The 71571-nt window shown below is 47.5% G+C and overlaps 1 protein-coding gene across 12 annotated transcripts; it reads left to right on the top strand.

The window, feature by feature from the left end:
* ZNF470 (zinc finger protein 470) lies at nt 13961–60821 on the top strand. 12 transcript variants are annotated; one of them, XM_013998858.2, is made up of 7 exons: nt 13961–14266; nt 16014–16146; nt 16541–16563; nt 17000–17091; nt 22303–22429; nt 22605–22700; nt 25332–30604. In XM_013998858.2, exons 4-7 carry the CDS (start codon nt 17032–17034, stop codon nt 27194–27196), a joined length of 2148 nt encoding a protein of 715 aa, XP_013854312.1. In that variant the 5' UTR covers nt 13961–14266; nt 16014–16146; nt 16541–16563; nt 17000–17031; the 3' UTR covers nt 27197–30604. The 12 variants fall into 12 exon arrangements, with proteins under 12 accessions (XP_013854312.1, XP_013854308.1, XP_013854311.1 ...); XM_013998854.2 differs by having other exon boundaries at nt 16489–16563; XM_013998857.2 differs by lacking the exon at nt 16541–16563.

Below are 71571 nucleotides of genomic sequence, written 5' to 3'. Positions count from 1 at the left end.
GTCCTCCTCCACAAAATTAGACTCCACGTGGCAGAAACAGTTTCCCCTGTTTTTCTTTCTTTTCCCCCCAAATATACATGACATAAGTGGCTCAGTCATTGTGTGACCTGGATCCCTCTTGGCACAGGGCATCCGTCACAGCGCGTGGACACAGCTCCCTCCCCCAGAGCCTCTGCGGGTTCGCGAGCAGGGTTGGATGAAAAGCATGTTTGTGCCATTTCAGGGTGTGGTGACCGTCACAAGCGTGGACCTGGACCTCCCCCCGCATCCAGGCCCTGCTCGGAAGAGCTTCCGTAAGGACGCCGTGTGGGAGCACCACGGTCTTCGGCCAGCGGGTAAGGACGTCTCGCTCCCAAATCTGAGTCGACAGGATCCCGCCCCCTTTCCTTCCTCCGTTTTGAGTTGTGCATGTGTTGGGTGGTGTCTCCTAAAGCTCTGGGTTGAATTTTTACTCCTGTTTTTTTTTTTTTTTACTTGTTTGGCCACCCCTGCCGCACATGGGGGTTCCCAGTCCAGGGATCGAATCTGAGCCGCAGCTGTGACCTACACCACAGCCGCAGCCATGCCAGATCCTTAACCCACTGCACCAGGCCAGGGATTGAACCTGTGCCACCACGGAGACAACACCAGATCCTTAGCCTACTGCGCCACAGCAGGAATTCCTTACTCGCGATTCCTAAGAGCATGACATTTGTGGAGTTGAGAGTTAGTGTCTTCTTCGTGCTTGAAGCATCATCCTCAGTCTTTCAGACCCTTATCCACGTGTCTCCCTGGCTCTCCTGTCATAGAAAGAACACTTTCCCATCAGAGCCAAGGAGCCGGTTGTCCAGTTAGGAATGGCAAGGAGCTGACCGGGGCCCGTGTCTCTTCCCACGTGCAGGACACCGTGTGTCTGAGCCGGATCTGGTCTCGCTGCTGGAGCACGCAAAGGCACCCTGGAGGCTGCCGCGAGAGCTGGCGAGAGGCCTGTCCTCAGGTGAGTGGGCGGCCTGGGCTGGAAAGGCCATGGCAGCTTAGAGTGTAACCTTCCCGGCAGAGGCTGCGCCCCGTCCTCAGGTCTGGAAGGAGGCTGAGCTCAGGGCTCTCAGCCTTCCCCCCACCCCCTGTAGCGCTGCTCCTGTACTCGGTCTCTGGTATGGATTGGCCACGCTTCCGTCAGCGACCTCTTCCTGCCCCAGGGTACTTTTGAGCTGGCTTCCAAAGGTCTGATCTTGGTGATGAGATGCATCCATTCTTGTAAGAACCGGGAATGGAAGTTGTTCAAGGGAGCCCCTCTGCTGGGCGCTAGCAGGCGGCGGGAGAAAGAGGGTTTCCACTGCGCCGCAGACCCTCAGGTGGTCATCGTAGTGGAGGAGGTGAGACATGCACACGGGCGACTCGCAGGAAGTAGAGCCTGCGAAATGCCCCTTGCGGCATCACAGAGGCAAAGGAGAAGACCCCACACGGCCTTGTTTCCGTCCAAGACGAGAGCAGACGGATCTTCCTCATCCGATATACAAGGAAGGAAAGAAACTTCTGAAAATAATGGTTTTTAGGAAGTGTAATGCTGGAGTCCCCTGATGGCTCAGGGGGTTAAGGATCTGGCGTCACTGCAGTGGCTCAAGTTGCTGCTATGGCATGGGTTCAGTCCCTGGCCTGGGAACGTCCACATGCCATGGGTGTGGCCAAAAAAAAAAAAAGTATAATACTGTCACCTGTCTAGGAAAAGAATAGAAAATCATGACCTCTAAAATCAATTTGTAGGAGTTCCCGTTGTGGCACACTGGATATGAATCCAACTAGGAACCCTGAGATTGCAGGATTGATCCCTGGCCTCGTGCAGTGGCTTATGGATCCAGCATTGCCATGAGCTGTGGTGTAGGTCACACACTCGGCTTGGGTTTGATGTCGCCGTGGCTGTGTTGCAGGCCAGCAGCTGTAGCTCTTGTTGGATCCCTGGCCTGGGAACCTCCACATGCTGTGGGTGCAGCCCTAAAAAGCAAAATAGAATAGAATGGAATAAAAATAATGATTTGTAAACAAAGCAACTTCAGGCCCTTGATTCGAGCCCTGATGAACACGTGCCACTGCTCAGTTAGCTTACATCACATTTCTTGGAATTAAAAGTAGGCTTAGAGTAGGCACCTTTGTGTGAGTGAAGACTGTGCCTTGGGGGGATGGCTGTACCCCTGGAAATGGACATCTGCTAGGCTCTGAGAGCTCCCCCACCCACCACCTCCCCGTGTTGTTTTGGTCGTGCCCTTGGCATGCAGAAGCTCCCCAGCCAGGGATCAAACCACAACCACCGCAGTGACAATAACGAGTACTCAAAAGAAACTCCGAGCTGTCTTTGTTTTTAGTGGACTCACGAGGAGCAGATAGCTACACGTGTAGGTTTAATTGCAGCATCATAGCAGTGAGTATTTCTGTGGAAATGTTTTGCCTCTTACTGGGTGAAAGATGATGGCCTAAAGTTATTTTTTTGTTACGGAAATGTGGTCAAATCCTTTCTCTTAATGTATGATCTCAAACTTTTTCACATATGGTAATAAGAGTTTCTGTCTTGATTGGAGTTTTTAACATTGTGAAACTGTATTACTACTTTTCTGATAACTTCTCTTCATATCTAAGGAACTAGACAGAAACTGCATCTTCAGGAGTTCCCGTCGTGGCGCAGTGGTTAACGAACCGGACTAGGAACCATGAGGTTGCGGGTTTAGTCCCTGCCCTTGCTCAGTGGGTTGACGATCCGGCGTTGCCGTGAGCTGTGGTGTAGGTTGCAGACGTGGCTCGGATCCTGTGTTGCTGTGGCTCTGGCCTAGGCCAGCAGCAACAGCGCCAATTCGACCCCCAGCCTGGGACACTCCATATGCCGCAGGAGTGGCCCAACAAATGGCAAAAAGACAAAAAAAAGAAAGAAACAAACTGCATCTTCAAAGTGGCAGTCTGGGATTACAGTCTGTTTAAATACTGTAATTTGCTTAAGTAATTTACTGTTGAAGACATTTGAACGTTCCTGTCTTTTCCAGTTTTTGCCTGTAACAAACAGTCATCCCGTTTGTCTATGTTTCTTTGCGTGATGAAATTGTATATGTTTTTGAAGTTTCTTGGCAGGCTCCAATACTATCAGCAAACAATATATGAGAGTACTTGTTTTCAGACAGCTTCACCAGTAATGACTATTTTGGGTTTTGTTTAGTATTTTCCAAGCTGTTGGTTGAATATTGAGTTTTGTTTAGGTTTTATCTCACAGACCACTTATGATGTTCGGAATGTATCCGTTTAGATTTGTTTTAGAGATTATTTTCTTCATGCCCACGGCCCATATTTCTGTTGGGACTGTTTTCCTTGCCTTTATAAAGCATGAATGTAAATCCTCTTTTATAAAGGTGATGTATTTTTTCCCAGTTTCCTGTGGCTTGAAAGATTTGCATGTGATGTTTCTCACTATCTAATATTTCAGATTGGACGGTATCATTTACAGAAGCTTTAACTTTGATTTTTTTCTTTTTCTTTTCTTTTGTTTTTCTTTTGGCTTTTTGTCCTTTCAGGGCTGCACTCGTGGCAGATGGGGAGGTTCCCAGGCCAGGGGTCTAATGGGAGCTGTAGCCGCCGGCCTACACCAGAGCCACACAACACGGGATCCGAGCCACATCTGCAACCTACACCACAGCTCATGGCAATGCTGGATCCTTTACTCACTGAGTGAGGCCAGGGATCGAACTTGCAACCTCATGGTTCCTAGTCGGATTCATTAACCACTGCGCCATGACGGGAACTCCGTTTTTTTCTTTTTATTAATAGATGTATTTCTCCTGTTTGTACCACACAGTGAATTTGTTTGGGTCTTTCTGTTACTTCACGCCACTGAGTCGTCCTGTCCGTGAACACAAGATGTTTTTCCATTTACTTCGGTCTTAATGTTATTAAGCAAAGTCGTGCGGTTTTCTGTGTACGTTCTTGCACCTTTTTAGGTAACTTTATTCCTAAATAACTTACTCTTTCGGGGTTATTTTTCATGGGATTATTTTCCTAATTTCCTTTTCAGATTGTTCCTAGTGTATGGAAATACAGCTGATTTTTGTGTGTTGATCTCATATTCTGCAGTTTTGATAAATTGATGAATTAGCTCTAATACTTTTCTTGTAGATTCTTTAGGGTTTTCTAAAGAAACTTTAAAGACATGTGGGATCATGTCATCTACAGATAGTTTTACCCCTTTCTAATTTGTATGCCTTTTATGTCTGTTTCTAAATGCTTTGGCTAGGATTTCCAGTGCAGTGTTGAGTAGAAGTTGTGAGAGAAGACATCATTGGATAGTTGCTGATCTAAGGAGGAAAGCTTTTGGTGTTTAGGTGTCATTTTATGTTGGTGCTTCATTATTCTTTTATTTATTATTTTATTTTAAAATTTAATTTTATTGCTGTATAGTTGACTTAAAATATTGTATTAGTTTCAGGTGCACAACAAGGTGAATGAGCCATACATAAAACTATATTCATTCTTTTTTCTCATATAGGTGGTTACAAACTATTGAGTAGATTTTCCTTTGCTCTACAGTAGGTTCTCATTAATCATCTAGATGTCATTTTAAAAAATGCTTTCATCCCCCCCCCCCCCGTTTTTGGGGTTTTTTTAGGGTCACACCAGCAGCATATGGAGGTTCCTAGGCTAGGAGTCCAATCAGAGCTGCAGCTGCCAGCCTACGCCACAGACACAGCAATGCAGGATCCAAGCCGCATCTGCAACCTACACCACAGCTCACGGCAACACCTGATCCTTAACCCACTGAACAAGGCCAGGGATCGAACCTGATTCTCATGGATACTAGTCAGGTTCATTAACCCCTGAACCACAACGGGAACTCCTCTTTTCCCTTTTTTAAGATCATCTTTCCCGACACATCTCACTTTCTGCGTCATCTCCCAGGTTCACTTTGATCTCTGTGTATCTATATATAACTCTACTTGCACAAATTTTCGGAACATGCTGAGTGATTTAGCACAAGGATTTCAGGCATATTCACTCCTCCTCCCTGCAAGATGATAGTCTGAGATAAGACATACGCTTCTTCATTAGTGTGTATAATATAATTAAATGTAATATCCACACTCACTGTTTTGATCAAAGAAATCTCTTCAAAATGAGAAACTAGGAGTTTCCTGGTGGCCTAGGAGGTTCAGTCCCTGGCCTGGGAACTTTGCATGCTGTGGGCAGGGCCAAAAAAAATGAAAAATGAAATTGAAGGCCCTCTCCACTAGTGAGTAGCCGAAGAAGACAGGAGAATTTCGTCACGCTTGTGGGAGCAAGCAGGTAAATGTAGACGTGATCTCATGTGCCTTCTGGGCTTTAGCCGCCAGTGGGCAATGTAGGTTTTGTTGAAATGAGTCACATAAGATATGGTTGACAAGAACACTGTTTCTGGTTATGGAGGAGAGGTTGGGCTTTCAGGCCATCCTAAAGAATGTTTTGTTCTCCTTAAAGTATAGTTGATTGGTAATATTGTGCTGATTTCTGCTGTACTGCATAGTGACCCCGTCATACATGTATACGTACATCCTTTTTCTCATCCCATCTTCCATCATGGTCTGTATCTGGAGTCTGGATACAGTTCCCTGTGCTGTATAGGAGGACCTCACTGCTTATCCACTCTAAAGGGAGTAGTTTGTATCCACTAACCCCAAACTCCCCATCCATCTACTCCCTCACCACTCCGCCTTGGCAAGTCTGTTCTCCATGTCTGTGAGTCTGTTTATGTTTTGTAGATAGGTTCATTTGTGCCATATTCTAGATTCCACATATAAGCAATATTGTGCAGTGTTTGTCTTTCTCTTTCTGACTTAACTTCGCTTAGTATGAGGATCTCGAGTTGCACTAATGAATGCTGTAGAATACGTTGTCTTTTTGTGCTTGGCATGCTTCCTGGAACAGCTTTTGCGATGTGCTGACTGCCCTGGCCTTGAAGCTGCGTAGACGGGGGTGAGAGGGTAGTAAAGACAGCGTGTGTCATAGGCTGTAGTTTTAGGTGCTGGGATTGCCGAACATTTTAACAATTCCTCACTTTGCTGACATGTTACTGATTCCACATATACTTAACTTTTTTTCTACTCACCTCTCCTAGGTTCCTATATGCGATTAGTCTGAGGTCTCTTCAGGTGCGTTGTCGATTGCATGCTTATGAGGTTTGGAGGTGCACAGTGTTGCATTAGGGCTTAATTTAACAATGAGTCTTCACAGTTTTCCTTTTCGTAGCTTATCTTTTTTTCCTAATATATGATAAAGAAAATGTTTCTTATTTATTACTTTTATCTTTCAGGCCAACAGTCTATACATGAGACCCAGGAATTACTTCCAAAGCAGGATTCATTTGCTGAAGTGGTAACAGACAGAACTTCAAACACTAATAACCTAGAGTGTTCCACTTTCAGAGGAAGCTGGGATTCTGGGGGTCTGTTTGAAAGGAAGCTGGTAGGTCAAGAGACACAATTCAGGCGAGAGCCTGTCACCCATAACAAAACCCTCTCTAAGGAAAGAGAGCGTATATATAACAAATCTGGAAGATGGTTCCATTTGGATGTTTCACAAGAGAGAGTTCACAGTCGTGATTCAGTTAAAAAAGCTTTCCCCCAAAATTCAGTGGTAATAAAGCATGCAGGAATCTATTCAGGAAAAAAACTTTTCAAATGTAATGAATGTAAGAAAACTTTTACCCAGAGCTCATCCCTCACCGTCCATCAGAGAATTCACACTGGAGAGAAGCCCTATAAATGTAATGAATGTGGAAAGGCCTTTAGCGATGGCTCGTCCTTTGCCCGGCATCAGAGGTGTCACACTGGCAAGAAGCCCTACGAATGTATCGAGTGTGGGAAAGCCTTCATACAGAACACATCCCTCATCCGCCACTGGAGGTACTACCACACCGGGGAGAAACCCTTTGACTGCATCGACTGTGGGAAAGCCTTCAGTGACCACATCGGACTCAATCAGCACAGGAGAATTCATACTGGAGAGAAGCCCTACAAATGTGATGTGTGTGACAAATCCTTCAGGTATGGCTCATCCCTGACTGTCCATCAGAGGATTCATACTGGAGAGAAACCCTATGAGTGTGACGTGTGTCGAAAAGCCTTCAGCCACCATGCGTCACTCACTCAGCACCAGAGGGTACATTCTGGAGAGAAGCCTTTCAAGTGTAAGGAGTGCGGCAAAGCCTTTAGGCAGAACATACACCTTGCCAGCCACCTGAGGATTCACACTGGAGAGAAGCCCTTTGAATGTGGGGAGTGCGGTAAGTCCTTCAGCATCAGCTCCCAGCTGGCCACCCATCAGAGGATTCACACTGGAGAGAAGCCCTATGAATGTAAGGTGTGCAGCAAAGCTTTCACGCAGAAGGCTCACCTCGCACAGCATCAGAAAACGCACACAGGGGAGAAGCCCTATGAGTGTAAGGAGTGCGGGAAGGCCTTCAGCCAGACCACACATCTTATTCAGCACCAGAGAGTTCACACTGGAGAGAAACCCTATAAATGTATGGAGTGTGGGAAGGCCTTTGGGGATAACTCATCCTGCACTCAGCATCAGAGGCTTCACACTGGACAAAGGCCTTACGAGTGCCTCGAGTGCGGGAAGGCATTCAAGACGAAATCGTCCCTCATCTGTCACCGAAGGAGTCACACTGGGGAGAAGCCATACGAATGTAGCGCGTGTGGCAAAGCCTTCAGCCACCGCCAGTCCCTCAGCGTCCACCAGCGAATTCATTCTGGAAAGAAGCCGTACGAGTGCAAGGAGTGCAGGAAGACCTTCATCCAGATCGGACACCTCAATCAGCACAAACGAGTGCACACGGGGGAGAGACCCCACGGCCCCAAGAGAAGCAGGAAGGCCTTCAGGCAGGCCTCCCACTCCGCACACCAGAGAGCGCACCCTGGGGGGGCCTCCACACGCCCTTCTGTACCCTCCACGTTGAGCCCTGTGGATCTGGTACCCAAGTTTCTCTGGAATCCACCCTCCCTCCCACCACCATAGCATCACGAGCCCCTGCCGCAGCAGCGGAAAAGCTCGTCTCTCTGTTCTTCATATCGTTCTGCTTTTGTCCCGTAAAAGTTGGTTGTTTATGTTGCGGTCAGAATGATGGTTTTTTTGTGTGGACATGAAACTCATTCACTCCTCATGTGGGTGGGAACTTAGTTGAGATCCTTCAAATCGGTTCATGCGCAAGATGTGTGTAGCACAATGGCTGGTCCATACTAAGTGTTCAGTAATATTAGCTCTTTTAAAAACATTATTTTTGGACATCGGAAAGTTGCCATAGTTAACTCTTGACTGAAAATGATGCATAGAGTGAAGCTAGGAGAAACCAAATTTTAGATCAGGAGCAGGAGTTTCAAGATAGTCAATGAGGCTGTGCCTTTGTTGACTTAAAACTTGATTCTGTACTGTCAAATCAGTGTTGTGGCTTTTCACTTATATGCATAAGTGTGGGTGCTGTGACCTTGGTGAGAAAATTACTAGAAAGTGTGTAGAGAACTCAGATGAGTAGGCCACCCAGAACCAAAGAACCGAATCAATTAGCAAAAGGTAAGGTTTACATGCAAGAGTTAAGACTTCTGACATGTGGGAGTTCCCATTGTGGTACAGCGGAAGTGAATCCAACTGGTATCCATGAGGATGCGGGTTCGATCCCTGGCCTCGCTCAGTGGGTCAGGGGTCCGGTGTTGCCACGAGCTGTGGTGTTAAGTCATAGACACGGCTCGGATCTGATGTTGCCGTGGCTGTGGTGTTGTCCTGTGGCTGTAGCTCTGATTTGACCCCTAGCCTGGGACCTTCCACGTGCTGTGAGTGCAGTCCTAAAAAAAGCAAAACAAACAAAACCCTTCTGACATGTTACTCAAGAATTAGAAAATTTTGCCAGTGTTGATCACTGAAAGTGACCTGGGCTTGTGAGTGAGTTCCATTAAATTTTCGAGGAACCGCTAACATTGTGATAAACTGATCTGGACTGTGACGCACGGCCAGTCTCACTGACTGTTTATGTGGCCCATGATCTGATTTTTAAAAATTACTTCAATAGAGGAACAGGTGAAAAGAGTTTATGAAAATAATGAAATTTAAATTTCAGTGTCCATGAATAAATTTTATTGGCTCATAGCCATGCTGGTGTGTTTACGTACTGCCCGTGGCTGCTTTCAGTCCCTGGTGGCAGAGCTGAGTAGCTGCAGCAGAGATGGTCCTGTCTGCAAAACCTGATATTTACTTCCCCTTCTGGTGCAGAGAAGCCAACTCCTGCTCTCATGCAGAGAAAAATACGCAGAAGGTTGTACTTATTTCTATGAGGATAATACAAGTCTCCCATCAATAGCAAGGAAATCTATAAAGCAGTCTACGAATAGAGGTGGAAAGATATTATTAAACTGTCGAACAATAGAAAATACGTCAACAAAAGAAGAAATACATTATTTTTCTAGATGAGGTAATGCTGTTGAAATGTTTGTAAATTGTTGGGAGTTCCCTGGTGGTCTAGTGGTTAGGATTTGGCGCTTTTACCACTGTAGCCCAGTTGAGTGCCTGATCTGAGAACCAGGATCCCACATCAAGCCGCTGCACACTGCAGCCAAAAAAACCCCGAATTCTGTGCTTGTCATTTACAACAGAATCCCAATAGGATATGATTGCTTTGACAGTTTGATTTGAAACAAAACAAGGAAGGAGGATTTGGCAAACATAGCAGGACATTTGAACAAATATTCGGGTATGTAATAAGATTTGTTTTGCATTGTTGGGGAAATGATGTTTAACAATTGATTATCTGCTCTCCAAAAGAAGAGAAGCATACCTCGAGCTAACAGAAATATAATACGATTGTATTTAGCAGCTCTAATTATGAAGTAACGTGTCAGAGGCAGATACAGAAAGGAGAAAGGCTTTCCTGACTAGGACATGGAGCTCCGGAAAACACGAGGAAGAGAATAAGCCGGCCAGTACAAAGAGGTACACTTCAGTATGGCGAAACCTGCCAAAAAGATGTAAAACAATTGGCGGAAAATACACACAACCCGTATGAAAGACTCTGTCATTTAGGAACACAGAGCTGTTACACATGGAAAACGGGAAGGGGGGGAATAGGCCCGTCCTGGCTGAAGACTTCAAAGAACATTTGTTAGGTTCTTTGTTGATCTGAAAATTACGAATTTAAAACAGATCTGGGTTCCTGGATTGAAACCTAAAATGTGGGTAATAGCCCATACCGGTGTCAGTGTGGGCAAACAGGAAGCTGTTCATCCTTCCCAGTGTAGATCTGTCTCCTGTTTAGGGTGGCGGTACGGCATGACCTATCCATATGGTAAATGTGCGTTCCTTTTGAAACAAATTCTGGGTCTAAGAGTTTTTACCCCATTGGAATAAATAGACAGGTATAAATCATGTTTACTGCAAAACTGTTTTAGCAGTGGCGAATAAGGATTTCAGTGTCTCGCCAAGCTGATTGATTAAATTGTGATTTTTTTTTCAATGCAGTATTATCCAGTTAGTAGAAAAAAGATCTACATTTGCTCCTATGGAGTATTGTCCATTCACAATGTATTAAATGAAATACATGATTTGCAGAACCGTATGTGTAAAACCATCTTGTAGTCATAAAGTAAAAATTAATATTGAATATGTGTGTATACTGAAATCTGTTTTTGTCTTTAACACACACTTTTCCTAGCTTTTTGTTGGCAGTTTGCCTTTCTTCATTCTGTATTGTTCTAGTGAACTGCCAGTTACATGTGGCTCCATTTAAGCCAATCAGGTTTTTCATTCTTTGCGTTTTGATTGGCGACACAGGGCCAATATTAGGCTTTATGTGTGGCCACAATGGATGTTTTCTTTTAGTCAGGATTCATCTTGATCATTTGGGCCCCTTATTGTACCATCTGTTAAGGATGTGGAATATCACTGCTGGATTGGAAATAGGTGGGATTAAGTCAGCTTGTGGCAGCATCCTAAAGATTTCTGCATCTCTACCTATCTGACCCATTAAAATGATTCCTGCTTCCCAGCATCCTAGTTTTTTGTTCCTTTTTTTTTTTTTGTCTTTTTGCTATTCCTTTGGGCCGCTCCTGAGGCGTATGGAGGTTCCCAGGCTAGGGGTCTAATCAGCTGTAGCCCCCAGCCTATGCCAGAGCCACAGCAACACAGGATCCGAGCCGCATCTGCAACCTACACCACAGCTCACAGCAACACCGGATCGTTAACCCACTGAGCGAGGCCAGGGACTGAACCCGCAACCTCATGGTTCCTAGTCGGATTCGTTAACCACTGCACCACAACAGGAACTCCTGCTCAGTTCTTTAAATCTCTGAGGCACCTGGTATTCTTCCAGTATTTAACTTCTGATTCTATATTAGGGACATCTTGTATTCTCATAAAAATTGGTACTAGAGGATGATTATTGGATTTAGAGAAGCAAAGCATTAAAGATTGAAAGAGAAACTTGTAATCCTGTTTCGCATTAGGAAAAGATATCATGATACAGTTGTGAGAGACCATTTGAAATTCTGACATTAAGGAAGGCATCGAAATCAGACCCTTCCTGTGACTGTGTTGGGAGACATCCTAACACTTCTAACCCCAGGGCTGGCAGTTGCTGAAAGCCAAATGCAGCAGCAGATCCAGGTATTTGCAGAGCTGTGGTACTTAGTGAATTCCCAACCCTGCCACCTGGACGTGAAGTGTTGGGAAAGATCTGAACCCATTTGGATTGGGACCATCACAAAAGATTCAAGCATCTTAGAAAATTTGATTTTCTCTCTCACACCTTAAGAACTCCCCTCCCACACGAATTCTCTTTGCTATACATCTGGTGACAGAAAACTCCGGTCTGCTTTTCTAGTTCCACTATTACTGCGCTCTTGATAACCAAACTCTGAATTTAAAATGACCTACAGTTAGAAATCCAGACAGATAAATTAATCTCATCCAGAAATTTATCCTTTATTGTGCATCAGAAATCTAGGACACAGGTTTTTGTTTTTGTTTTTTTGTCTTTTAGGGCCGCACCCGTGGCATATGGAGGTTCCCAGGCTAGGGGTCTAATCGAAGTTGTAGCCACCAACCTACGCCACAGCCACAGCAACACCAGATCCAAGCCTCGTCTGTGACCTACACCACAGCTCATGGCAACGCCGGATCCTTAACCCACTGAACAAGGCCAGGGATCAAACCTGCTACATTGCGGTTCCTAGTCGGATTCGTTTCCACTGCACCACGACGGGAAGTCCTAGGACACGGTTTTTGAAACTTTGAGGATTTGAAATATACAAGGACTTGAAAGAATACAGGAGTTTTTATTAACCTGCTTGGATAATTTATGTCCATGCTCCTTTTGCAAGGTCCCCTGTCAGGGTCCAGTAGTCTTTCCATGTTCTTTTGACACAAAACCGCAACACACTAAACATTTCCTTCTGTCTCCTTTAGGGACCAGGACCCATGAGAGTGATTCCATGTGGGAAGTGTACTCAACTGGGGTATGTGTAATAGCTGAATTACAGGGCAGCACTCAATCACGAGAATAAAGTGAAATGGTCAAAATAAGCCTCGGTAGGTAACCTTACAAATGTCCTGATTTCTGATTTTTTTTTTTTTTTTTCCTACCACACCTGTGGCATAGGGATATTCTCAGACCAGGGATCAAACCCATGCCACAGCGACCTGGACCGCTGCAGCGACAATGCCAGATCTTAACCTGCTGCGTGACAAGGGAACTCCAATGATATCTGATATTGTCACTGCATTTAATCTTTGATCCCCAGGGATGAAACTACACTAGGGTTTTGTTTTAATTAAAAACACTTGGGCAGGAGTTCCTGTCGTGGTGCAGTGGTTCACGAATTTGACTAGGAACCATGAGGTTGCAGGTTTGATCCCTGGCCTTGCTCAGTGGGTTAACGATCCGGCGTTGCCGTGAGCTGTGGTGTAGGTTGCAGACGTGGCTCGGATCCCACCTTGCTGTGCCTCTGTCGAAGGCCAGTGGCTACAGCTCCGATTCGACCCCTAGCCTGGGAATCTCCATATGCCTCGGGAGCGGTCCTAGGAAAGGCAAAAAGACGAAAAAAAAAAAAAAAAAAAAAAAAAAAAAAAAAAAAAACCAGCAACACTTGGGCGGAGTTCTCATCGAGACTCAGCGGTCAACGAACCGACTAGGAACCATGAGATTGAGGGTTCTATCCCTGGCCTCGCTCAGCGGGTTAAGGATCTGGCGTTGCCCTGAGCTGTGGTGTAGGTCGCAGATGCGGCTGGGACCCAGCAACTGCTGTGGCTGTGGCTGCGGCTGTGGCTTAGGCCGGAGGTTACAGCTCGGATTCAACCCCTAGCCTGGGAACCTTCATATGCTGCTAGTGCAGCCCTAAAAAGACAAAAAAAAAAAAAAAAAAAAAATGCAAACATTGATTCCTGAGAGCTGGCGTCTTCACAGCCAGACCTTCACTTCGTGATGGAGTCCATGAAGTCTGCGGGAAACTGGATCCCGGAAAGCTAGAGTCTGGACGTGGGTGTGTGGACCAGTCTCCGCACAGCTGTGTCAGGATGAAACCGCCATGCTAAATGAAGTAATTTCTTTAAAAATGAGCATCTACTATGTGTTAAAAACTCTTACAGCCACTGGGAATACGACGCTAACCTTGACTCAAAGGTGTATGTTCAAAGGACCCTCATTCTAGCAGCGAGAGACAAAATGGGCTGGAGAGTAGATTTTATCAGAGAGAAACAACTGGTAGGCATGAAACAAGACAGGTTTCACACACACACACACACACACACACAGACACACACACACACACACACACACACACACACACACACACACACACAGCCCCAAGTGCACAAGGGAGGCAAAATCCAAACTCCCACGCGCCTAGATCCTGTAGGCTCCGCCCCCTAGGCACCCCTCGCCTAAGCTCCGCCCATTTCCAAAGCTTTCCACCAGCTCAATGCGCCTGCGCACTCCGAGCCGGCGGCGGCTCCCAGAAGCCCTTGTGACTCGGCTCTCAGCAGGGAAGTGTCTGGAATTTCTGGGACCCAAAGTTTGGGCTGAAAAGCTTCTAGGCGGCTCTAGTTCGGACCAGGAGGCAACAACAGGGAACAGAAGGCAGTGGTCACCAAGCCGGGGAGACGATCCCTGCCTGGCAGCCTCACCGCCTGATTTCCGAAAGCCGCCACCGCCCCTGTGGGGACTACCTTTCCCAGGGGCCCTTGCGCTGGGGGACACGCCCACTTCCGGCGAGGACTTGCAGCGTGGGCGTGAGCTGAGGTTCGGAGGAGAAAGCCCAAGTGGCGCGGTGGCAGTGGTACCCCCGGGGTCGGGGGAGGCGCCGAGTGGTCGGCGTTGCTGTCTGAGCACGTGGGGGAGGGGACGTCTTGAACACGCGCGTGTGGCTTGACTGTGGCGGTGCGTTGTGTGTGTGTGTGAGTGTGACTGGGACGAGAAGTCGGGTACATGTGTAATATGTGACTTGGGGGGCGAGGATGAGTCAAGTGTGAGTCTGGGGCCTGTGTTTCTGCGCTTGTCTTTTGTGCACCTGCACGTCCCAGCTGCATGTGAGGAGCGGCTTGTCCTGGAACGAATGAAGGAATTTGCCCGAGAGCTGGAAACACCGCCGGCCGAGACCACCCCCACTTCCTCCCTCTTCCTCCTCTCCGGCGGACACACACACACACACACACACACACACACACACACACACACACACACACACAAGACTCAAGCACCCAGAGCCCTCGAAGCCTGAGAAGGTGCCTGGTTGGGGCGCTGCGGCTTCTGGAGCATTCTTGCCAGTCCCACCTGGAAGGTGTGGAAGTAGGGCCACGTCCCCAAGTTCACAGGACTGAGTATAGAGGTAAGAGTGACAGAACCTCGGTGTGTCTGTAGGAGTGGAAATTAAGGTTCGGGGTGCTGCTCCTGGGCCCAAGTGCTACAGCAGGACGTCCCTGGCCTCAGAGTCCGGTGGACCAAAGATTTTGGACGTCACCCCTGGCCGGAGTATGGAGCTGAATTCAGGGAAGGGTCTTGACTTATCCAGGGTCTCCTTCTGGTCTGGGTGGGAAGCTCCAAACACCCAAAGGGGAGAGCATTCCGCATGAGAACCTTACCTCTGAGTGCTCTGCTGCTCTTCAAGAAAGAACTCAGTATTTAATTTTTTTTTTAACTTGTTAGAGGCCTGCCCCATATATCTTGGAGGATGGGACTTGGGAGGAAAGCCAGATTCACAACTCATCTGGAAGTGCTATGGGATCCCAGCCTCTCTGTGGCCTAGTCACCTTTTAACACATGAACAAAACTGCTACACTTCTCTGTCTTTCGCCACCCCGCACTCTCCCAACCAGAGTGAATAAAGAGCAAGGGGATAAGTAATGAAGTTCCCTGGACAGCACAGGGAACTATGTCCAATCTCTTGGGATAGAACACGATGGAAGGTAGTATAAAAAAGAATGTATATAATATAATATATACATGTGTGTGTGTGACTGGGTCACTATGCTGTAGAGCAAAAATTAACACAACACTGTAAATCAACTATTTTAATTTAAAAGTGGGGGGGGGGGAGAAGCAGTGCTCATAGCTTTATTGTGCTTAGCTTGTTTTATTGCATGCAGTAACTAAAGCTAACGTTTGCTAAGTGCACAATGTAGGCCAGACACAGTTCTCTCTCTCTCTCTCTCTCTTTTTTTTTTTTTTTTTTTTTTGTCTTTTTAGGGCCACACCCATGGCATTTGGAGGTTCCCAGGCTAGGGGTCAAATTAGGGCTATAGCTACTGGCCTACACCACAACGGGATCCGAGCCGCATCTGCGACCTACACCACAGCTCACGGCAACACTGGATCCTTAACCCACTGAGCAAGGCCAGGGACAAACCTGCGTCTTCATGGATACTAGTCAGGTTCGTTCATCCTTGAGCCATGACGGGAACTCTCAGACCCAGTCCTAAGACCTTTGGGGGATGTTAACTCCAAACCTCGCAACATTTTGAAGTGAGACCATTTCATCTCCTTTTTACAGATGAGACACTGAAGAATAGAGAAGACAAGTGATCACTAGTAGGTGGAGGAGCCAGGATTTCACATCCAGGACGGGCTGATCCAGAGTCCCCTGTGTCCCAGCTCTCATGCAATCCCCTCCACAACTGCTTGAGGTAGGTATCGTTAACCACTTTTGACAGTTGAAGAAACTGACCCTGAGGGGGTTAAATAAGTTCGCGAATTCAGATCCCAAACCTCCGCTTTGCAGTTTTGTTTTGTTTTTTTTTCTTGAACTTTCTGACCCAGTTTCTGTTAAGTAAAATGGTGACCTATACCTCACAGGGCTATTATAAGGTTGAGTGCGCTCATAGTAATGCACTCGCTATAGTCCCTGCCACATTATAGGTGTTGATTCTTAGCATCGTCATCATTATAATACTGCTTTTCCAAAGCAGTGGAATTCAGGAGAAAGCGGGGGACAGGGGACTTCTTCCGAACTATAGTTTGTCACACAGCAAAATGAGAACCTGGGTCTCCTGACGGTGTTTTGGTCCATCTCTCTGCAAGCCACCTGGACTGCTGTAACAAAGGTAATGCCCCTTTCTGGGGAAGATGGCTTTTTTCATGTCTCATAGACTTTTTACAAATCCTGAGTAGTTGTTTACAAGCTTGTGACTTGTGCACAAGTTCATTTTCCAGAACTTTCATGTGTGCGGTAGTGGCCATGGTCCCTATTTTCATTGACAGCTGTGAAGGTCAGATCAGGGTAGTGATATTTGCAGCATGCCTAGGACATGTCTGTTGTGAAAGGATGGGTGTCTTTGATCGAGAGAGAGATTGTGCTCAGCCTGAAAATCCAGAGCAGTGCAGAGCCCCAACTGTAAATGAAAGGTTTCCTAGTGAGTGGCTGGACTGTGAGGGCAGGGAACAGATATGGGAAGATCAGAGGGAAGGAAAGGGAAAAGTTTCCAGGCTGTGATTGCTAGAGTTACTCAGTCTCTCACCAATCCTTTCTCCTCCCCCCAGCTGTGCCCTCTCAGGGTAAAGCCCTTCTCCACATGAGGTGCCGAGAAGAAGAGGTGGTGATGGGAATTGAACTTCTTAAAACCATGTCCCTGGTTAGTAGTCCCTTTTTCCTCCTAAAATATAGTCTTGCTCTTCAGGATTTGTTAATGTTTGTTTCCTTCTGAAAATTGTTGCACTCTGGGGCCGAGTTCCTGGGTCCTCTCTTTCTGAGGAGTGATGGCACTGTGGGTAGACGCACACAGCCCAGTGCCCTCTCATAGAGTTTCCTCTTTTTCCCATTCGTTGTTTATTTTTCACTCAAGAAATAACCCGCTGTCAGGCCCTCCCTTGTGCTCAGTTTTTTTTTCCATAAGTCTCTGACAACACAGAAATACCATCTTTAGAGGAGTGTCGAGCTCCACGATCTGCCTAGTCCCTAAATCCCCTCTCAGAGAGCTTATGGTCTGTTGAACAAATGCAAAGGTAGAAAACATTTATTTATACGGTGGGATCACTGCTGCAGGTGGAGAGTGGACTTCCTATGGAGTTCCCATTGTGGCTCATTGGGTTAAGGATCCGACATCTCTGTAAGGAGGTGGGTTCAATCCCTGGCCTCACCCAGTGGGTTGAGGATCTGGCGTTGCCGTAACCTGCAGCATAGGTCACAGATGTGGCTTGCATCCCATGTTGCCATGGCTGTGGCATATGCCTCACCCCTGATGTTACCCCTGGCCCAGGAACTTCCATATGCTGCTGATGTAAAAAAGAATAAAAATAAAGAAATAAAAATAAGAATAATTTGCACTGAATTTGGGGAAGTCCTGTTTCTGGGTAAGATGGGCTGAGAACATTGCTCCTGTCATTCCCACTGAAAGCCACTATGAAATGAGGACGGAATGCATAGAGCAGTAATTTGAAGTCTCTAAAAAGTATATAGGCAGATGGGGAAATAAACCCCAAATATGAAATCCCACCATACCTGCAATGTGTATATATATATTTTTTTCTCTCCCAGTATCTAAGTATGGATTCAGCAAGCACAGGATTAGAAGTGGGAGTTGGTATGGATAGAAACAACAGGAGGAGAAACCTTCTAGTTTAGGCTCAAGAAGTGGGAAAGGGGGGCAGCTCCCCCATGGCTCAGTGGGTTAAGGATCCAGCATTGTCCCTGCTATGGCATGGGTTTGATCCCTGGCCTGGGAACGTGTGCATGCCATGGGTGTATCCCCCCCCCAAAAAAATCATTTTGCTTCGTTCATGGGGACTGAAAAGGGGAGCCCCCTGGGAAACAAAGTACTGGAGAGGGAGAAAGTCAACCTGAGGTGGTTTATGAGCTTTTAAGCAGCTTACTCTGAGCTGCTCATGCAGGTATCTGACTCTAAAGAGCATATTGTGTCTGTGAGACGTGAACTAAGGAATCCCACTGTCTACATCTCGGGCTGGCCACCGAGTGGGGTATAAGTAGGACACAGGTTCATATCGATGCAGAGGCATTGAAAATGGGATTGCTGTTAAAACCACAGCCGCAGAAGACTGGTTAGAACTTGCATCCTGAACAGAATATCAGCCAACAATCTCCATAGAATTTAAATAAGACATAGAGTCTCCTAATATCCAAAGTGTTGGTAGTACAATCCAAAATTCTCAGCTAATGAAAAACTAGGACAATTTCAATTCAGAGGAGAAAAGGTAGTCACCAGATGCTAACACTGATAGGACACCAATGTTGGAATTACCTGATAAAGACTTCAAAGCAGCTGTCATGAAAGTGCTCCAACCAGTAAAGGTGAACATCCTTGAAACAAATGAAAAGATCGTCTCAGCAAAGAAATAGAAAATATGAAAAAGCAATGAAAATGTTTAATAACCTGAGCTCACTGGATGGGCTTAATGGCACAATGGAGATGGCAGACGAGAGAGTTAGTGAACTTGAGGATAAATAGGAACCATCTAATGAATAACAGCGAGAAAAAGGATGAACAGAGCTTCAAGAGCCCTTAAGACAATACCAAATGTTTAAATTTCTATCATTGAAGTCCCCCAAAAGAGGAGAAAGTGAGGTAGAAAAAAAGTTGAAGAAATAATGACTGAGGAGTTCCCGTCACGGCTCAGTGGTTAATGAATCCGACTAGGAACCATGAGGTTGCGGGTTCGATCCCTGCCCTTGCTCAGTGGGTTAAGGATCTGGCGTTGCCGTGAGCTGTGGTGTAGGTTGCAGACGCGGCTCAGATCCTGCGTTGCTGTGGCTGTGGCGTAGGCTGGCAGCTACAGCTCCGATTCGACCCCTAGCCTGGGAACCTCCATATGCCGCGGGAGTGGCCCAAGAAATGGCAAGAAGACAAAAAAAAAAAAAAAAAAAGAAAAAGAAAGAAAGAAAGAAAGAAATAATGGCTGAAAAATTCTCAATTTTAGAGAGTTCCTGTCATGGCTCAGCGGTAACAAATCCAACTAGTATCCATGAGGACTCGGGTTTGATTCCTGTCTTTAGGTTAAGGATCCAGTGTTGCTGGGAGGTTGCAACATCTGCAAATGTGGTGTAGGTTGCAGATGCAGCTGTGATCCCGAGTGGTTGTGGCTGTGGCTGGCAGCTATAGCTCCTATTTGACCCCTAGCCTGGGAATTTCCATGTGCTGCAAGTGCGGCCCTAAAAAGCAAAAAAGGAAAAAAATTCTCAACCTCAGTGAAAGAGGTACATGTGTGGATCTATGAAGCTCAGCAAATTCCAGTGTGATAAACTCGGAGAATCCCTGCCCAGAAACACCATAATCAGACTGCTGAAAATTAAAGACGAGGGGAAAAAACCCTCAAAAGCAGCCAAAGAAAAACAAAGCCTACAGGACAACAGTAATTTGGATAACTCTGGATTTCTCGTCAGAAACCATGGAAGTCAGAAGGAAGTAGAACAACTTTTTTAAAATGCTCACAGAAGGAGTTCCCGTCGTGGCGCAGTGGTTAACGAATCCGACTAGGAACCATGAGGTTGCGGGTTCGGTCCCTGCCCTTGCTCAGTGGGTTAACGATCCGGCGTTGCCGTGAGCTGTGGTGTAGGTTGCAGACGTGGCTCGGATCCCGAGTTGCGGTGGCTCTGGCGTAGGCCGGTGGCTACAGCTCCGATTCGACCCCTAGCCTGGGAACCTCCATATGCCGCAGGAGCGGCCTAAGAAAGCAAAAAGACAAAAAAAAAAAAAAAAATGCTCACAGAAGAGAATTGTCAGCCAAGAATTCTATGTCCGGTAAAAATAGCCTTCAAGAATAAAGGTGAAATAGTTTCTCATGTAGATGAACACTAAGAAACTTCACTGACAGATTTCTAAAAGAATTGCTAAAGGAAGTTTTTCAGGGAGAAATTGTACCGGAGGGAATTTGGAACATTAGGAATGAAGGAAATGCAGTAGAAATGGTAACTATTTATATGTCAGTGCAGTAGGCTGTTCTTTTGAATTATTAAAAAATATCTTCAGTGGTTAAAAACAAAACTAATAGTTTAGGTTTGCTGAGCAGAACAGGAATAGGATGTGAACATAGCTGGTCTGACTTCACAGACTATGTCCTTAACCATTACAGCATCCTGAAATAAATCAAGTTTAAGTAAGACTTTCATTGCAATCTTAAACCAAAAGTTCCACCTCTTCCTGGCCTCCTCCTCTTTCGTTCCCATCTCTCTTTCACTGTTATCATAGGTAACAGTTTTGTTTTTGTTTTTTGTCTTTTTCCCTTTTCTAGGGCTGCTCCCACAGCATATGGAGATTCCCAGGCTAGGGGTCTCATCAGAGCCGTAACCACTGGCTTACACCAGAGCCACAGCAACGCAGGATCTGAGCCACGTCTGCAACCTACACCACAGCTCAGGGCAATGCCAGATCCTTAACCCACTGAGCAACGCCAGGGATCGAACCTGCAACCTCATGGTTCCTAGTCAGATTTGTTAACCACTGTGCCACGATGGGAACTCCAACAGTTCTTGAATATTTAGCGAGGTACTGTGCCTGTTACTTCATTTAATTTTCACAGTGCTGCTGTGAAGTAGGTACTAAAATTATTCCCACTTTTTAGGTGGGAAATCTTGAGGCACACAGGAGTTAGTTGACTTGGCAAAGATCGCCCAGCTAATCAGTGCCAGAATCTGAATTCTTTGAAATAATCTAAACTTTTTCTCCGGTTTTATTCTGGTATGTATTTAAAATTTGTTTGTAAATGTTGATGTAACTGAAATCACAAATAACGAAATGGAAAAAATGAGAACTACCTTCCTGGTTGGTAAAAATTCAGCCCCTATAATGAAACACACATTGCTTGTTATGTGCTTACCTCATATAATCTTTCCTGAAATTTCTCAGCAGATTATCAAAAAACAACTTGCCAAATGAGTTGTTTCCCAATCCAAATATATATTTGTGTTTCAAAAAGAAGAGTTATATGGGAGTTCCCTGGTGGTTCATTGTGTTAATCTGGCATTGTCACTGCTGTGGCTCAGGTCACTGCGGTGGTGAGGGTTTGATCCTTGCCTGGGAACTTCTGCATGATATGGGCATGGCCAAAAAAGTTAGTAATATGGAAGTTCCTGCTGTGGCACAATGGGATGCAGCATCTCTGCAGCACCAGGATGCAGGTTCAGTCTTTGGCCCACACAGTGGGTTAGGAGGATCCAGCATTGCTGCAGCTGTGACAGGCTGCAGCTGTCGTGTAGGTTGCAACTGTGGTTCGGATCTGATTCCTTGTCCAGGAACTCCGTATGCCATGGAGCAGCCAAAAGAGAAAATAATAATAATAATCTGGCTAGGCATTTTTCTTCTCTCATTTTTGTAGGCACTTCTCTGAATATCTAAGATCTCTTAGAATATATTGTGGAAATTGAAGTCATGTTCCTCAGGTCAGCATCATTCCTTGAAACTTTATCTATTGCAGTCCCAGAATTCTTCAGTTTCTCCATGTAGAAAAGGCACCAAGATCTCCATATGCCATAAGGCAGCCAAAAAAGAAAAGTGAGCTAGCGCCCAACATAGGTAAAATAATTTAGTGCTTGCTTATACTGTTTCGAATGCAGTCAACGTTTATTTTTTTCATGTGAGAATATCTTCTCACACCATAAAATGCTTCAAGAGCAGAGGCTATCATATTTTTTCCTTTTCTCCTAATATATACAATATACCCAGGCAGAAAAGTTGTTCCGTAACTACCTACCTGACCTGGGTCATTTAGGACCCCCCCGCCCCAGTGCAATGACACACAGCTCTGTTTTCCTAAATGATAATAATCCTTTACCCTAGAAGTAGCTAAGTCAGGGCATGTACACTGATTGAGCAAGATTATACGTGTCATTTCAGGATTCGGTGACATTCACGGATATAGCCATAGACTTCTCCCACGACGAGTGGGAATGGCTGAATCCTGCTCAAAGGACTTTGTACAAGAAGGTGACGTTAGAGAACTACGGGAACCTGGTTTCACTGGGTAAGAATGTGTTCGTCCTCCCACCTCCCCGTGGAAGTCTTTCCACCTCTGTAGTCCTTCACGTCTTTATCGGCGTTTTCCTACCGTGTTTCTCTTCTCTCCGTACCATTTTACTGTGTCATAGCCCTGGAATATCCACCGCAGAGATAATTTTCTTATTTTCTCTTCTATGCAGGTCTTTGCATTTCTAAACCAGATGTTATCTCCTTACTTGAGCAAGGTAAAGAGCCCTGGATGGTGACAGGTGAGACGACAGGAGGCCTGTGCCCAGGTAAGTACAGGAGAACTAGAACTGGGAAAACAATTTTAAAGGTATTTCTTCCCTCTGATACTTAACTGGAAAATACCTGTCAATGTCCTTCCCAAATTGAAACTGCTTGTTCTTTTTTTTTTGATCATTTTAGGGCCGCACCCAAGGCATATGGAGGTTCCCAGGCTAGGGGTTGAATCAGAGCTGTAGCCACCGGCCTGTGCCACAGCCACAGCCACGCCAGATCCGAGCCATGTCTGACACAGCTCACGGCAATGCCAGATCTTTAACCACTGAGCGAGGCCAGGGATCGAACCTATGTTCTCATGAATACTAGTCATACTCGTTTCTTCTGAGCTACAACGGGAACTCCAAAACTTCTTGTTCTAACACTGTTTTTTAAGTATATCTTCTCTTCCACACTAGTAGCCATACCACCATTACCTTTATTGATTTCCTGCAGATTTCCCAGTCTTATTTCTGAACTCTTTTATGTTCCATTGATGTTTATCTAGTTCTGCTCAAGTACTGTATTGTTGTAATCATCCCTGACTTTCATCTCTGAATTCTTAGACAGATTTGTGTTCAGTTTTTCAAACTCGTTTAAATAGTTTCCTTTCTTTAAAATGTCACTTGGAGTTCCCTTGTGGCCTCAAGGTTAAGGATTCAGCATTGTCACTGCTGTGGCTTAGGTTTGATCCCTGACCTGGGAACTTCCCTAAGCCTCAGGGACAGCCAGGAAAAAGAAAAGAAAAGAAAATGTGACTTATCAAGTTAACAAGTACTATAGCTTGTTATATAGCTTATTCTTCTCTTTAGTGTTTCTTTTGTTTGTTTGTTTGCTTGCTTTTTTAGGGCCACACCCGTGGCATATGGAGCTTCCCAATCTAGGAGTCTAATCGGAGCTACAGCTGCTGGTCTACGCCCCAGCCACAGCAACACCAGATCCAAGCTGCATCTGCAGCCTACACCACAGCTCACAGCAATGCTGGATCCTTAACCTACTAAGCAAGGCCAGGGATCAAACCCGCAACGTCATGGTTCCTAGTCAGATTCGTTTCTGTTGCTCCACGACAGGAATTCTATGGTGTTTCTTATCATTATTTCTTTTTGCTTTATTGTTAAGGTCTTTTTCCCCCTGTCATACCATCCCACCCCTTGAATTTGAGTTTTTAGTTCTGTGAGTAATTAACTTTATGACTTTATATATTTTTAAATTGTATCTTAATATTTATCCACTTGAGATTCAAAACATAATCTTCTGACACCTATATGAAAGATGAAGAAATTAGCTCACTCATGTTACCTCCTTCTTGTCCATCATCTCCCCACTTTTATTGTACTTGGGATTTTCAGCTCAGTTTGTTTTCTTTATTTTATTAATTTTTTTTGCTGTAATGCTTGAAAGCTGTTTTTTTTTTTTTGGTTTAGAAAGCTAGGTAAGAGCCTATAGACATATATTGTAAGGAAGTGAGCTTCCAGTGAGGTAAGTTTATTCTTTGGTCTGTAGTGTGCTTTTAGTTCTCAAAGTTTCAAGAAGTGGATATTGGTAGGTCACCTGTAGCCCTAATGATGTACATTAGCAAATAATAAATGAATTAAGGATCCAATTCAGGATGTTAGAAAAAGTACAAAGTGAATCTCAGTGAAACTGGAATAAGTTATATATGGTGATTTATACTGCTAGAGATAAAAGTAGGAATAAATGAATTAGAAAACAGTAGACCTAATGAAAACGAATCAAATCTATGGTTCCTTAGAAAGCCAACACTATATATAAACTGTCAGGACAAATGAGAGAAAACACAAGAAAAAAAATGGTAAATAACCACTGATGCCTAAGTACTTAAAAGAATCATGTGAATCTATTTTTGAAACTCAATTCTCTAAATAATATGAAAACCTGGATGAAACGTATGATACTTTAAGAAATTATAATTACCACAGCTGACACCAGAGATAGAAAATTTAAACAAGCCAGTTACTGTTGAAGAAATATAGAAGGGCATCTTAAGAACTGCCTCCCCAAGAAAAGAAGCAACAACCCCATATAGTTTCACAAATACATTCTATAAAGCCTATAAGGAAAATTATCAACATTGTTAAAGTGTTCCATGATGGAGAATGAAAAGGAGAACTATAAAAGAAACTGTATATGAAGACAGCATTACTTTTTAAAAAAATGTTATGACCACACCCACAACATATGCAAGTTCCTTGGACCTGGGATTGAATCTGAGCTGCAGTTACTTTAACCCACTGTGCCAGGTCAGGGATCAAACCTGAATCTTTGTAGCAACCTGAGCAACTGCAGTCAGATTCTTAACGCACTGTGGCACAGTGGGCACTCCCAGCATACCATTCGATACCAAGATATTATCAAAATAGCAATGAAGAAAGGGAATTAGAGACAAAATCAATTATGAATATTGGTGCAATATCTTAAATAAAGAGTCGTGCTGACATAATATACCATAACCAAGGAGGGTTTATTCCAGAAATGCGAGGATTGTCCCAATGCTTAACTTTAAGAACTGTCAAAAACATGTACCTTTGTTGGCTTCACCGTTTTGAATCACAAGGTTTCGTTTGATAGTTTCCATTCTTTCAGCATTAAATAAAGGAGACATCTGTTTCCTTAATATCTTTCAGACTTGGAGTATGTGTGGATGACAAATGAATTATCTCCAGACCAGGAAATCTTTGAGGAAAAATTATCCCAGGCAGTGGTAATGGAAAGACTTCCAAGCTATGACTTTGAATATTCCACATTAGGAGAAAACTGGAAATGTGAAGACCTGCTTAAGAGGGAGCTGATAAGTCAGAAGACACATTTTAGGCAAGAGACAGTCATTCATATGAATACCTTTATTGAGAAAGGAGATCAGTCTAACAAATCTGGGACAATTTTTCATCTGAGTACATTATCTTATATAAAACAGGCACTTCCTATTGAAGAGAGAATATATAATTTTGACACAGATAAAAGTTTAAAAACACATTCCTTTGTTAAAAAACACAAACAAGTCTATGGAGAAAAGAAACTTTTGAAATGTAATGACTGTGAGAAAACTTTCGGCAAAATCTCAACTCTTACTCTTCATCAAAGAATTCACACTGGAGAAAAACCCTATGAATGTATTGAATGTGGGAAAGCCTTTAGCCAAAGTGCCCACCTTGCTCAACATCAGAGAGTCCATACAGGAGAAAAACCCTTTGAATGTACTGAATGTGGGAAAGCCTTCAGCCAGAATGCTCATCTTATTCAGCATCAGAGAGTTCATACTGGAGAGAAACCGTATCAATGTAAGCAGTGTAATAAAGCCTTCAGCCAGCTCGCACATCTCGCTCAACACCAGAGAGTTCATACTGGAGAGAAACCCTATGAATGCATCGAATGTGGGAAGGCTTTTAGTGACTGTTCATCCCTAGCTCATCATCGAAGGATTCACACTGGAAAAAGACCCTATGAATGTATTGACTGTGGGAAAGCTTTCAGGCAGAATGCTTCTCTTATACGTCACCGGAGGTATTGTCACACTGGAGAGAAACCATTTGATTGTATTGATTGTGGGAAAGCTTTCACTGATCACATAGGACTTATTCAGCATAAGAGAATTCATACTGGAGAGAGACCTTACAAATGTAATGTGTGTGGCAAGGCCTTTAGCCATGGCTCATCCCTGACTGTACATCAGAGAATTCATACAGGAGAGAAACCCTATGAATGTACTATCTGTGAGAAAGCCTTTAGCCATAGTGGCTCACTTACTCTTCATCAAAGAGTTCATACTGGAGAGAAGCCCTACGAATGTAAGGAATGTGGGAAAGCTTTTCGCCAGAGCACACACCTCGCCCATCATCAGAGAATTCATACTGGGGAGAAACCTTACGAATGTAAGGAATGCAGCAAAACCTTCAGCCAGAATGCACACCTTGCACAGCATCAGAAAATACACACTGGAGAGAAACCCTATGAATGTAAGGAATGTGGCAAGGCCTTCAGCCAGATTGCACACCTTGTTCAACACCAGAGAGTCCATACCGGCGAGAAGCCTTATGAATGTATTGAATGTGGGAAGGCCTTTAGTGATGGCTCCTATCTTGTTCAACATCAGAGACTCCACACTGGCAAGAGGCCGTATGTGTGTCTTGAATGTGGGAAGGCATTCAGACAGAGGGCATCGCTCATCTGTCACCAAAGGTGTCACACAGGTGAAAAACCTTATGACTGTAACATCTGTGGGAAAGCCTTTAGCCATCGTAAATCCCTTACTCTGCATCAAAGGATTCACACAGGAGAGAAACCTTATGAGTGTAAAGAATGCAGCAAAGCCTTCAGCCAGATTGCCCATCTGACACTACATAAGAGGATTCATACTGGAGAAAGGCCCTATGAATGTAAAGAATGTGGAAAAGCCTTCAGACAGAGTGTGCACCTTGCTCACCATCAGCGAATTCATCCTGGAGAGTCATCTTTTCCCTCCTCGTCACCCACATACCACCAAGTCCTCTAGTTTCAATTTTATAAACACCTCTATGACTGTCCCGTTATCATAGTCGAAGACGAAGCCATCTCATTTGGATTTCTGCATAGTGTTATAACCATTTTCCCTCCTGCTCAAGTGCATTTTTAACACTGTGGCCAGCTTAATCTTGTAAAAATCTATATTCGTGTAACTTTTCCATTTGAAACACTTGTTTTGAAGAATATTTGGGTGGGAGTTCCCGTCATGGCTCAGCAGTAATGAACCTGACTAGTATCCATGAGGACTCAGGTTCTATCCCTGGCCTCACTCAATGGGTTAAGGATCCAGCATTGCCGTGAGCTGTTGTGTAGGTCACAGATGTGGCTCGGATCCCACGTTGCTGTGGCTGTGGTGGAGGCCGGCAGCTACAGCTCCAATTTGACCCCTAGCCTAGGAACTTCCATATGAGGTGGATGTGGCCCTAAAAAGACAAAAAAGGAAAGAAGGAATGTTAGGTAATCCACTTAAAGAGTTTAGCATGCAATCCTTGGCTTGTAATTAGTGTCACTAAGGTGGATGTTGCCTTACAGTGATATTCAGCTGCAAGTATAATGCGCCAGCAGGTCGAGACTAAGAAGCCTACAAATTTTAGAGCAGATAACTTTTTACTCTCCTAGTAGGTAGGAAAGATGAACACATTCAGAATTGAAAGATTTTATGATATACAGGATAACATGGTGGCTTGCTCCTCTCTTTGTATGAATATAAGGAAATCCAGCATTGTTGATGAGGAAGTCTCACCTTACCTGGTACTTAGAACAAAAGCATTCAGTAGAATGTAGGACTAACCAGAGGATATTTAAAAAGAACTAAAATGAACAAGCTCAAAAATGTGAATAGGTTAATAGCCATGAAATAAAGTACAAAAGGTAGTTCAACACTCTCACCTATGGAAAAGCATCAGAGACAATTCCTGGGATATTTAATTGTTCTGGAGCATAAAATAAATCCAGTCAAGCCTCCCACCTTCTTATTCTATGAGACTGACAAGATTAAAACCAAAACAGAAGAACATACATATTGCAGTAAGCTTATGAGTGTAGATGTTAAAAGTTAAATATTTTTTAATATTAAAAAATAGAGGAGTTCCCGTCATGGCGCAGTGGTTAACAAATCTGAGTAAGAACCATGAGGTTGCGGGTTCAATCTCTGGCCTTGGCTTACTAGTTTAAGAATCCAGCATTGCCATGAGGTGTGGTGTAGGTCACAGATGTGGCTCGGATTCCACATTGCTGTGGCTCTGGCAAAGGCTGGTGGCTACAGCTCCGATTAGACCCCTAGCCTGGGAACCTCCATATTCCACAGGTGCGGCCCTAGTAAAGACAAAAAAATAAAAAATAGGTTAAATGGGTTCCTTGGTGGCTAGTGGGTTAAGGACCTGGCATCACTGCTATGGGTCAGGTTGCTACTGTGGTGTGGGTTTGATTCCTGGCCCAGGACCCTCCACATGCTGTGGGTATGGCCAAAATAAAATATATGATTCAATGGCTTTTAGTATGTTCAGAGTTGAAACAGATTGGTCAGATGGCTGTGGGACACTTAGCTCTCTGGAAAAACAGATCTATACTTTGCACACTGATGCCGCTCTGATAGGTTAAAGATCTAAATGTATGATATTAACGTGCAAGAAAAACAGTATTTCTATAACCTCAGCTTGAGACAGGCCTTCTTAACTATTACACATAACCCAGGAGCTAACGTTAAACTGAGTAACATTTCTGTGTGGAAAACATCAGAGTCAAAGTTAATAGATAAGTGAGAGACTGAAAGAAAATGTTTGCAACAGATATAACAAAGGGCAATAATCCACCATGTTCAAAGCACTGTTACACATCAGCTGTAGTAACACTGCAACTCAGAAAAATGGACAGGGGAGTTCCTGTCGTGGCGCAGTGGTTAACGAATCCGACTAGGAACCATGAGGTTGCGGGTTCGATCCCTGGCCTTGCTCAGTGGGTTAAGGATCCAGCATTGGCTGGCAGCTGCAGCTCCAATTAGACCCCTAGCCTGGGAACCTCCATGTGCCGCGGGAGCAGCCCTAGAAAAGGCAAAAAGACAGAAAAAAAAGAAAGAAAGAAAAATGGATAGAGCTAATGGCCATTTTAAAGAAGATGAAATAAAAACAGCTAATAAAAATTACCCACTATCATTAGTAATCAAGGTAATGCAAAATGATATTTTTATTATTTTCCCCAACAGGTTGATTTTAAATCATAGAAGAGTGATAATACTCAGTGTGAGTGACTGTGTGAAAAACAAGGCTGTTCCATTGTCTGTCGTATAAATTACTGTATGTAGGAGATCCCACTGTGACTCACCGGGTGAAGAAACCAACTAGTATCCGTGAGGATGCAGGTTCAAACCCTTGCCTTTCTTAACAGATGCGGCTCGGATGTTGTGTTGCTGTGGCATAGGCCGGCAGCTGCAGCTCCATTTCAGCCCTGAAAATAAATAAATAAATTTTTTAAAAGTGCTGTATGTATAGACCATTTGAGTCAACACACCTCAGAAACCAAAGTGTATGAAGGTAGGTAAGTGTGTAATGGCAAAAATATTTTGTCTTCCTTAACCCACTGAGTGAGGCCAGGGATCGAACCTGCATCCTCATGGATGCTAGTCAGATTCGTTTCCGCCAAGCCACAATGGGAACTTAGGGTACAGGGTAAATGGGTAAGTTAATTATCGTTTCCGCCAAGCCACAATGGGAACTTAGGGTACAGGGTAAATGGGTAAGTTAATTATGCTGTATTCATTCAATAGAATTATATACAGCTGTTGAAAAAATTAAAGTGTGTATATAGCTGCAAAAGATAGCTGTGCTGTTCTAAATGGAGAGAATTTTTTCAGACCTGTATTCTAGTCTAGTATAAACTCATAATATCAAAAATGAAACCAAAAGTAGATTTTATTTTATTTTATTTTATTTTTTTGCTTTTTAGGGCTGCACCCACAGCATATGGAGGTTCCCAGGCTAGGGGTAGAATGGGAGCTGTAGCTCCTGGCCTACACCACAGCCACAGCAACCTGAGATCCAATCCGTGTCTGCAACCTACAGCACAACTCACAACAATGCCAGATCCTTAACCCACTGAGCAAGGCCAGGGATCGAACCTGCATTCTCATGACTGCTAGTCAGATTTGTTTCCGCTAAGCCATGATGGGAACTTCCCCCAAATTTTTAAAAATGATAAACTCTTAGAGGCTTAGGGTACAGAGTAAATGGATAAGTTAACTATGCTGTATTCATTCAATAGAATTATATGCAGCTATTGAAAAAATAAAAATATGTATGTAGCCATAAAAGATAGCTGTGCTATTCTAAATGGAAAGAATTTTTTCAGACCTGTATTCTAGTATAAACTCATAATCATGATATCAAAAATAAAACCAAAAGTACATTTTTTTGTTTTCGATTTTGTTTGTTTGATTTTTTATTTTAGGCACATGGAGGTTCCCAGGCTAGGGGCTGAATCGAAGCTGCAGCTGCCGGCCTACACCACAGCCACAGCAGCTGCATCTGCAGCCTACACCAAAGCTCATGGCACTGCTGGATCCTTAACCCACTAAGCAGGGCCAGAGATAGAACCCTCATCCTCATGGATACTAATCATTTTGTTACCATTGAGCTACACCAGGAACTCCAAAAAGGACATGTTTTTCTGGTTTTCTCTGCCCCGTTTTCCTTTCCTCCTTTTGACTACACTGTCTCTTCTCTTTCGAGTAACTGGCCATACTCTGTCTTACGGTTCTGGAGGAACTGATCAATCAGATTCTCTCTGGAGTTTGAAAGGCAGTTGGATTTGTTCTCTAAAGGGATGGTACCGGTGTCCTCGTGCTTGTGATCTTTGGAGCCACCCTAGTGCTTGTGCTTTCTCAGGCTCCAGTTCCTCAAACCACCCACTATCCTTTCAGTACTTCGTTTCCTGCTTATATTGCTCATTGGCTTGCAGTCAAAGAAACTTAACCAAGTCATTGTTTTGTATGAAGACTGTCAATCTTTGGAAGATTGTAGGTGTTAGGGATTGGTGTTTGGTTGAGATGAGGTAGGTAAGCCTCCTGTTTCTTTTCTAGCCTAGGAAAGTACAAACTGATGATACCCAACAGACACCCAAGTGAACTATTTTTAGTTGTCACCTGAGATGAGTAGAGGTCTAGGGTACTGGATGACAGTTTCAAGAGGAGGAGGAATGCTGAGTCCAAAGAGTATATATGATCATTGCTGGTATCTAACTGCTTTGGGTAATTTAAAACTCAGATCTTGAACTCTTCGAAGTACTAGCAAGCGAGGTTCTTTGTATGATCTTATTGAAAGATGTCTTACACTGTTCGAAGTCATAGGGTTAAGATAGCCTAAAACCAAATTGGGAGACTCCTTTTGTGGATTGCTAAGGTGGGATGCTGGTTAAATTCCATATTTTATTGTTAAGTGGTGGAAAGTTCTGAATTGTATTCCTCCCACTCCAAGATTCATATGTTGAAGCCCTAAACCCCATTGTGACTCTGGAGAGATATAGCTTGGGGAGGAAATTAAGGTTAATCACACAATGAAGTGACAAGGGTAAGGCCCTAATCTGAAAGAACTGGTAGCCTTATAAGAAGAGGGGGAGACACCAGAGCCACTCGAGAGACATTGTGGTGACAGCTGAGAAGTGTTTCTCGCAATTTACCCCAGAAAAACTGACCTGACTTTTGGACAGGAGCCATGTGATAGATACACTGAGGGAATCAATGTTTCTAGATTACAGTAGGAACAAGTCCCACTGTGCACACCACAAGTAGCCTTCACAGGAAGTGTTTGTGCTCCTTGTATCCATGGTGCATGGAACCTGATGGAATGTTCTGGAACACTCCTCATTAGGGCAATGAGTGGTCATCTTTGGGCTGTTGTTCTTGTTACCAGACATTTTGAATTCAGTTCCCAAAAGGAGACAGTCTGATGTACCAGCAATTCCCTAGTAACTCAAATTGGGACTAGCACCATTGGGGATTTTTTTCTACCCAGTATTCCTGAGACTTTAATTAAATCATTATTGTCATTTTAAAATATAATATTTTCAGAGGAAATAAGAGCCTTTAATCAAATTCTAAATGCTTTTAAAGAAAAGGTAATGAAAAAGGAGAAAACGCCTCAACAAGTAAATTAGGCATAAGTGGCTTAAAATGAACGTTAACATCAAAATGGGCAAAATAATTTAGAAACATTGTTTTGAACATACATAAACCTAGTGTAAAGTTGTCTTGGGGCCCATAAAAATCAGTCAATTAGGTAAACTTAGGTGTTGAAACTATTGTTTAAAAATCTGTTGAGTATTTCCTTCTTCAGGGAACTAAAATGTGTATATCCTGACAATGGCGCCTCAGTAAATAGAACAAGAAGAATGAGGGTCTGGAGAACAAGACCCAAGAAGAAGTAATCTTAAAGATGCATGAATATTTTGTAAATAGCTCAATGCACAAAAAGTTGCCAGTTGTTACAGACCTTCAGAAAGTGACAAAGAAAAGTTATCAGAATCTAAAAGAAGGAGTTCCCTGGTGACCTAGCAGCTAAGGATCTGGTGTTGTCACTGCTGTGGCATGGGTTTTTGATCTCTAGCCTGGAACTTCTGCGTGCCACAGGCACATCCAAAAAAAGGCGGGGGGGGACGCCCATTTATGGAGCCTGTGCCCATGACCTGGGAACATGTCAGCCAAGACATCTGGGGGAATGGTTGGAGGTACAGGACACCTGGACACACAGACCTACCTGCAGCATCACCATACTCCCACACTGCTGGCTGGAATCTTGGATCCTGAGCCAGGTGCTCTAGAAGTAATTTGTCCACCCTCCTTTGGGCCCACTCACCCTTCACACATATACACACTCACCCACTGGGAAAGGCATCTGGTTCCCAGACCTCCTCTTTCTGGGAAGCCACTGGGTGAGGTGGTGATGGTGACTGTGCCCTGAAAAGGAACTTCAGACCCACAGGGCCTCAGGGCTTGGGCAGCGCCAACAGGGCCTCTGATTCCACCTCCCCAGATGCACTGGCTTGGGAGGGCTGCCATAAAAAATACCACAGACTGTGTGGCTTACACTCGGAAATTTGTTTTCTCAGTTCTAAAGGTAAGATCCAGGTGTCAGCAGGGCTGGTTTCTCCTGAGGCCTCTCTCCTTGGGTTGCAGACAGCTGCTTCTTGCTGTGAACTCACATGGTCTTTCCTGTGTGTGTGTCTGTGTCCTAATCTCTTCTTTTGAGGACACCAGTCAGACTGAATCAAGATCAACCCTAATGGGCTCATGGTCAGTCAGTCACGCCTTTAAAGACCTGATCTCCGTGGAGTTCCCATTGTGGCTCAGTGGTAACAAACCCAACCAGTATACATGAGGACATGGGTTTGAACACTGGCCCTGCCCAATGGGTTAAGGATCCGGTGCTGCCATGAGCTGTGGTGTAGGTCACAGACCTGGCTCGGATCCCAAGTTGCTGTGGCTGTGGTGTAGGCCCGCAGTTGGATCCCGAGCTGCTGTGGCTGTGGTGTAGGCCTGCAGTTGGATCTGGAGCTGCTATGGCCGTGGTGGAGGCCCGCAGTTGCACCTCAGACTCAGCCCCTAGCCTGAGAACCTCCATATGCTGCAAGTGTGGCCCTAAAAAGCAAAATAAATGAATAAATAAGACCCGAGCTCCAAACACAGTTAAAGGTATTGTGCTTAGGGCTTCAATATGTGAATTGGTGAGCGGGGGTGGGGTGAGCCAGTCTGCAGTACAAGATTTTAAGGTCCCTGAGATGTTTCTTATTCCAGCAAAAGTTTACCAGGCAATGAAGGGGATGCAGGGCCCATCCACCTTGTGGCTCCTCCATTCCCAGGAACTTAGTTTTCATTTAAATCCTCAACATTTTGTAGGCAGATGAGGGACATAACATGTGTCTGATAAAGGACTCATCCCAATTACACAATGAATTCTTAAAACACAACAAGAAACCAACAGGTCAAAAATGGGCAAAGGAGAGAGCCTCCTTGCCTGCCTGCTTACATCTCTCACAAGCCTCCTATTTTTTTTTTTTTTTTTTTTTGTTTGGTTGGTTTTTTTGTTTGTTTGTTTTTATTGTCTTTTTGCCTTTTCTACGGCTGCTCCCTCAGCATATGGAGGTTCCCAGGCTAGGGGTCCAATCGGAGCTGTAGCCACCGGCCTACGCCACAGGCCCAGCCATGCGGGATCCAAGCCACGTCTACAAGCTACACCACAGCTCATGGCAACGCCAAATCTTTAACCCACTGAGCAAGGCCAGGGATCGAACCCGCAGCCTCATGGCTCCTAGTCGGATTCGTTAACCACTGAGCCACGATGGGAACTCCAAGCCTCCTATCTTAATAAATCTATTTCTTGACTATGAAAAGGGGGGGGCAAAGAATCTGAACAAACACCTCACCAAAGAAGATATACAGTTAGCAAATAGGCATAGATGCTCAGTATCATATGTCATTAGGTAACTGCAACTCAAAACAAATATGCCACCTCACACCTATTAAAATGGCAAAAATCCAAAAGCAATCAAAATACAAATGCTGGCGACGATGTGGGGGGGCCAGAGCTCTCATTCATTGCTGGTGGGAGTGCACTTTGGGAGACAATTTGGCAGTGTCTTACAAGGCTAAACATTGGCTTAACACACCATCCAGCAACCACACTCGTGGGTATTGACTCGAATTGGAAACGTGTCCACACAATAAGCTGCACATGGATGTTTTTAGCAGTTTTATGAAAGCAGTCAAGATGTCCTTTAGTAGATGAATGGAAAAACACTGTGGCACATGCAATAGCTTATTAGTTGACTAATACTAATAAATATTATTAATTTAATAACATTAATGATAAAAAGAAATGAGCTTTAAAGAAAACATGGAGAACCTTGGAGTTCCCATCGTGGCTCAGTGGTTAATGAATCCAACTAGGAACCATGAGGTTGTGGGTTCAAGCCCTGGCCGTGCTCAGTGGGTTAAGGATTTGGCGTTGCTGTGAGCTGTGGTGTAGGTTGCAGACTCGGCTTGGATCCCGTTGTTGCTGTGGCCCTGGTGTAGGCCGGTAGCTACAGCTCCGATTAGACCCCTAGCCTGGGAACCTCCATATGCTGCGGGAGCGGCCCAAGAAATGGCAAAAAGAACAAAAAACAAAAAACAAGAAAAAAACAACCATGGAGAACCTTAAATGCATATTAAATTCTAAGTGAAAGAAGCCATTCTGGAAGTCTATATATTACCTGATCCCAACTCTAGAACATTCTGGAACAGACAAAACTATGGAGATAGAAATAACAGGGGTTCATAAAGATGAAGAAGGACGAACAGGTGCAGCACAGGACATTTTTAGGGCAGTGAAACTATTCTATGTACTACTGTAATGGATACATATTCTTATACATTTCTCAAAACCCACATAAGTGTACAACACAAAGAGTAACCTTAATGTAAACTATGGAGTTTAGGTACTAATAATATATCAATATTGATTCATTAATTGTAACAAATGTACCACATTAATGCATAAATGTTTCCTATAAGTGGTTTTTGTTTGTTGCTTTTTGGGCCACAGCCACACCACATGGAAGTTCCCAAGCTAGGGGTCCAATCAGAGCTACAGCTGCCCACCTATGCCACAGCAACGTTGGATCCAAGCCAGGTTTACAAACTACACCACAGCTCATGGCAACACCGTATCCCCAACCTACTGAGTGAGGGCAGGGATCGAACCTCATGGATACTAGTCGGATTTGTTTCCACTGCACCACAACAGGAACTCCAGTTCCTGTGTTTTTTACAACTGCATGTGGATTATATTTATCTCAAAATAAAATATTTAAAGTCATAATCACCATTTAAGACTAGCTGCTGTTTCCATTTTTGTGGCCATTCAAACATTCAGCAAGTGTTTTTGTACTTGGCCTTGTGGTTTATGGTGTAAGAGTCCCAGCCAGGAAGCCAGATCCCTACCCCAGCTCCCCAACTGGTCTCTGGTGCCACCTCCCTTGTAGGCACCACTGTCCTCGTCTGGAAAGTTGCTTAATTGTAAGGATTAAATACGTGGTTCAAAAATCATAAAAAGCCAAAAACAGGAGCTGGCATATAGGAAACTCAGAAAAGGGGAATTTTTTTTTTTCTTATGATGACTTGCTACTTCTTGTCTCTGTATGCTTTATAAATCCTGTATGCTTTATAAATTTTCTACAAATCAGCATGATTATCACACTCAAGAAGGTTGCCCGCGGAGTTCCCTGGCTGCTCGGTGGGTGAAGGATCTGGTATTGTCACTGCTTTACCCCGCATGCCGTGGATGTGCCAAAAAATAATAATAAAAATAGGGGAGTTTTCTGAAAGAAAGAAAAAGAAAAGGAAAAGATGCCCAGGATGGTCCCTCAGTCCAGCCCGGAAGTCCGGAGTATGGTCCCCCCTCCCTCCCAGAGCAATCCCTCCCCACCTCCGCTTTTTCTCCTTCTTCCTCCCCTTCCTTCCCTCAATCACCAGCCACACCCCCATCCCGTTTGGCCGTGGTTCCGCTGCCGCGGGGGCCTCTGGGAGATGGAGGCGCGCGGTCGGGGCTCGGGCCTGCTCGGCTCCGTGGGTGCTGAGGCCTGAGCGGAGGCGGAGGCGCGCGGGCTTTTGGGAAGTGTAGTCCTCCCGACCGCGCAGGCGCAGTGCGACCCGGAGGGCCTAGGGCGCCGGTCGTTGTCCGGACAGAGCAGCGCTGGTGAGTCCGGCCCCGGGCAGGGCGGAGAGGTGGCGTGCTGACTGAGGGGAGGGCGTGAGGGCCAGCGGGGGTCGTGCTGACTGAGGGGAGGGCGTGAGGGCCAGCGGGGGTCGTGCTGACTGAGGGGAGGGCGTGAGGGCCAGCGGGGGTCGTGCTGACTGAGGGGAGGGCGTGAGGGCCAGCGGGGGTCGTGCTGACTGAGGGGTGGGCGTGAGGGCCAGCGGGGGTCGTGCTGACTGAGGGGTGGGCGTGAGGGCCAGCGAGGAACGTGCTGACTGAGGGGAGGGCGTGAGGGCCAGCGGGGGACGTGCTGACTGAGGGGTGGGCGTGAGGGCCAGCGGGGGACGTGCTGACTGAGGGGAGGGGCGGTCAGGCTCAGGAAAGGGGATTATGGACTGAGGAGAGGAGAGAGGCAGGTGCTTGCAGACCGAGGGGAGGGGGCGTGGGGAGGGATGTGAAGGCTCTGGGGGAGGGAATTGAGGGTTGAGGAGAGGATGTTCGGCCTGAGGGGAGACGTGCCGGCTCAGAGAGAGGGCTGTGAAGAGGCGTGCAGGAAGTTTACCCCGACAGTCTCATGGGATGCAGAAGGGGGTGAACCTGTGTGCACGTGTGTTGGCCCGAGACTGAACCTTTGACATCTGTTTGTGTGGATCTCCTTCTTTGTGAAGGCCGAGGAATATCCCGTGTGTGTGTGTGTGTGTGTGTGAGCGAGCCTACCAGCCTTGGTCTCCGTGGGTGTACTCTGTGTCTAGTCTTGCCTGTCCCTGTGAGGGGTTGTCTCTGGGTGACTGCCTATGTCCACATCCTTCATTGGTTGTGTGCGTGTGTCTGCCTGTATTTCTGTCCTCAGTGTCTCTGAGTGAGGATGTCATCCAGGTGTCCCCCTGTCTCATCTGCCCAGCAGGTCTCCTGGCCTGGGGTCCTCAGATTCCCCAGCCTCTTCCTGCCCCTCAGAGCCTTCTCTGGCTCATGGGAGAATCTGGAAGGTTGAGGGGGCAGGAAGTGTGTGGGTGACAAGATAGGGGATGGGGAGGCTGTTTCTTCTATTGCCTCTCAAAAGTCTTCTTAAATGAGGATCAGAGACCCCTACAACCTCCTGACCAGGGTTGATTTGTTTATGGAATGTGTATTGTGTATTGTGCTATTTTGGGCATTTTGTGGGGACTACCTCATTTATAAGACTCCCAGTAACTCCAGGGTAAGGACCTCATCATCCGCATTTCACACATGGGGAAACCAAGGCTCAGTGATTTAAGTGAGTGACCAAACTCGCCACCCAGGCGTCTGGGTTCCAGAGCTCCCACGCTTAGCCACCAGACAAATGGGAAATCCTTTTTTCCTTTCAGCTCATCCGACACAGAGTTGAAGGATTTTTTTTTTTTTTTTTTTCTTCCCCTCATGGGAACCTTACCCTTAGAAACAATGGAAGGAAGGAAATGCCAGAAAACTCGAGGAAGGAGAGGAAGGAGGGAGCCACTGGCTTTGCAGCCACACAGATCTCAGGCCACATGTGTTCAACAGTCATCAACCCCCTGCAAGTCACTTCTCAGACATTTCTCTGTGCCTTTGTTGCCTTTGTGGGCTCCCCTCTTTTTTTTTAATTAAAAAATGTATAGTTTATGATTGATATAAAAACAAGTATAATCCAGGCTGGATTGGATCCACCTCTTTAAAAAAAAAATGATTTTAAAGAAATTAAGACATTCTTTTGAGCCTCTACAGATAAGTTACTTCCTAGGTAAGTTGGCTCTGGTCACATCCCTATCCAGCCAGATCCAGTATTGACTTCACAGTGCAGGGATGGGAGTCAGATGGAGATCGCCAGTCCAGAAAGAATACATTTTGTTTGTTTGTTTGTTTAAGTGAAGTATAGATTTATAATGTTGTGTTAATTTCTGCTGTACAGTAAAGTAACTCAGATATACATTCTTTTTCAGATTCTTTTCTATATAGGTTATTACAGAATATTGAGTACAGTTCCCTGTGCTATACAGCAGGTTCCTGTTGACCATCCATTCCATATACAGTAGTGTGCATATGCCAGTCCCAAATTTCCAGTCCATCCCTCCCTCCACCTCTCCCCTTTGGTAATCTTAAGTTTGTTTTCTGAGTTTGCTTCTGTTTTGTAAACAAGTTCATTTGTATCATTTTTTTAGATTCCACATGTAAGTGATATCATGATATTTATCTTTATCTGGCTTACTTCACGTAGTATGATAATCTCTAGGTCTATCCATGTTGCTGGAAATGACATTGTTTTGTTCTTTTTTATGATTGAGTAGTATTTCATTTTGAATACATACCACATCTGTATCCATTCCTCTTTCGATGGACATTTAGATTGCTTTGATGTCTTGGCTGTTGTAAGTAGTGCTGCAGTGAACATTGGGATACATGTATCTTTTTGAATTATGGTTTTGTCCAGATAGATGCCCGGGAGTGGGATTGCTGGATCTCATGAAAGTTCTATTTTCAGTTTTTTGCAGAACCTCCATACTGTTTCCATAGTGGTCATACCAGTTTATATCCTACCAACAGTGTAGAAGTGTTGTCTTTTTTCCACACCCTCTCCAGCATTTATTATTTGCAGACTTTTTTTGATGATGGACATTCTGACTGGTTTGAGGTGGTCCCTCATTGTAGTTTTGATTTGTGTTTCTCTAATAATTAGTGATGTTGAACATCTTTTCACGTGGGTTTTGGCCATCTGTATGTCTTCTTTGGAGAAGTGTCTTTTAGATCTGCCCGTTTTTGTTTGGGTTGTTTGTTTTTTCAATATTGAGCTGCATAGGTTGTTTGTATATTTTGGAGATTAATGCCTTGTTGGTTGCTTCTTTGCAAATATTTTCTCTCATTCTGGGGGTTGTCTTTTTGTTTTGTTTGTGGCTTCCTTTGCTGTGCAAATGGTTTTAAGTTTAATTAGGTCCCATTTGTTTATTTTTGTTTTTATTTTCGTTACTCCAGGAGATGGATTCAAAAAAATATTGCCTTAACTTATGTCAAAGACTGTTATGCCTGTTTTCCTCTAAGAGTCTTATAGTATCTGGTCTGGAGTTCCCATTGTTGCTCAGTGGTTAACGAATTCAACTAGGAACCATGAGGTTTCAGGTTTGATCCCTGGCCTCGCTCAGTGGGTTAAGGGTCTGACATTGCCGTGATCTGTGGTGTAGGTTGCAGATGTGGCTCCGATCCCGAGTTGCTGTGGCTCTGGTGTCGGCCAGTGGCTATAGCTCCGACTAGACCCCTAGCCTGGGAACCTCCATGTGCTGCAGGTGCAGCCCTAGAAAAGACAAAAAGACCAAAAAAAAAAAAAAAAAGTATCTGGTCTTATGTTTAAGTCTTTAATCCATTTTGAGTTTATTTTTGTGCATGATGTTAGAGAGTGTTCTAATTTTATCCTTTTACATATAGTCAGTCCAGTTTTCCCAGCACCCCTTATTGAAGAGACTGTCAGAATACATTTAAAAAATTAAATTCTATTTCCCACGTTGCTGTGACTATGGTATAGGCCGGCAGCTACAGCTCCAATTGGACCCCTAGCCTGGGAACCCCCTTATGTTGCAGGTGTGGCCCTGGAAAAAGACAAAAAAAAAATTAAAAAATTAAAAATTAAATTCTTTTTTAAAAATTATGACTTTAATAGGAAGTCAAGCACCCAGGAGAACCATCAAAGGAATACAAAGGAAAATTATTAATGCCTATGTCACATTCCCCCTCCAACCCCTCAAGGCACCATCTGGTGTCCACCATTCCATGGCCTTCCCCAAGCTTAAGAACGCTGCACAGAAACACGCACCACATGCTGGCCCATTTTTATATAGAGGGGTTAAAGTTAGGTATAAAAATAAACAATTTGCTTTTCTCATTGTGACATCGCAGATATGTCAGCAGATGCAGAACCCACTCCTGTTTTCTTTTCTCTGTTTTTTTCTTTTTTTTTTTTTTTTTTTTTTTTTTGGCTGCACCTGCGGCACGCAAAAGTTCCCAGGCCAGGGATCGAATCTGCACCACAGTTGTGACCTGTGTCACAGCTGCAGCAACACTGGATCCTTAATCCACTGCACCACTAGGGAACTTCCACTCCTATTGTCTAAGTGGACCTGATACTTCATACAATGGATGTCCCACCATTTATTTGACATTCCTTTACTGAGGGGTATTTATGCTTTACTTCCATTTTTTTTGGTGTGTGTGTTTATCGGTTTGGTTGGATTCTGGGAACAGTGCTATAATAAACATCTTTTTTTTCCATATATAACCTTTCACACTGAGCTTTTGTTGCTATGGGCAGAGTCCTAGGAACAGGGCTGCTGGATTTGGGGGTTTGTGTACGGCCAGCTCACTTTCCAGAGATGTTGAGTGACTCCTGTTCCTTCATCTCTGTGTGGGAGGCCTGTGATAAAAGTTGGCTTATTCATTCACTCAGCTCAGTGTTATCCTAGATGCCAGAAACACAGTCCAAAACTGATCATTTCTGCCTCCCGGGGCAGTGGTTATCATTGATCATCAACATCAACAGCAGTCATCAGTGATCATCAGCCATGATGTGGGCTGTAAGAAGATGGTGAAAGTTGGGGGGTGGTTGCTGCAGGAGCTCGGGGCCCTGGGAGTGGGAGAATTCTCCAAGGAGGTAACATGTGAGCTAACAGAATGAGCCAGCTGGAGAAGAGCATTTCTGGCAAAAGGAGGAGCAGATTCAAAGGCCTGTGTACCTGGGGCCAAGTGTTGGAGACGGGAGTAGAGTAGGAGGGGGCCTCGTGGGCAGTGGTGGAGACAGTGTGCGGTTTTTAATGTTGTGGCTTAGCCACTGGAGAGTTTTAAGCTGGAGGACACTTTTGCTGAGGGCCAGGCACAGTGCTCTGGGGTTCACGGAGGTGAAGTGTGAGAGACATAAGCCCCCGCCTTTGAGATCCTTTGTGGTCTCGAGTGGGGCTTCTTAACCTTTGTACCATTGACATTCTTTGCTGTAGGGGCTGTCCTGTGCAGTGTAGGATGTTTAGCAGGATCCCTGGCCTCCTCTCACTAAATGCCCGTGCAGCACCCCTCCCCCAACTTGTGGCAATGACAATGTCTCTAGACATCACTGAAATATCTCTGGAGGTCCAGAATCACCCCAGCTAGGAACAGCTGCTCTGAAGTCTTCTTATGTGCACCAGCCTATTCTTATGTGTACCCCATGCAGTTAAAATCACTTATATCCCATGCAGTTAAAATCGCTTATATCCCATGCAGTTAAAATTACCTAGCTTTTTGCTTGTGAAAGGTGGGGCCATTGGCCTCAAAAAGATTATTCTTTGTGCTAGTGGTTCTTAGATTTTTAGAAGCATCAGAATCACCTGGGAAGCTTGTTTGGAAATTCTGATTCTGGGGCCCCATCCCAGATGATTTGATTCAGAGGGTATGGGCAGGGGCCTAGCCTCTGTATTATAAATATTTTGGTAAGCATCCTTAGTGATTCTGGCACTTTGAGAAATGGTGCAGTAGCTAAAGGGCTTTTGTGTAGGAGAGGACTGGGGTTTTTCAAGGTGATGAGGAGTTGAAGATTTATTTTGGCTTATAGCAGAAATAAACTGTTTCCAATCAGAGGTGTTGGTGACACAGGTAGTGAGTTCCCTGTCATGAGAGGCATGCAAGTCCTGGCAGGTCACTGTGAACCAGGATTGAATCAGTGTGTCTTTTTTTTTTTTTTTTTTTTTTTTTGTCTTTTTGCCTTTTCTAGGGCCGCATCCCATGGCATATGGAGGTTCCCAGGCTAGGGCTCTAATTGGAACTGTAGACGCTGGCCTATGCCAGAGCCACACTCATGCAGGATCCGAGCTACATCACGACCTACAGCAACACTAGATCTTGACCCACTGAACAAGGCCAGGGATCGAACCCACAACCCCATGGTTCCTAGTCAGATTTGTTAACCACTGCTTCACGACGAGAACTCCTGAATCAGCATGTCTTAAACTCAAAAAATATGCCCTAACTTGGGCCCCTGTCTTATATTTTACTTTGTCTTTTTCTTCCCACCTTTGGCTGCCCTGCAGTATGTGGAGTTTCCAGGTCAGGGATCAGATCTGAGCTTCAGTTGTGATCTATGCTGCAGCTGTGGCAGCATCTGCTCCTTTAACCCACTGTGCCAGGCTGGGACTCAAACCTTCAGGAGTTCCCATTGTGGCTCAGTGGTAACGAACCTAACTCATATGCACGAGGATTCAGGTTCGATCCCTGGCCCCATTCATTGGGTTAAGGTTCCAGCGCTGCTGTGAGCTGTGGTGTAGGTCACAGACACAGCTCAGATCCCAAGTTGCTCTGGCTGTGGCTGGCAGCTGTAGCTCCGATCCCACCTCTAGCCTGAAAACTTGTGTATGCCGCAGGTGCGAACCCAAAAAGCAAAACAAAGCAAAACGAAAAAACCTTCATCCTGGCACTGCACAAACGCCACCAAGTCCAGTTGCTTGCCACAGTGGGAACTCCTTACTTTGTCTTTTATTAAATTGGCTCACTGTTTTTGGTGTTATTTTTAACTTAAACCAGCTTAATTTAAAAGTACGCTCAGTGTGACTGCTGTGAATAGAAGCTGGGTGTTGCTGTTAAAAAGGAGAAACACATTAAAACAAATGAAAGCAAAGCCAGGCAATCCTAACTAGATGTTATGGTCTGCATAATTTGGGGTCCTGAGCTCTGCATTTGTTTTGTTCAATGGGGAGAGTGACCAGGGCCAGAGGGCCATTAGCACGCTCTAGCTGCTGCTGGGACTTCTGAGCGGTCAGAGAACTGGAAGAGAAGCTGGGGTGCACGATCCTGAGTTCCTTTGGGGCCTCCGCGCTTTGCGGCTGAGAGTTCACAGGACTACGTCCCACTCCTTGGGAAACTCTCCACTAACGACAACAGTAATGCTAACAGCTGAAATGTACCAACTCTTCTGTGCACCGCACAACTCTAAGATTTTTACCTGTATGTGTTACTTGAAACTAGGAGGTTGGGGGCAGTGTTGGTGGGGGGTCTGGTGGAGCCCTGGGCCAGCACTTAGACCCAAGGAAGGTATCTGGATTTGGTGGCTGGGAGAAGGCGGAAGGTCCTGTTGCTCTCACCATCTCATGGGAGTGCAAGAGAGAAATGTGTGTGTGTGTGTGTGTGTGTGTGTGTAGTTTCTGTGCGTGGGTGTCTAGGCGTGCACTTGGGAGACAGCATGCACTGCCCAGGACGAACTCTGCCCTGCTCCCGCCCCAGCTGTATAGTCTTGGGTGACTGGCCCCAGGTTCCTCATCTGTGAAATGGGACGAGTGGAAGTCGTGCCCACCTTGCAGGGGCGTTAGGGAGATTAAGCGAGAGACCTCGGTCCAGTGCTTTGCAGGCGGTAAGCACCCTGAGTGTTTGCTGTTGCCGTGTGTGCGTGTCCCTCCCTCCTGCCTGTCTACAGGTGTGTGTGTGTGTCTGTCTGTCTGTCCTGTCTGCGTTGTGAGGCGGGCCTCTCACCTTGCCTCCCTCTTTTTCCCCCTCGACCACAGCCTGCCGTCCCCGGTCACCGTCGGCAGTGCAGGGATGGCCACCCAGCTGCTGAGTGACGGGGCCCTGGTAAGTCAAGCTGCCTCTCTCTCCTTTCCAGCGGCTCAGCCCAAGGGGCTGGGCTTCTCCTGACCCCTAGCCCCCACCCAGGGCCCATGTCCCCACCTCCGGGGCCTGTGTCCACCCTGAGGAGGGACGGTGGTGCTCCCGTCCACTCTGCCTGCTCCGGCACTGTCCCTGACACTGGCTTTGGTTGACCAAGGAGCACAGGCCAGCTGGGGAGTGACCAGTTCTGCCCTGGGGCCCACAGGAGACACAGGAGGGCACCTAGAAAGTGACACTGTAACTGTGTTATATCAAGTGTTCAAGGGTCCCTCCGGAGATGCCCAGGCAGCGTTGTGCTGACACGTGTCCTTTCCAAGTGGGCAGACAGCACTAAGTGTCCCATATGAACGGCCACATAGGCAGTAAAAGTACAAGACTCGCTGGAACAAGTTGATGGTGTTTTAAATGGGTGGTACCTATGTGACTGTGTGTTGTATTTTTCTCTAAACTTGCTTTTATGCCGGAAATGTTTCATAATAAAATATATACATATATGCGATCTCTATAGAAAATAGGGAAAATCCAGTAATCTATAGGTAAGACAATATAATTCACCCATTATGCCTCTACCAAGAAATAACCTTGGGGATTATTTGTGTATTCATTTGTCTTCCTTCTCTGATGATTATTTTTAACAATTGACCCAGCATTGGCTCTGCCACTTTTATCTTGGAGTTTTTTTGTTTTGTTTTGTGTTTTGGCTTTCCATAGACTTTGAAACCTTTATAACACCACCTGTTTGGGCTGCATAATCAGTGCATCTCAGTGTCCATCTCATATTGGTGAGTTTGACTTTTTAAAAAATCATTTTTCAATGCTATAAATAATCAGTTATAAAAGTAAAAGAAAATTCCTAGTTGGTAAGGAAATACATGATCATTAAGCTTAGAAAATCCAGAAGAACATAGAGAACAGGGTCAGAATGACTCTTGATCTCATCCGAGAAGATAACCACCCTCGAATATTGGTGTGTGTCTCTCTCTCCCTGGATACACGTTGTTTTGCAAAAATAAGCACCACCCTTGGAATTCCCATCATGGCTCAGCAGAAATGAATCTGACTAGTATCCATGAGGACGCAGGTTCGATCCCTGGCCTCGCTCAGCGGGTTAAGGATCCAGCATTGCCTCGGCTGTGGCGTAGGCTGGTGGCTACAACTCCGATTCAACCCCTAGCCTGGGAACCTCCATATGCTGTGAGTGCAGCCCTAAAATAAAAATAAAAAGACAAAAATATAAGAATCACCGGGCTGAGCAGTTTTTATATCGTGCTTTTTCATCAAAGATTTCATGCTGAGCATTTTTCCACATTGTTAAAAACCCCTTGGTAGATCCATTTTAGTGACTCCATAGAAATTTTGTCTTGGGGCTTACATCTTACTTGGCTTACTTAGTGGTTCCCCTGTTGTTGGATATTTATTTGTCTCCAGTTATTTATGGTCGTTGGGTATTTATTGTGGAAGTTGGATATAAATGATAAATGGCCATGTGAATAAATGAATATATGTGACAAATAGTATAAACCTTAAGCATGATAGGTTACAAATGGTGTCACAAGATCTTTTCTGAGTAACATTGTATGTATATAAATGAACTTTCATTTTTAGAAAATATTAGCCATTTCTGCAAGGGGCTAAATGATCTATCTTGTGCTTTGCCATTCTGCAAGAATCTTAGTGTTCTTGAAGACTTTAAAGAAGTGTATATAGGAGTTCCCTTGTAGCTCAGTGGTTGAGGACCTGGTGTTGTCTCTGCTATGACTCAGGTCACTGCTGTGGCACAGGTTCAGTCTCTGGACTGGGAACTTCCACATGCCACGGTGCGGCCAAAAAGAAAGAAAAAATAAATAAATGTGTATGGAAATATTTGTGGCAACTATACTTCCCAGCTTCGCTTTTCTTATTTTATATATGTAGTCTTTTGTCTTTTTAGGGCCGCACCCACGGCATGTGGAAGTTCCCAGGCTAGGGGTCTAATCAGAGCTAGAGCTGCCGGCCTACACCACAGCCATAGCAACACCAGATCTGAGCTGAGTCTGTGACCTAAACCACAGCTCATGGCAATGCCGGATACTTAGCCCACTGAGCGAGGCCAGGGATTGAACCCGAAACCTCATGGTTCCTAGTCGGATTCGTTTCTGCTGCACCATGATGGGAACTCCATATTGTTTAAGTTCAAAAGCATATCATATTTTTAAAGTCAAGTCTGTCTCTTCTCCTCCATCCACAGGCCACACATCACGTATATTTTCTTCCTTTATTTCCATTGCTCATTTGGATGTTAACAATGAACTTTTTTCTTTTTTATTTTTAAGGGCCACAGGTGCAGCATATGGAAATTCCCAGGCTAGGGGTCAAATCAGAGCTGTAGCTGCCTGACTACACCACAGCCACAGCCATATCATATCCAAGCCGCGTCTGCGACCTACACCACAGCTCACAGCAACGCCAGATCCTTAACCCACTGACTGAGGCCAGGGATCAAACCTGCGTCCTCATAGGTGCTAGTGGAGTTTGTTACCATGGAGCCACAACAGGAAATCCTTGGGGAGGTTTTCTTTGTGGTGAATTGGTTTGTGCCATTGGACATGAAACCGAAACAGATGAAAGACTGAAATAAGTGGCCTCAGACATGCACATGCAAAGAACTCAGGTTCAGTGCAATTGGGGCTAAATCTGACTTCTGACTTCTGCATCTCCCCAACCTTGAAGAAGCGGGCGGGCCCTGCTGCTTGCCCTCCTTCATCCTTTGCTGTAAGGGGTCAGTTCTGAGGCACTCAGGATTGTCCATATTGTTTTCAGTGCAGCTTGCAGCCAGCAGCTGCAGTTCCAATTCCGCCTCTAGCCTGGGAACTTCATATACCACAGGTGTGGCCCTAAAGAGAAAAACAAAACAAAGACCTGTTCATTGAGTGCCTTCTGTATGCCAGGCAATATACTAAACACGGAAATAGTAGTGAGCAGGACAGGTGTACTGGTTTGCTAGGGCTGCCATCACAAAGTACCATAGACAGGGAGGCTAAAACAACAGAAATATATTTTCTCACAGTTCTGGAGTCTGGAAGTCAAAAATCAAGGTGTTGGTGGGGCCATGCTCCTTGTGAAGTCTCTGTGGAAGGGTCAATTTCAGGCCTTTCTCCCAGCTTCCAGTGGTTCTTGGCTCTGGCAGCACAATTCCAGTTTTTGCCTTGTGTTCTCCTTGTTTGCGTTTCTCTGTGTCCACATTTCCCCTTCTTATAAGGACATCAGTCGTATTGGGTTAGGGCCCACCTACTCCAGTATGACCTCAGCTCATCCAGTGGCCCTGTTCTCAAATAAGGTCCCATTCTGAGGTACTGGGGGCAGGACTACAGCGTATGAATTTGAAGAGGAGGGAGCATAATTCAGCCTATAACCAACACTTGCAGTAGTACACCTGGCACATAGCAGCTGCCCATAAAGTGATAGGTATTAGGATCTACAATTGCAAACATCATCATCACCACTATTGCCATCAGTATCATCACCATCATCACCGCCATCATCACCGCCATCACCGTCACTACTATCAATTACATCAGTGTCGTCACCACCATCATCCCCACCATCACCACAGTTACCACCAATATCATCCCCACCATCACCACAGTTACCACCAACATCCTCGTCATCCCCTCCATCACCACTATTACCACCAGTACCATCCCCACCATCACCACAGTTACCACCAATATCATCCCCACCATCACAATTACCACCAACATCCTTGTCATTCCCACCATCACCACTATTACCACCAGTACCATCCCCACCATCACAATTACCATCAATATCATCACCATCATCGCCGCCATCACCGTCACTATTACATTGGTGTCGTCACCACCAATATCATCCCCACCATCCCCACCATCACCACGACTGCCATCAGTATCATCCCCACCATCACCACCACCACCACCATCCTAACTATTACCATCGGTACCATTGCCACCTTCCCCATAACCGTCAACATCCTCCTCCTCCTCCTCTCGCTAAACCACATTCATTTCATCCCAGGACTTAGAGCATCAGCCAGAAAGGCTTTTGTGCTTCCACCTCATGAACTTCTCCTCATTCCTCAGTGGTCTAATCTGCCTGTGAAACCTCGGGTCTTGACCCAAGCGCTTCCTCCCTCCAGAATCTCCCTCCAAGGAGCTGACTGCCGACCCAACCCCCAGACTACACTCAGTGTCACCTTTCCAAAGTCTCCCCAGACACCCCCTAAAGCTGCTGTTGCTCAGAGAATTTCCTTCATGCCTTCATGACAGTGTTGGCCAGATTATGGGTCAGTTATAGGTGTTTCCATCTGCCCCTCCTGTGAGGAACTAGTTCTTAAACCTTCCGTGTCTGTATCCCAGCGCCTCCCTTTCGGCTCTGAAGAGCCTCGTGTTTGTTTTATTTCTCTGTCAGAGGACAACCCCAGTATAATTAGGCACCAAGAAAACTGGCTGGTCCTTGTCGGAGTCACTTCCGATACGTCCTATGTGCCCTCCCTAAGTCGTCTTGGCTTTTCTGGCCATCCCGCCAGGTCTCAGTCAGGAGGGCCCTGCGGTGAGGGGTTGTGGGTTTCCTCTTCCAGGAGTCAGTGACGTTCCGGGATGTGACAGTGGACTTCACGCGGGAGGAGTGGCGGCAGCTGAAGCCTGCCCAGAAGGACCTGTACAGAGACGTGATGCTGGAGAACCTGCGGAACCTGGTCTCGCTGGGTAAGGCGCAGCTTCACGCACTGATTTCCCACAGGCCTGTCCTGTGAGGGCCACACGGAGATAAGAAAAAGGACTGACAGATCTGACCACACAGAACGTTGAAAGCACGCTACTCGAAGCTAAAAATCAAGTTGAGGAGTTCCTGTCATGGCGCAGTGGTAACGAACCCAACTAGAATCCATGAGAACACGGGTTTGATCCTTGGTTTCACTCAATGGGTTAAGGATCTGATGTTGCTGTGAGCTGTGGTGTAGGTCACAGACGCTGCTCTGACCCCACGTTGCTGTGGCTCTGGTGGGGGCCAGCAGCTGTAGCTTTTATTCGACCCCTAGCCTGGGAACTTCCATGCACCTGGGGTGTGGCCCTAAAAAGCAAAAAAAAAAAAAAAAGTTTTTGCTTATGAGATACACATAGGTGAAAAAGAATAATAGCCTGTATTATGAGAGTAAATAAAAGGAAAGGGACTCTGTCCTTTTAGGAGTATAATTTTGTGCTTTAGAGGACAGTTTGGCATTAAATTTTTTTTTCCTAATTTTAGGGCTGTGCCCACGGCATATGGAGATTCCCAGGCTAGGGGTCTAATCAGAGCTATAGCTGCCCACCTAGGCCACAGCCAGGGCAACTTGAGATCCGAGGCGGGTCTGCAAGCTACACCACGCTCACGGCAACACCAGATCCGAAACCCACTGAGTGAGGCCAGGGATGGAACCCGCAACCTCCTGGTTCCTAGTCAGATTCGTTTCTGCTGCACTACGACGGGAACTCCCCAGTTTGTCATTATTAACCAAATTTTGAATGGTTCCATTTTTAGGGATATAGCCCTTAGAAATCTTTCTATAAATGTGCATAGTTTTCTGTAGGAAGAAAAACAAATAGAAATGATCAAAATGCCACCTATACAAGACTGACTAACATATCGAGGTGTAGGCATATGATGGAAACCATGCAGCTTTTCAAAGATGAGCCCTCTTGGTAGGCCCTGACATGGAGCAACGTCCCTTTATTGTTAAAACACTTACTTTCAGGAGTTCCCATCGTGGCACAGTGGTTAATGAATCCAACTAGGAACCATGAGGTTGCAGTTCGACCCCTGGCCTTGCTCAGTGGATTAAGGATCCGGCGTTGCCGTGAGCTGTGGTGTAGGTTGCAGACGCGGCTGGGATCTCAAGTTGCTGGGGCTCTGGTGTAGGCCGGCGGACCCCTAGCCTGGAAACCTCCATGTGCTGCGGGAGCGGCCCAAGAAATGGCAAAAAGACAAAAACAAAACAAAAAACTCCACTAACTTTCAGAACTAGAGTATGATGTCATTTCTTTAACAGCGTTTGTGGAAGTAAAATTGACCTACAACTAACTGCACAATTAATTGGGGCCATTCAGTGCATTTCAGCATCTGTGTACACCCAGGAAACCATCACCATTACCTAGGAAATGACCATACCCATCGCCCCAGCGTTTCTCATGCCCCGTGATAACATCTGCCTCCCTCTCTGCACTGCGTTCCACCCCCAGGCACACAGCCTATGTCGCTGAGGTTTAATCTGCATATCCTAGAGTTTCATATATACATGGAGTCATGCAGCAGGTGCTCTCTCCGGTCTGACTTCTTTCACTCAGCGTTAATTATTTCAAATTTCACTCCCATTATTGTATGTACTGTAGTTCACTCCTTTTTTTTTTTTTTTTTTTTTTTTTTTTTTTTTTGCTGAGTTCCACTCCACCTTATGGATAGACCACAGTATGTTCATCCAGTCACTTGTTTTTGTTTTTGTTTTTGTTTGCCTCTTCTATGGCCACTCCCACGGCATATGGAGGTTCCCAGGCTAGGCGTCTAATTGGAGCTGTAGCCACTGGCCTACACCACCGCCACAGCAATGTGGGATCCAAGCCGCATCTGCGACCTACACCACAGCTCACGGCAATGCTGGATCCTTAGCCCACGGAGCAAGACCAGGGCTCGGACCCACCTCCTCATGGATACTAGTTGGATTTGTTTCTGCTGAGCTGCAACAGGAACTCAGAAGAGAAGTTTTTAATTTGAAGTCCAGCTGATCTGTTACTTTCCTTAGTAACCATGCTTTTGGTGTCAGATCTTTGAAATCTTTGCCTATCCCAAGGCCAAAAAGATTTTCTTCTATAAGCTGTATAGTTTTAGGTTTTACTACCGTCCCTTTAGAATTAATTTTTGTAATGGTGCAAAGTGTTAATTCAAGTTCACTTATGTTGTCAAACAGATGTCCAGTTCTTCCTCCATTTGTTGAAAAGATTGAATTTTTCCACTGAAACATTTCAACTGAATTTTCCCCACTGGATTGCCTTTGCACTTTTGTCAGAAATCAGTTGTCCTGGAGTTCCCATCGTGGCTCAGCGGTTAGCAAACCTGACTAGCATCCATGAGGACACAGGTTCGATCCCTAGCTTTGCTCAGTGGGTTAAGGATCCAGCATTGCTGTGATAGGTCACAGATGTGGCTCAGATCCCATGTTGCGGTGGCTGTGGCATAGGCTCCCATTGGACCCCTAGCCTGGGAACCTCCACATGCTGTGGGTTTGGCCCTAAAAAGGAAAGAAGGAAGGAGGGAAAGAAGGAAGGAAAGAGGGAAGGAAGGAAGGAGGGAGGGAGGGAAGGAGGGAAGGAAGGAAGGAAGGAAGGAGGGAAGGAAGGAAGGGAGGAGGGAAGGAAGGAAGGAAAGAAGGAAGGAGGGAAGAAGGAAGGAAGGAGGGAAGGAGGGAGGGAAGGAAGGAGGGAGGGAGGGAAGGAAGGGAGGAAGGAAGGAGGGAGGGAAGGTGGGAAGGAGGGAGGGAAGGTGGGAAGGAGGGAAGGAAGGAGGGAATCAGTTGTCCCTGTATGTGTGGGTCTGATTCTGGACTCTGTTCTGCTCCATCCGTTTGTCTGTCTGTCTTGACAGCAGTACCATGTCATCTGATCTGCTTTCATTTTTGCCTTGGTGACTTGTCTTCAGTCTCGGATGACTTAACCTCCACAAGACCCTCTGCATGTTCTGCCCAACACCTGTGATTTATGTAGTGCGAGTTCCATGGCTGGTGTGAGAAGGCACTGTTCCCAGCCCTGCCTCGGCTCTGGTTACTGTTTTCAAGTCCTTTCGGGTGCTTTTCCACATCTCCCACCTTGGGTGGTTTCTGTGTATGCATGTCCTGATAGGTAACCCGCGTCCTGGAGGGAGGACCCTGTGGGTCTCCAGAGCCCTCTCACCGCATGTTTCTGTCCAGTACTCTGTCCTGTGAACTCCACCTACCTCTAACTCTCAGTTCCATCTCCTGCTGGGCTTTGCCTCAGTTTCCCCTCCTGTGCCTGCAGACTCTCCAGCGATTCAGCTAGGTAGCCGTGGGGCCTGCCTCTTTCAATTCTTGTCCGGAATCACTGCCCTTTGTTGCCCGAGGTCCATTGTCTTGAAAACCTTTGTTTTATGTATTTCGTCCTTTTTTCCTCCCCATTGTTTTAAGCTGTAGGGAAATCTTATCCCTGTTACACTGTCCTGTCCACATTTTTTTATGGCCACACCCATGGCATATGGAATTGAACCCAAATCTCAGCTGCAACCTCCACCACAGCTGCAGCAACACCAAATCCTTTAACCCACTGCACCAAGCCAGGGATCGAACCCACACCTCTACAGTGGGAATCTCCACACGGCAGTCAGATTCTTAACTGACTGCACCACAGCAAGAATTCCTTGGCCATATTTTAGAAAAAAACTGTGTTTGTGTGTGTGTGTGTGTGTGTGTGTGTGTGTGCGTGCACAGGATGTGTTGTATTTTTTTTAAAGTATGCACTGGAAAAAAATTCTAAAAATGGGAGTTCCCTTTGTTGTGCAGTGGAAACCAATCCGACTAGTATCCGTGAGGGTTCGATCGTGAGGATATCATGAGCTGTGGTGTAGGTCGCGGATGAGGCACAGATCTGGCTTTGCTGTGGCTGAGGTGTAGGCCAGCAGCTGCATAGAGCTCCAATTTGACGGCTAGCCTGGGAACCTCCATATTTTGCTGGTGTGGCCCTAAAAAGCAAAATAAAATAAATGAAAAGTTCTAAAAACATACACCAAACCGTTAACTCAGATGGTGAGACTGCAGGAGACTTCCATTTTATATGTTATTTTTTGCCGTTTGATGTTTTAATAACAGATATGAATTGCTTTGTGATCGGAAGCAATTGTAGAAACACAGAACATGGGACAGGAAACGATAAAGGACAAGAGATCTAGTACCATGAAAAAAGAATCCACATTTAGACCAAAAGGAATGATTAGCATTTTGGATGTTTGTAGCCCTTTGCCAGAATGGCCTTTGCAGACCTTGTCCAGTTACCATTTCCCTTGTGGGTGTGAAGGCCACATCCACCCAGTCACCAGCCACACGTCATCAGACACTTGGCCCCTTGCCAGTCTGATTGGTGAACAGCCACGTGGCGAGGTCATTCTAATTTGGCTGACGTTCAGCTACGTTCGCATAGCCTTTCATGAGTTAAGAGCTGATGCTTGCATTTTTGCAAATGATCTCTCCTAAAATGTGTAGTTTGTAATTGAAGTATAGTTGATTTATAATATTGTGTTAGTTTCAGGTGTACAGCAAAGTGATTCATTTGTAAGCATGTATATATTTTTAGACTCTTTTCCAATATAGGTTATTACATGACATTGAATATAGTTCCCTGTGCTATATGATATATCCTAGTTGCTTATCTAACTTATATGTAATGGTTTGTGTCTGTTAATCCCATACTCCTAATTTGTTACTTCCCCTTCCCCCTTTTTTAATAATTTTAATTATTAATGAATTATGCTATATTTATAATTGTACAACCATCATCAAAACCTATCCCCCTTCCCCTTTGGTAACCATAAATTTGTTTTCTGTGTCTGTCAGTTTCTGTTTTGTATAGATTCATTTGTATCATTTTTTAGATTCCGTGTATAAGTGCTATCATATCATATTTGTCTTCCTCTGACTTCACTAATTGAATATTCTCTAGGTTCATCCATGTTGCCGCACCTCCTGAAGGGTTTTAATCCCTGAAAGCGCGGCTGCCTCTTTTTCACTGTCCCTCAGTTGTGGGATTTTGCTGGCATTCTGCCTCCAGCTCTCATATTAGGATTTATTCCAAAAGACTTCACAGCTGAGACTCCGTCCCCTCCCATCTTTGCCCGTTTATGTCCCCAGCATGCCCCAGACCCCCGTGCACCCAAACCAAACCAAACCATCAGCCTTCCTTTCCTCTTCCTACTGAGAAGTTACCCTCACCCACGCCACAGGCCTTCACACCCCATCTGCCCTCTCCTCTGGGCATCACACCATACCACAGGACCACATCCTGCAGAAGTGTATCTTCCTTTCCGCCGCAGGAGGGACGGAGAGGCCTCCCGCTGCAGGGTAAAAGCTACCTGAGGCCTGAGGATGAGCAGCCACAGCATACTGGGGGGAGAGCCTGTGCCAGGGCCCCAGGCAGGAAGAACTCAGCCCAGACCAGGGGATAAAAAGGAACCAGAAGGCAAGTGCGCCTGAGGATAAGAAAGCAAGCCGGGTGCGCCGGCAGCGGGAGAGAGGTTGGGAGACGCGGCCGGCTCTGTCTGTGAGTGGCCCATGTGGTAAGGCTTGGCCCTGATTCTGAGTGCGTTGGGGCGGTGTTGGAGGGCTGGGTCTGACTCAGAAGACCCCCGACTGCTGAGTGCACAATGCCTTGTATAGGGCAGAGGGTGGAGGCAGGAAATCCGTGGTGCCCAACTTCATTATTGGCAGTTGATTGTGGTAGGGGAGAGATTTGGTCTGGTTCAAGCCATTTTGCATAGATAGCAGCACTTGACATTCTGGATGATGGGAGGGAAGGGGTGAATCAAGAATGACTGCTGGGAGTTCCCATCGTGGCGCAGTGGTTAACGAATCTGACTAGGAACCATGAGCTTGCGAGTTTGATTCCTGGCCTCGCTCAGTGGGTTAAGGATCCGGCGTTGCCATGAGCTGTGGTGTAGGTTGCAGACGTGGCTCGGATCCTGCATTGCTGTGGCTCTGGCGTAGGCTGGCAGCTGCAGCTCCGATTAGACCCCTAGCCTGGGAACCTCCATATGCCGCGGGAGCAGCCCAAGAAACGGCAAAAAGACAAAAAAAAAAAAAAAAAAAGAATGACTGATAAATCTTTTTTATTTTTAAAAAATTTTTATTGTTTTGCAGCTCCCACTGTGGCACAATGGGTTAAGGATCCGACCATAGTGGCTCAGGTCGCTGCAGAAGCACAGATTCAGTCTCTGGTCTGGGAACTCGCATATGCTATGGGTGTGGCCATAAAATAATGTTTTTTAATTTTTCATTTTTTAAAAAAAATGTAAAATACACATAAAATTTCCCATTTTAGCCACTTTCAGGTGTACAGTTCAGTGGTGTTGAAAACATTCATCTTGGGAGTTCCCGTCGTGGCACAGTGGTTAACAAATCCGACTAGGAACCATGAGGTTGCGGGTTCGATCCCTGGCCTTGCTCAGTGGGTTAAGGATCCGGCGTTGCCGTGAGCTGTGGTGTAGGTTGCAGACTCGGCTGGGATCCCGCGTTGCTGTGGCTCTGGCATAGGCCGGCGGCTACAGCTCCGATTAGACCCCTAGCCTGGGAACGTCCATATGCCGTGGGAGCGGCCCTAGAAAAGGCAAAAAGACCAAAAAAAAAAAAAAAAAAAGAAAACATTCATCTTGGAGTTCCCGTCGTGGCGCAGTGGTTAATGAATCCGACCGGGAACCATGAGGTTGCGGGTTCAGTCCCTGCCCTTGCTCAGTGGGTTAACGATCCGGCGTTGCCGTGAGCTGTGGGGTGGGTCACAGACGCGGCTCAGATCCCACGTTGCTGTGGCTGTGGCGTAGGCTGGTGGCTATAGCTCCTATTGGACCTCTAGCCTGGGAACTTCCATATGCTGTGGGAGCAGCCCTAGAAAAGGCAAAAAAAGACAAAAAAGAAAAACATTCATCTTGTTGTGCCACCATCACTGCCCTCCATGTCCAGAAATCTTTTCATCTTCCCACACGGAAGCTTGGTTCCATTAAACCCTCACTCCCCAGCCCCTGGGACCCATGATCTACTTTCTGTCTCTGTGACTCTGACTCCTCTGGGACCCTCACGTGCGTGTCCTTCTGGGTCAGGCTTATTTTACTAAGTCTCTTTGATGAATCTCTCTCTCTTTCTCCCTTTTTAATCATCGGGGCGGTGGGGAACAGAGGTTCTGAAATCACAGGTTTCCCATTAGATGTCTTGGGTTTGCCATAGCCTATCCTGGAGGGACAAAGGAAGGCCTCTGACATTCATCAGCAGAGCTCAGGGTCCGGGCAGGGGGCACACATCTGGGAAGCACAGGACAGGGAAGATGGTGAAGTCGACTGACTCCCTTGGCAGGAGGAGAAGGCCTGGATGACTTAGGGGAGGGGCCTCAAAGGTGGGGGTTAAACAAAGGACGGGGAACAGCTGCTGCCCCACTCCTGCTTTTTGTTGCCCCTGTGTCCTTGGTGCCACACGTTCCATGACATATTTATATAAGATCTCACCATTTTTATTTTATTTATGTATTTATTTTGTCTTTTTGCCTTTTCTAGGGCCGCTCCCGCGGCATATGGACGTTCCCAGGCTAGGGGTGGAATTGGAGCTGTAGCCGCCGGCCTGCGTCATAGGCACAGCCACGGGGGATCCGAGCCGCGTCTGCGACCCACCCCACAGCTCACGGCAACGCCAGATCGTTAACCCCCTGAGCAAGGCCAGGGACCGAACCCGCACCCTTATGGTTCCCGGTCGGATTCGTTAACCACTGCGCCACGACGGGAACTCCACAATTTTTAAATGTTAGGCGTGAAGCCATTAAGTCCGTGATACAGAGTCCAGAACTCAGACTGGAAATAGAAATTAACAGGATACTCTAGGAGGGGATAGGAGACTCGCTTGGCTGTGATTACCCGGGAGGGGTGGGTGTGCAGAGAGGAGAGGCCTGCAGCCAGCCCCGCTGGGCACTGTGGCTCCAGGACTGGGCAAGGGGAGGGACGGAGCGGGGCTGCTGCCGCATAAGTAAGATGTGTTTTTATCATTTCTAGTAAAAATTGATGCTCTGAGAAGCATGACTGCTTGGGGCTGCGCAGGATGACCCCGGGAGGTAATCCTCACCCTCTGACCCGCCTCCTCCCCCAGCCCGGTTTATCTCCTGGGGCTTCCCTCAGGAGTCACCTCCTCCAGCTCCCAGAGGGACTTTTTTTTAGGGCGGTACCTGCGGCATATGGAGGTTCCCAGGCTAGGGGTCTCATCGGAGCAACATCTGTGGAGCGACACAGCCACAGCCACGCCAGATCCAAGCCGCGTCTGCCACCTACACCACAGCTCACGGCAACCCTGGATCCTTAACCCACGGAGCGAGGCCAGGGATGGAACTGCAACCTCATGGTGCCAGTCGGATTCGATTCTGCTGCTGCACCACTATGAGAACTCCTAGAGGGGCTTTCTTGTTCTCTGCTCACCTCCTACGTGGATGCCGCCTCCTTCAACCACATGCGTCGTCAGCCCATTGCCTTGCTGTTGGCCTCTCCGTCTGCGCTCTGAGGTCCACCCACTAACCACGGATATTCTCTTCTCTTCTCTGCCTCGCAGACTTGGAAACTAGACCTGAAATGAAAGAACCGGACCCAAAGGAGGAGATTTCCGGAGACAAACCATCGGTGGAGGTGGTCGCGGAAGGACACGCAGGGAGTGCTGGCTGGGGTTCCGCCACCGATGCCGCGCGGACGCAGGGAGGCGGGGTGGAGACGCCGCGGGGAAACGCTAGGACTTGGCCCCGGCGGCCGGCAGCCTCCCGGGGGATGGCCTCCGAGTGTAGCGAATGGCAGGCCTTCGCTCACCAGCGGCCCCCCCTGGGCTCCCCCCGGCCGGAGGATCCGGGAGAAGCGGGGGCGCACCCGTCTGCCATGCGGGGAAAGACCCCCGCGAGGAACTCGGACCTCGGGACACCCTCCAGACCGGACGTGGAGAAGAAATCCTACGACTGCAGCGAGTGTGGCAAGGCTTTCGGCCGCAGCTCGTCGCTGATGAAGCACCAGCGCATCCACAGCGGGGAGAAGCCCTTCCAGTGTGACGTGTGCGGAAAGCACTTCCTGGAGCGGTCGTCTCTGACCATCCACCAGCGGGTCCACACGGGCGAGAAGCCCTACGCGTGCGGGGACTGCGGCAAGGCCTTCAGCCAGCGCATGAACCTGATCGTGCACCAGCGCACGCACACCGGCGAGAAGCCGTACGCCTGCGGCGTGTGCGGGAAGGCCTTCCGGAAGACCTCGTCCCTGGCCCAGCACGAGAGGGTGCACACGGGCGAGAAGCCCTACGCCTGCGGGGACTGCGGCAAGGCCTTCAGCCAGAACATGCACCTGATCGTGCACCAGCGCACGCACACCGGCGAGAAGCCCTACGTGTGCGGGGACTGCGGCCGCGCCTTCAGCCAGAACATGCACCTGACGGAGCACCGGCGCACGCACACGGGCGAGAAGCCGTACGCGTGCGGGGACTGCGGCCGCGCCTTCAACAAGAGCTCGTCGCTGACGCTGCACCGGCGCAACCACACGGGCGAGAAGCCCTACGCGTGCGGCGAGTGCGGCAAGGCCTTCAGCCAGAGCTCCTACCTCATCCAGCACCAGCGGCTGCACATCGGCGTGAAGCCCTTCGAGTGCGGCCAGTGCGGCAAGGCCTTCAGCAAGAACTCCGCCCTGACGCAGCACCAGAGGATCCACACCGGCGAGAAGCCCTACGCCTGCTACATCTGCAAGAAGCACTTCACGGGCCGGTCGTCCCTGCTGGTGCACCAGATGGGCCACACGGGCGAGAAGCCCTACGCCTGCAGCGAGTGCGGGAAGGCCTTCAGCCAGAGCGCCTACCTCATCGAGCACCAGCGCATCCACACGGGCGAGAAGCCGTACCGGTGCGCGCAGTGCGGGAAGGCCTTCATCAAGAACTCCTCGCTCACGGTGCACCAGAGGATCCACACCGGGGAGAAGCCCTACCGGTGCGGCGAGTGTGGGAAAACCTTCAGCCGGAACACCAACCTCACGCGGCACCTGAGGATCCACACCTAGAGAGGCTGCCCCTCCACTCCTGGACTGCATCAGGTGGTGGGGGCCTTAGCCGGGAATCCGCACCGGTGGGCGGAGCCCTCAGCCGGGACTCCGCAAGGTGGGCGGGGCCTTAGCCGGGAATCCTCACGGATGGGCGGGACCCTCAGCCGGGAATCTGCACCAGGTGGGCGGGGCCCTCAGCCGGAAGTCTGCACAGGTGGGCAGGACCCTCAGCCGGGAATCTGCACAGGTGGGCGGAGCCTTAGCCGGGAATCCGCACCAGTGGGCGGAGCCCTCAGCCGGGAATCCGCACAGGTGGGCGGGGCCTTAGCCGGAAGTCTGCACAGGTGGGCGGGGCCCTCAGCCGGGAATCCGCACAGGTGGGCGGGACCCTCAGCCGGGAATCTGCACAGGTGGGCGGGACCCTTAGCCGGGAATCTGCACAGGTGGGCGGGGTCCTTAGCAATGAATTTGCACCAGGTGGGGGGCAGTTCCCTCGTGGCGACCCAGGGTGCCGCCGCCCCACAAAATTTAGGAATATAGGGGCCCCGGTGCACGCACGCGCTTTCCTGGCAGGGCGTCCGCAACACCATCCAACCAGAACGCAAACTCCTGAGTGCCCAGCGTACTTGGGAACAGTGCGAAGTTGGCTGTGGCTGGTACCTCCCCGGAGCTCCAGGAACCAGACCCAGCTCTCAGTAAATCGTGAGCGCTCTCAGCGTGTTTAGAGGCCCCGGTTTCCGTTCCGATAGTAAAGTGGGGGAGGGCCGTGGGGGGGAGAGCTTCTTCAGAGAACCTGGGGACATTTCTTCTCTTGTCACACACACCGTGGTTAGTCCGTGAGGTTCCTCCTCAGGTAAGAGCTGGGGCGGGGGGGGGGAGGGTCCTCCGCCTTCCAGACATCCCAGCCCCCCTGCAGTCTCCCTGAACCTTACTGGAACACCCCCACCACACACACAAGCTAATAAGCGGTAAAAGTTGGCAAGTCTTTCGCGAGGGATTTTTTTTTTTTTTTTTTTTTTTTTTTTTTTTTGCAGAGTTAGTAAGAACAGTAACCACTTTGGATGCCAAAGTTTCTTATAGTGGTCTGTTAGCATTTTTTTAAATAAAACTTTTCATGATGGGAGAGCTGCGTTATTTTAAGCAGTCATCAGGTGAGATAGATACAGGGACCAGCTGTGCCGTCGGTTTCAGTGCTTGTGGGAGGGGCAGGGGAGTGAATTCCAGCAGGCCTGATACTCGGGTTTAAATCCTCACTGGATTCAGTAAGTGTGCAGCTGAGTCTCTCTTCATAGTTATTTTTGCAGTTAAACTTGAAGGAGTTTCTTGAGGCTGACCTGAAGCTTTGTATACACAGAGTTCCCCCAGTCTCCTCTCTCTGGGGCCTTTCCACCACCCTTTTTATTTTAATGTGCTTGTGCTACTGGTCCTGGCACGTCTGACTGTCCCACGCTTCCTGATGCTGCTGTTCACAAAGAATAAATAATTTATTTTAAGCAGTCACTTTTATCAGCAAATGCACTTCGTTGCAGGTAGGAAAAGCAGCCACTCAGTCATGTATAAATGAGGACAGTTTTGAATGTCTGGCAGGGTGTGGGCATCAGGGTGGGCTTGATCCAGACGCCCGGTGTCAGAACCACAGCTCTGGCTCCCCGTGGTTCTCTGGCTCTCCCTTCAAGTGCCGGCCTCATCCTCAGGCTGGCTTCCCTTGTGGTTTTATGGTGGTTTCCAGCAGCTCCTCTTGACACATTTCCTAAGTCACCTCCAGATGGAGACGGACCTCTTCCAGTCATTGGAAGGGAAAAAAAAAAATCCCTAAGCTTCATTCCATTGGACTCCCTAGGAACTGATTGTTCTGACCAGAGAAATGCCATGTGTTGATTGCCTTAGATCTGGGTCTCACCCTCATCCCTGAAGTAGTAGCTGTGGAGAGGGAGTGAATGGGAGTGGCCACCCGCATCGGCCTGAAACCACTCTCCACCCTTGACATGAGTGTGGGGTCCATTCCACCCAGGTCATGGTTGGGGAGAAGTGGGATGACATGGAGAAGCTGGCCCCTGGGTCGCCATGCTGCCGGGGGTTAAAATTTACCATTGGTGGCCTCTGTGACTTGTGTGTGACAGTGAGGTCCTACTGGTCCTGATATTTTGGGGGGGCAGAGCCCTCATTGCTGTGATCACCAGGAGGGCCCTCAGTCCTGTCTGTCCTCTGTGCTCTCTTGACCATGGGGTGGGGGCAGGGACTAGAGAGAGGCTAGAGGCTCCAGGTCACATCTGCTTACACTGAGTGGCTAACAGGCCTTTGTCCCCATGCTTCCAATCCTGTCATCAAGACCAGATGTCATGTCACCAGGTTTCCTGCTGGTGGCGGGGAGCTGGCCAGGAGAGTGAGTGTGACCCGCAGGGCAAGTGTGAGCCTTGGCTGCATGGAAGGTGAGCCCCAGCTGTGACCCAGCAAGTTTCCTCTACCTCTCCGTGCTGTGGTTTCCTCCACTTTAAAAAGGAGGTAGGAGTTCCCGTCGTGGAGCAGCGGAAACGAATCTGACTAGGATCCATGAGGATGCAGGTTCCATCCCTGGCCTTGATCAGTGGGTGAAGGATCCGGCGTGGCCATGAGCTGCAGCATAGGTCACAGACACGGCTAGGACCCGGCATTGCTGTGGCTGTGGTGTAGGCCAGCGGCTATAGCTCTGATCCAACCCCTGGCCTGGGAACCTCCATATGCCACAGATGCTGCCCTAAAAAGACAAAAAAATAAAAAAATAAAATGGGAGTGACGCGTCTCCAGAGTTGACTGATAGGATAGGCAGGCGCAGGCCAAGCTGCAGGTAGACCCAGCCACACAGTCTCAGACAGCAGAGGCCCCCACCCTTCTGTCCCTGTCTCTCCTGCCCTATCACCTCTCTCTCAGTCTCACACCAACCCAACCCACCCCCAGTCCGACTCCTGTGGTCATGAAGGACTTGCATTCCATGCATCCCTGGGGACACAGGGCTGGTCCGAGCTGGTTGCCAGCCCATGTGCATTCCAACAGCAGGTCAGATGGACTTCCTGGAGGAGGTAAGTCTGACCAGGGTCTTAGCACCCACCCAGACCAGAAGTGGCCTGATGTCTCCTACTCACATGCCATGTTATGGACAGCTGGCTCCCCTCAGACGTACAGGCAGGGTGGGAAGTGTCAACGGGTGTATCATCAGGATGAAGTGGAGGCAGCCATCCACAGGCCACACTCTGCCCATCCAGGCAGATCGTGTGGTCAGGCAGGGGCGTGAGACACAGTCTTTCAGCAGAACAAGGACACAGAGCTTGGCATCCTTCTAGGCCTTCCTGGGCCTTCTACTAATGAGATGGGAACTAGGACCCACCCAGTCCTCATAAAATGGGGGAGGCCAGAAAGAACGTCTCTGGGAGGTCAGGATGGGATGCGGTAACGGAGACCTTGGACGGAGACAAGCCCTGGGGCCTTATCAGAGGCCTGTGGTCGCCATCCAGCATTACTCACTGAGTGCCTGGACCCAGATCCAGAAGCTGGTGATGGGGGGTACAGCATCCAAAACAAACCAGGTTCCTATGTCTGTGGCTTATATCCTAGAGCCAGGAAACAGACAATACATGAGGAAAAAAAGTAAATAATACGGTGTCAGGTAAAGCTGGGCCCCAAGATGGAGAGGATACAGCAGCGCAGGGCAGCAGGGCCGGCTGAGGCGTGAGGCTTGTTTAGAGTGGGAGGTCAGAGGGCCCTGAAGAGTGGACACCTGGATAGGAACAAGGCCCTCACTCAATAAATGACGAAATGGGCAGGGATAGTGGGGCCACTAAGAATCAAGGCTCTGAAGCCAGACTGCCTGGGTTTGAGTCCAGGCTCTAACCTTACTTGCTCTGTGGCATTGGGCAAAATTCCTAACCTCTCTGAACTAAAGGTTCTGTGATGGTAAGTTTTCCATGTCAGCTTATATCATCAGTGCTGGCTCCAAAATCAGTGATTTTATTTTTTTTTTATTTTTTATTTTTTTGTCTTTTTGCCATTTTTTGGGCCACTCCCGCTGCATGTGGAGGTTCCCAGGCTAGGGGTCGAATTGGAGCTGTAGCCGCCAGCCTACACCAGAGCCACAGCAACACCGAATCCTTTACCCACTGAGCAAGGTCAGGGATAGAAACTGCAACCTCATAAGAACCAGTGATTTTAATCATGGGTGAATCTAGGTGTTGCTATAGGTGTGGCCAGCAGTGACAGTCTTCAGCTTTCACCAAAGGAATTATTCTTGGTCCTTTTGTGGGTCTCATCCAATCAGTTGATGGCCTTAAAGAGCAAAATCTGAAGTTCCCATTGTGGTTCAGCGGAAACAAATCTGACTAGCATCCGTGAAGACAAAGGTTTGATCCCTGGCCTCAGTGGGTTAAGGATCAGGCTTTGCCATGAGCTGTGGTGTAGGTCACAGACTCGGCTCAGATCCCACACTGCTGTGGTTGTGGTGTAGGCCATCGGCTACAGCTCCAATTTGACCCCTAGCCTGGGAACCTCCATATGCTGCAAGTGCAGCCCTACAAAAGACAAAAAGACAAAAAGACAAAAAAAAAAAAAAAAAAAAAAGAATTAAATCCTGCCTCTGTTTCCAGATTGCTTGGCTGCCCTGTGGCTTTTGTTTGTTTTTTCTTTTGCATCTGGCTTTTTAAAAACATTTTATTGGAGCAGAGTTGACTTACAGTGTTGTGTTAGTTTCAGGTATACAGCAAAGTGAATCAGTTATACATATCTCTAGTTTCCATTAGAGAGTGTTGAGTGGGTGTTCCCGTGCTGTACAGTAGGCCATTGTTACTTATCTATTTTAGGTAAAGTAGTGTGAATCTGTTCATCCCACCTTCCTAATTTATCCCTCCCCCCAGTATTGCCCCTTTGGTAACCATAAGTTTGATTTTGAAGTCTTTGAGTCTTTTTCTGTTTTCTGAATAAGTTATTCTGTATCATTCGTTATTAGATTTTGGACTTACCAGGCCCATAATCACAGGAACTAATTCTTTAGAAAAATAAATTTAAAATAAATAAGTAGGAGTTCCCGTCATGTCACAGTGGTTAACGAATCCGACTAGGAACCATGAGGTTGTGGGTTTGATCCCTGGCCTTGCTCCGTGGGTTAAGGATCTGGTGTTGCCGTGAGCTGTGGTGTAGGTTGCAGACGTGGCTCAGATCCTGCGTTGCTGTGGCTGTGGTGTAGGCTGGCGGCTACAGCTCCGATGAGACCCCTAGCCTGGGAACCTCCATATGCCCTAGAAAAGGCAAAAAGACAAAAATAAAATAAAATAAAAGTAAAGTAAATAAATAAAGTTTAAGAAAAACTGAATAAAAGTTAAATTAAAAATACATACATACTGGGAGTTCCCTTTGTGGCTCAGCTGTTAACGAACTTGACTAGGATCCTGTGCTTGGATCCTGCCTTGCCGTGGCTGTGGTGTAGGCCGGCTGCTATAGCTCCAATTCAGCCCCTTGCCTGGGAACCTCCATATGCTGCAGGTGCAGCCCTAAAAAGCAAAAAATTAAAAAATAAAAGACATAGGATGTTAAAATAAGATATACACAATCAGATATATAAGGTATATGTAAAGAGACAGGGTATCTCTGAGATACATACTAAGATACAGTTTGTGTTTCTCTGGAGGACCTGAATGACACAAGTTCCATGCCTAAACGTGTCCTTCCCTGGCCATCCTCCTTGAAATTGCATCACCCTCCCCTGCTCCCCATGCCTCCATTGCCCAGACCGCAGTCTGTCTGAATACTGATTTTCTTTCTTTCTTTCCTTGTTTTTTTTTTTTTTATTTTGACTGCCCCGTGGCATATGGAGTTCTTGGGCCGCGGGTCAAATCCGAGCCACAGTCTCGACCTGAGCCGCAGCTGAGGCAGTGCCAAATCTTGTACCCACTCACTGCACATCCAGATCCTTCACCCACCTGGGCCCCAGCCGACCCCATTGTGCCACAGCGGGAACTCCTTAATACCCATTTTCCTTGTCTCCCTCTCCCTTGGTAATGCGGGCAGGGGTTTGGTCTGTCAATCTTGCTGCTGTTTCCTGAGGACTTAGTGCCTGGTGCATAGTAAATGGTCGTTGAATTCCATAAACATTAGCAGACTGGGGTATGTGTAAGTGAGTGAGTTTTCCCAGGTTCCAGGCCATTCTGTCATGTTGGGTGACACGTGCCTCGGAGTGCTGGATCCAACTTGTGTCCTCAGCCCCACATCCACAATAGGAAGGAGTAGAGCAGGCTTGGGATCCACTGGTTTGCTTCATTTCAGTGGGGGCTGCCCTGGGGAGTGGAGGCTGGTGTGTGGGAGCCCCACAGAGGAGTTTCTTGGGGTGTGGGCTCTGGGTGGGTTGGTTTGCATTTGAAAAGTGTGTTTCCTGGGCATTCCCACTGTGACTCAGTGGAAGCAAATCCAACTGAGGTTGAGGGTTTGATCCTTGGCCTCCCTCAGTGGGTTAAAGATATGGCATTGCTGTGATCTGTGGTGTAGGTCAAAGACGTGGCTCAGATCTGATGTTGCTGTGGTGTAGGCCACCAGATGTAGCTCTGATTCGACCCCTAGCCTGGGAACCTCCCTATGCCTCAGGTGAGGCCCTAAAAAGCAAAAAAAATAAAATAAAGTGTGTTTCCTATCGAGGAATTAGGCTAACCCGAGGAGCAGTCTCTCCAAGGTCAGCAAGGCCCCAGGACGTCAAAGCATCAGACAGTAAAGGCACAGTTAGGGAGCTCCCTGGTAGCCTATCGGTAAAGATCTGGTATTGTCAGTGCTCTGGCTCAGGTCACTGCTCTGGCTGGGGTTTGATCCCTGGCCTAGGAACTGCATACCTCAGCTGCCGCCAAAAAAAGACATGGTTCGTATACCTTCACCACGGCCAGAGCCAGTCCGCCCATGTGGCCTCAGCATGGGTAGCGGCTGGACGAGGCAACAACAGCCCCAGGACACTCAGGCTGGAGGAGGGTGGCCCTTATGCTCTTATCTTCCTGGACACTGCCTCATTGCTGAGGACCCCACCAGCACCCCAGGAGCCCAGTGTGCTGCCCCAGAGTATGAGACAGGGGTCTCTTGGGGCCCATTGCAGCCTCAGATTCCTGGCCTGGGAATTCCTGGGAGGCTGGGCCCTGACCCCCAGCTTCAGAGGCGGAGGAGGTTCTTCCTGCAGAAACCCAGCAAGGCAGTGAGGCCTCCCAGGCAGGGCCAGGAGTTCTGAGAAGTTGTGGAATTTCAGGAGAGGTGCAAACCATCCTCTCTCAAATCACAGACTTATGACACCTGGACACACTGGATAGGAATTTTTTTTGGCTGTGCCTGTGGCATGTGAAAGTTCCCAGTCCAGGGTTTGAAACTGAGCCACCGCAGTGACCTGAGCTACAGCAGTGATGACACCAGGTCCTTAACCCACCAAGCCACCAGGGAACTCCTGGTAGGGATGCTTGTGAACGTAGTGCTTTGAGTCAAGCAGCGTTATGGCCTGATAAATGTCTCGTCCATGGCATTTAGTATTGATAACAGTATTCTAGTATTATCACTAATTAATAGTAAATAAAATAATAGTGTTCTAGTATCAACAACAGGATATTAATAAATACGTATTGGAGTACTAGTATTATCCTAGTTTTTCAGCTGAGAAAAGTGAAACGCAGGGTCCTAATGCTTTGCTCAAGATCATGGAGTTGAAAGCTTTGCTGTAGTGTGTTTCCATTTTCTTTTTTATTCATTTATTTATTTACTTTGCCTTTTTAGGGCCGCACCCACGGCATAGGGAAGTTCCCTGGCTGGGGGTCAAACCGGACCTCTAGACCCTGGCCTACACCACCACTCACAGCCCAGTCGGATCCATAACCCACTGATGGAGGCCAGGGATTGAACTTGTGTCCTCATGGTTACCAGTCAGATTCGTTGCCACTGAGCCACGACGGGAACGCCTCCCTTTTCTAAATGGCACCCGATTCCCATATTTATTTAAGGAGCTGCACGTTCTGGTCCAAGGCTTTGCCGCACTTGGCGCAGCAGAAAGGCAGCTCGCGGTGTGGGCCCTCCTGTGAGGGATCAGTGCGGAGGGCTTGGGGAGGCGCTTCCCGCCCTGGCCGCACTGTTAGGCCTTCTCCGCCCTGGGCATCTTCTGATGTTGCGCCAGGGTCATTCTGTGCGCCAAGGCCTTGCCGCACTCCAGCAGCAGGTGCACTTGAACGGCCGCTCGCCCGTGCGCCTGCGGTGGTGGTTGACCGGGTCGGATTTCTCGCGGAAGGCCTTCCCACACACCCTGCACGGGTGGGGCCTCTCGCAGGTGCGGGCCCGCAGGTGCCGGAGGAGGAAGGCGTGCTTGGCCAAGTGCTTCCCGCACGTCACACGGGAAGGGCTTTTCCCGGGTGTGGATGCGCTGGTGGTGAGGGCGAAGGCCTTGCCAAAGTCTCCGCACTTGTAGGGCTGCTCGCCCGGTGTGCGTGTGCCTGGGCCGACCAGCTGCATGTTCCGCACAAAGGCACGGCCGCACCTGCAGGGCCGCTCCCCCCCGATGGATGCGCCCCTGCACCGTGAGGTCGGTGGGCTGGCTGAGGGCTTTGCCACACTCAGTGCACACGAACGGCTTCTCGCCAGTGTGGACCCGCCAGAGCACTGTGAGCGTGGCATTCCCGCGGAAGCGTCTTCCGCACTTGCCACACGCGAAGGGCTTGACCCCAGCGTGCGCGCGCTGCTGCCATGCCAGCTCCGCGCGCTGCCCAAAGGCCTCGTGGCGCTCCTGGCCCACGCAAGACTTCTTGGTGATGACAGGGGCTCTCTGGGGGCTCTCCCAATCGGGATTCGCGGGTCGCACTTGCGGGGATCACCTCCCTCCTGGAATTCCTGGCCGGGGGTCTCCTGGCTGACGCTCTAAAGGGGACCTTCCTGATGCTGTCCCCGCCTTTCCTGAAGCAGAGCCCCAGCGGCAGCCCCCTCCCGGCTCTTCCAGGGCCAGCTCTGGGGTCACTCCTTCAGGGGCAGCTTCCTCGGCCGTTGCCCACCCCACCCAACCCCCGGACTGGACTCCAAATGTGAAAGATGGAAAATAGAATGTCACCCACGTCACCTGCTCAGAGCTGGAAGGGTTGAGGGCTGGGGGCTGGGAAAGCAAGGAGAATCCTCCTCAAGCACTTCCCAAAAGCTCTAGAATAAGGTGTGGTGGGCGGGTGCAAGGAACAGAATATACGTGCGCACCCCCCCCCCATCCCTAACCCCCAGGTGATGGTATTAGGCAGTGGGGCCTTTGGGAAGTGATGGGTTATAAAGGTAGGTCCTTGTGAATGGGACTAGTGCCTTTATAAAAGGGACCCCAGAGAGCTCTCACGCCTTCCTCCATATGAGGACACAGGGAGACGAGGCCACCTCTGAACCAGGAGGAGGGCCCTCCCAGAACCCTCCACGTTACCCAGGGAGCTCAGGTTCTGGAAGTTCTCCAGCCTCACATCCGTGTACAGGTCCCTCTGAGCCAGCTGCAGCTGAAGTCCACGACCGCGTCTTTGAAGGTCACCAACTCCTGTGACCACAGAGACATCTGGTTCATCCAGGCCTGTTGGGCCATGGCAGCCAGGGAGGTCGGGCAAGGCCCTGGCCCCAGTGGGTCAGCTCAGCAGAGAACCCCCCCCCCCCACGCACAGAATGGCACCGGAACACAGTAGGTGCTCAAGAAACATCAGCTGTCAGTGTGACGTTATTACAGGGCTGGGACTGGTTTGGGCTGCATGGGGATCGGGCCTTCCCAGGGTTCGATGAGTCTCCATGAGGACTTGCAGGACTTGGCATAATGCTGTACCTATGGCCACCCTGCCCTGGATGTCAGGGACACAGACCCCACAGGGGGCTCTAGCAGGGGCTCATTGACTCTGGCCACCCAGCCTGAGCCACCCACAAAAAGGAGGACAGGGGCTGACCCTAGAGGGCCTCATCAGTCAGCAGCTGGGCAGCCATCCCTCCAGAGCCCACTGGTGACCAGGGGATGGGCAGTGGACCTGGGGACAACAGGGCTGTGGTGGAGGGAGAGAAAGGGAAAGGGGGCGGTGAGAGACCAGGCCTAGCCCTGCCACACACACACACACTCACCCCCCCCACACACCCCGCTTTTCTCATCCAGAGAAACACACAGAGACACAGCACACACACACTCCAACAGGCTCTCACTACCCAGGCCCCCCCCACGCCGGGCTGGGGAAGTGCAGAATGGGGACGCCTCTCCCACGTGGCATCAGACCCGGGCCCACTCTGCCTGGACACCCCCATCAGGACCTGGACCCAAGAGCCACCCTCAGGCCCACGTGGCTGAGCCCCCGCCATGGCCCCAGGCCCCGGCTCACTCTTGGGGTCCAGCTCTGCTCCCAGATGAAAAGGAGCCCAGGAACGAAGGTTCGGGGATGGGAAATCAGCCCCCAGCTGCAGAGCACCCATCACACTCTTGACTCCCTGTGCTCCCTCAGCATCCTAAGGCCGCCATCCGTAGGAAGGCAAGGGATATGTGTTTTATTGCTGTTATTTAATTTTATCTACATCTATATACTCAACATTCTTCCTCCTAAACTGGTCTTCCCTGTATTAATTCCTTGTCCCAGGACTCTGCAAAGGATTTGCCCACAACTAGCCCACCCACCCTTCCTTTTTTATTATGGTCAAATAGACATAAAATTTACCATTTCACCCATTTCAAAGTACAATTCAGTGGTATTCATCACATTCATAATGTTATGTAACCATTACCACCATCTCGTTCCAAAATATTTTCATCACCCCCAAGAGGAAATGTGGACCCTGTGAAGCAGTCCTTCCCCATACTCTCCTCTCCCCAGCCCCCAGCAACAACCAATGTGCTTTCTGTCTCCATGGATTTGCTGTCCTGGACATCTCACGTACGTGGATGCCTACACCCGTGGCCCTTTGTGTCTGGCTTGTTTCACTGAGCTGGATGCATCTGAGGTTCACCCATGTGGTAGTGTGCGTTGGAGCCACAGTCCTTTTCATGGCTAAATAACATTCCATTGTGTGAACACACACGTTTTTTGTTATCCATTCTTTGGCTAGTGGACATTTGGGTTGTTCCAACTTTTTGACTGCTGTGAGTATGAATATTCGTAGTCAAGTGCTGACATAACCTTGGAGATACTGTGGGTTAGGTTTCAGACCACCACAATAAAGTGAATATTGCAAAAAAGAGTCACATGAGGAGTTCCCTGGTGGCTCAGTGGCTTAAGGATCCCAGGTTGTCATAGAGACCACAGACTGAAGAACCACGATTTTATCCCATTGAGGAAAAAAAAAACCTGCCAATTAAACGACAGCATAACATCAGTAGCTATCTTATTCAGAGATGTCAAAGTGTGAAAAACACATCTTCCAATCAAGAAGTTGAATTACTTTCTGTTCAGACAGAAATGACCCAGGAACCTGGGCTCTAATACTCTGGCTGCACCCACTGCAGGGCCTGGCACACAGCCCACCTTGGAGAGCACTGTTCTGACTGCCCAGATCCCGGATCCAGACTGCCTGGGTCTGCATCTCGACGCTGCCACATCTTAGCACTGTGTCCCTGGGCAGGTCCTTAACCTCTCGGTCTCACCTGTAAGGTGAGGGGCATAATACCCCTAATTCGTAGGATTGTTCGAGAATTAAGTGAGTCTACAGAGAAAGACCAAGAATGGTTGCGGACGCGGGGCTTCCTGAGTGTGGTTAAGTCACACTAGCTCCCGCCCCACCGTGGGGGCCTTTTCTTTTGGGTGACTCGGTTTCCTTATCTGCAAAATGAGGAAGACGCAGTGCGCACTGGATTGGGGTGTCTCTCACTTTAGTATGCTTCGGCATCACCGATGGCTCAGGAGGGTCGGAGTTGGGCTTCCTGGGAGAGCGGGGCCCGAGGACCTGCATCTCTGACGACCTCTAGGTGGGCGACGCTGGCACTGCTGGAGCGCGGCATTCCTCTGTCGGGCATGGAGTACTCAGCTAAGCACTCAGCTCAACGCCGGGCACTGAGGAAACCAGCGCTCGGTGACTGCCAGCATCGGCGGCGGCGGCGGGACCGTCACTATTACCTAAACAGCAGTAAGAACGGAGCAGCAGCCCCGCAGCCCCCCACAGGTGCGGTCGGTCCTCACACCCACTGTCCAGGCCGGGAAACTGAGGCCCGCAGGGGATTCAGAGTCCCCTTCGGGATCCCTCCCGAGACCTGGGGTGCGTGGTCCTGCCGCACGAGAAAAACACGCCACACCAGGGAACCCCA

Source organism: Sus scrofa, chromosome 6 (assembly GCF_000003025.6).
Source record: "Sus scrofa isolate TJ Tabasco breed Duroc chromosome 6, Sscrofa11.1, whole genome shotgun sequence".
Classification (NCBI taxonomy): domain Eukaryota; kingdom Metazoa; phylum Chordata; class Mammalia; order Artiodactyla; family Suidae; genus Sus; species Sus scrofa.
Note: the sequence above shows the minus strand (reverse complement) of the source record. Positions and strands in the feature narration are given on the sequence as shown.

Coding starts and splice junctions, on each gene's coding strand:
- ZNF470 (XM_013998857.2), top strand. CDS start 17,032: ATGAGGTGCCGAGAAGAAGAGGTGGTGATGGGAATTGAACTTCTTAAA. Junction 22,430..22,604: donor CGGGAACCTGGTTTCACTGG/GTAAGAATGTGT, acceptor TCTTCTATGCAG/GTCTTTGCATTTCTAAACCA. Junction 22,701..25,331: donor GACAGGAGGCCTGTGCCCAG/GTAAGTACAGGA, acceptor AATATCTTTCAG/ACTTGGAGTATGTGTGGATG.